Source organism: Zingiber officinale, chromosome 6B (assembly GCF_018446385.1).
Source record: "Zingiber officinale cultivar Zhangliang chromosome 6B, Zo_v1.1, whole genome shotgun sequence".
Lineage (NCBI taxonomy): Eukaryota > Viridiplantae > Streptophyta > Magnoliopsida > Zingiberales > Zingiberaceae > Zingiber > Zingiber officinale.
In genome coordinates this window covers 127,531,359-127,603,447 of record NC_055996.1, presented here as the reverse complement: position 1 = coordinate 127,603,447, position 72,089 = coordinate 127,531,359, and the positions used below count along the sequence as shown (strand labels likewise).

Below are 72,089 nucleotides of genomic sequence, written 5' to 3'. Positions count from 1 at the left end.
TTCATCAATTAAATTCTCTTTTCCTTGTTTTACTAGTTTTTTAATTGTACCAGCAAGTGTAGTCCTAGGAACACGTTTAGCACATGTATTAAGAGATTCTTTAAAAAAATCTTCAAATGTGCATTAGATCCAAAACTAAAAGAAAGATGTTCTACATAAACAAATTTAGCTAATGATTCTTTTAATTTATTATCCGAATATAAAAATAAATCGGAATCAGTACTACCTCTAGTTGAAGAAAATCTTGATAATTGTGTTTGAGAACGGTTGAGTCCATATTTCGTCGGGTGCTTCTTTTCTACATGTCGTTTCAACGACCTGTAGCCATCGCCGACTTGGAATTTGTAGGAAGCATTGCAGTGCTTACATTTTGCACGCATTTCTCTCGACGGAAGAGTAACATTCTCAAAATATTTAGTAAAAATAGAAGACTTTAGAGGAGGAAGTTCCCGAACCTTAGAAGTAGTTGCATTGGTACTTCCTTGTGTTTTGGGTGTCGGATTCGGAAGGTGCTCGATCTCATCATCGGTGGATTAAATGTTGGGGTCCTCCTCCCGCGAATTCATTATTTCCTTTCCCTTCCGAGCTCGAGATGATGCACCTCCACGGCCTCATTCCATTGTAATTGAAAATTGGAAACAAAAGCATATAAATAATACAAAATTGAGATTAAGAGTAGAGAAGATGTGTGTGAAAATGATGAAATGAGCTCTCTATTTATAGAGTTTGAATAGTAACGGACACTAAATCATAGTCATTGATCAAAAAATAGTCAAATGATCCTAACCGTTGAAAAAAATATTCAAAAAACCCCGACCCTCCCCAACGTCTAGGAACCGCCGATTTCCTAGCTGTTGTTAAAAAAAAAAATTAGTTGAACAGGAGGGCCGGACCGGCGGTTAATTGGCGGGCTGAACCGGCGGTTAACCGGGTGGCCGAATTGGCGGGTTGAACCGACGATTAACCGGCGGTCCGTCGGATTTTTACCAAAGGAAATGGAATTACCGAGCCGGTTCCGGTTCGACCCGGCGAACCAGATCAACGGGCAATCGACCCGTTGACCCAGTTATAGGCCCGGGTCGGGTCCGGGTCTGGTTCTAGCTGTAATGGCTGATGGTCAAACCTGGCCACGTGCCTACGTGTCTGATGACGTCAACCCTACGGCGTCGTTCCCCACGCCCCTCCTTGAGTTTGTTTGAATTAAAGCCCGCGCCTCTCGCGGCAGAAGGATGCCATCCAACTCCGTCCCCTGCTGTGAGATGGGTAGGTAGCAGGCACATCGGATTTCCCTAAATACCCACCACCTTATCAATTTTTGAACCAATGAGATATAGCCACGTATAACATCGTACGATCTTCACACTCCGTTGATGAAATTAATCTAAGCCAGAACCTTGGTGGCCAATGGCAGTTTAGTCAATCGATCCTTTGATTTTTCATGCGATTGACAAATCTCAATCTTGGTGCTTCCGCAGATCGAGAACTAAGGGGTGGTGTTTTCCAAATGGAAAGTTGGATCGAAACTCGTTTCCCTCAAGGAATCACTCATCCGAGAGGCCAGGCTATCCAGTTCTTTATGATTCTTTTCTTCATTTTTGTTCACTTAAAGCTTGGTCATTGTTTGGAAGTGAGGAGTGATAACGAGCGTTTTAGTGTATTGTTTTGATTTAAATCATGTTTTATATTATGTTTTACGAGTTAGGTCTTATTTTCAAACTCATTATATTTTTTTCTTAAATAGAATCATGGGCAAGTCAAATCGATTGGATCGAATACTAGGAATAGGAGCTTTGTTCAATTTTAACATTGTGATAAAAGGTTAATACGCTCGTCTCAAGCGCCCCCGCCAATCTGTTCCAGGCCAACACGGAAGAGGTAAATCACGGACGGCTATTAGCCTTTGGAATAGTAACTAATACATAAGGGAGACATTTACCTCGGCAAAATTCGAACCCCAGACCTCATGATGGTAATACCTCATGTGCTAGCCACTAGACCGTCCCGAAAAGACTCGTTTAATTTGAACATGTTTCAATTAAAGATGGTTCAAGATTGAGAGATCCGATTCATCTCAATTTGGCTCAATGGGATGAGATTTAAATCAATTGAAACTTAATTAAACGGAGAGTTGGGTTCATCCAACCCAATCAAGAGTTCACATTTTAATAGTTTCAACCTCATACCCAAAGAAATTCAATACTCATTCTTCAAACTCAATTTCAAAAACCCAATTTTATATTTTTAATAGATCTGAATCTCACTCCTCTCCTTAACCACGTAATTCAAATTCGGATCCATTTGGCTCAAATCTAAATTCAGAAAGCAACTCAAACATTTACTTTTGCCCCAGAGCATGGTTGAGTTGTCCACTGCAGAGTGGATATTACTATAATGGACAAGCGATTGAATCTCTGTTGATCGTATCCAAAAGTGGGAAGGTGAAAAATTGAGGATGTGGTGGCTTCGCTGATCGACTGTAGACCTCGCTCCGCTCCATAAAACAAGTAATGTCAATACCGAGTCAGGAAAGGGGTCTCCGGCGTTGGCCCTCAGACGCTCAAGTCAATCACTGCAGTGGAGAAGAAGTGTAGCAATAGTAGAACTGGCACCAAACGGTAATAATGTGTACCTCAGCCGATGATGGACCCCCCTTTATATAGAGTCATGGTGGGCGATGTGCACGCTTCTCGAGACATGAGCACTCTCTCCAATATATTATATGAAAGGACTTGTCAGGAAAATACCTCTGACACCATATCTTAATAGAGTATGCATATCCCTAACAAGATAGTAGAAGTTTCCGCCGTACGATCCGCCTATCAATCATGTATCGTGTCAGCGACACTACCTCTCAAAAGGATGTCAAGAGATACTACAGTAGTCCCGTCGCTTGACCGAGCGAGGTAGCCGCTCGGCCGAGACTCCGCTCCGTCACGGCCAGGTCTAGCTGCTTGGCCGAGTGGGGTAGTCGCTCGACCGGGAGCCCTCCGCTTTGTCGACCTCAGTTACTATTCCGTGTGGTGGTTGTGTAGTAATATGTCATCCCCTATTTGGACAAGCTATCTGGTGCCCCTTGGCGTTCTACTACTTCGTATTGAGCATCAGTTGTCTTACATATTATCTCAAGCTGGACGGGTGGTCTGCTCAGACATGTCTCTCGCCGGTCGGGCCCTGACTGCCCAACCGGGCATTGCGATTGTCCTCCGTTCAACCTTTTGACACTTGGGCGTTGACCACCTTGACTTTGACATCCACCTTGGCAGTTGACCTGGTGCCAGGTGGGCCTCCCTTTGCAATTATCCTCCGTTCGACCCTTTGACACCTGGGCGTTGACCACCTTGACTTAAACATCCACCTTGGCAGTTGACCCCGTGCCAGGTGGGCCTCTCTCTATCGTCGCATTACAAGTCTCCCCCTTAAATTTAGTTGAAGGAGGCTGCAAGTCCGACTGACTGGACTAGTAGAATCTTTAGTGGCTTCCACATTTTCACCGTTCGACTTCGTATCACCAGGCTAGGACCATAACTACAGCTCATACCACGCCTTTCAAAGCAGATTGTGTCTCGGTCGTTCAGCAGTGTGATAATCCCTTATTTGTGCCCGGTTGAGATGATGAGCAACAATACTTGGCGAACTTTCTCCTTTCCTTATGCCTCTTCGGTTGAACGTCCTGACGCCATCCAAATTTCTTGAAGATCGTGTAAATCTCTAATCATTATGGCCGAGCATGCAAACATACCTTTTAATTAGGTCTCATTAATGACTCCCGGTGATTGAGCGTCATGTGTCCCCTTTCTGCCGCTGCACGTTTGACGTGACATGTGGATATCGACTGGCAACGCGACAAGCGCCTTTTCAAATTCAATGACTGGATTGTCTCCTAGTTTTTCGTAACCCTGGATCGGACGGCTCAGGTCAATCGGCCACGAGGTTTATAAACCTCACGTGCATCACCGTCTTCTTCATTTCGCGTGCCTTCCCCTTCGAGCTCCTCTGTGACTATTCACCTTCTCTTCTTCTCCGACGATCTTTCCTGTAAGCTCCCTCCCTTTTTCTTGTTCGAATTTGTTCGTTGTTCTTCGTCGAGTATGTTTTCAATGGCCAGTTTCTTGCAACCTCCCATCCCTATCCCTAGGCTCTGGTATACTTCCACTGAGTCTAAGTCCTTCACTAGTTTGTTTAATCTGTAACCCTAAAAAGTAAGTTACTTTACCTACTTGGCTCATTTCAAATTCTTGTTCCATTAGGGTTATAAATTCTTGTAAAAATTTCAAATTGGTTAAACTAAAGATTATATCGTCTACATATACTTGGGCTATAAAGATATCTTATCTGATTGATTTTACAAAAAGTGTTGGATCAATTTTTCCTTGGTTGAATCCTTTGGAAATTAGGTAGGAGGTCAACTTCTCATACCAGGCCTTAAGTGCTTGTTTAAGACCATATAAAGCTTTCTTAAGTTTAAAGACATGGTCAGAATGATCTAGACTCTCAAACCCGGGTGATTGACCTACATAAACCTCTTCTTTTATTAGCCTATTTAAGAAGGCGGACTTAACATCCATTTGATCATTGTCAAATCCTTTATGGACTTAGCATAGCATTCTAATGGACTCAAGTCTGGCTACTGGGGCATATATTTCATCATTGTCAAATCCCTCTACTTAACTAAACCCTTTAGCTACTAGTCTAGCTTTGTTTCTAATAATTTCCCCAGTTTCACTCAGTTTATTTCTGAATACCCATTTTGTTTCTATTACTTTTTTATTTTCAAGTAGTGGTACTAAGTCTCAGACTTCATTTCTCTCAAATTGGGTCAATTCTTCCTGCATCGCTATGATCCAATTTGGGTCGAGTAAGGATTCTTCTATTATTTTGGGTTCGATTTTAGAGATTAGAGATATTTGAATTTGATTTCTAAAGGATGATCTAGTTTGGACTCTTTGGTCTGGGTCACTAATTATTTGTTCAAGTGGATGGTTTGGGTTAATCCTTATTATTTTACTAGGTTCATTTTCTTGTGGTTGATGTTCCTTTTTATATTCTTGATTTAGTTTTTCACTTGCTCCTTCTTGACTTGTACTACCTCTTATAAAGTTAGTTGGTTGAATCTGAGTTGACTCTAAGTTTAAGGTAGATTCTTCAAATTTTACATTAGTGGTTTCTTCAATTCTTAGTGTAATTTTATTATATACTCTGTAACTTCTACTGTTTAATGAGTAGCCTACAAAGATTCTATCTTCTACTTTTGAGGTAAATTTTCCTAAGTATTCTCTAGTGTTTAGTATATAGGTTGGACATCCAAATACTTTAAAATATTTAATATTAGATTGCTTATTATAATAGAGTTCAAATGAGGTTTTATTATAAATTTTATTTATTGTGATTCTATTTTATACATAGCAGGTTGTGCTAATAGCTTCTGCCCAAAAATATTTTAGAAGCCTATATTTATTTAACATGGTCCTAGAAGCTTCAAGGAGAGTTCCATTCTTTCTTTCTACTATTCCATTTTATTGGGGTATTTTAGGGTATGACAATTCATGGTGATAACCATTTTCAAGACAAAATTGATTAAAGTTGTGATTTTTAAATTCACCTCCATTATCACTTTTGATTCTTTTGATTTTTTGATCTTTTTCATTTTCGGTTTGTTTGTAGAATTTATTAAATACTTCAAATATTTCATCTTTACTTTTTAAGAATTTTACCCAGATAAATCTTGAGTAATCATCTATTATTACTAGGCAGTATATACTCCCATTTATGGATTTGATTCCATGGGAGTCAAATAGGTCTAAGTACAATAATTCTAGTATTGAGTTAGTTTGAGCTTGATTAGTTAATTTGTGGGTAGATTTAGTTTGCTTTTCTTGTTGACAAACATTACATATTGTTGCATCTAAGTTGGGTAGCTTTGGTAAGCCTCTAACTAGACCATTTAATTTTGTTAAGTTTCTAAAATTTATGTGGGGCATTTTTCTATGTCATAACCAAGTTTCTTCTTTTTGTGTCAAGTGACACTTGAGTGAAGAAACAGTTAGATTGATTGCATAGATGTTGTCCTTCCTAAACCCTTTTAGGTTTATATTAAGGTTATCTAAGTGTTTGATTAAGCATTCAGAAGACAAGAATCTAACTTTATATCTAGAATCACATAGCTGACTAATGCTAAGTAGATTATATTTGAAGTTATCAACTAACAACACTTTCTTAACAATAAAATCAGTTTTAAGTTCTATATTACCTATCCCAATTACATTGATTTTGTCGTTGTTCCCAAAGGTAACTATTCCTAGACTCTTATATGTTAGTTGAGTGAATTTGGTGTGATCTCCAGTCATGTGTTTAGAACATCAACTGTCCAATATCCACTTTGTTTCCTACAAAAAAGTAGGAATTGTATAGATTAAGTTGAATTCGAGTTTTAATGTTTTGATTTTATGTTTTAATTTATTGTTTAAGTTATCCTAAGTTTATTTAATTTTAATTCTAATTTTAATTTAATTTAAATTTAAATTTGATTTTAATTTAATTTTGATTTTAATTTAATTTTGATTTTAATTTGATTTTAATTTAATTTTAATTTGCCTTAGTCATCTCACCCGACCTATATTTTCAATCAGGGAATCCTATGATTTTGTGAGATGAATTAAGTTCAATTTCAGGATTGCGTTTAACTTTGTGTTAGATTTAAGTTTAGCTTTGGGCTCAACAAATATGCGTTCTTTGGATAAATTTTTTGGATTTTGGTGAGTCACCTGGGCATCATTAGAGTAATCATGCCTTCGAGGTTTTCCAAATAGTCCTATCCACTGAACTTAGTACAAAACCTTGGTCTAACTAGTTAGGATCCGTAAGAGGTAGTTTCAGTTAGTTCCACTAAGCCAAATGCACCAGGTCAAAGTCATATCTTCCTAGACATGCATAAACATAGTTTCCCTAACTCACTATCATCCAAAACTTCACCAGTATCGTTGGTCAAGTTAAACTTTTGTCCCTTTTTAGACTAGTCCTAATTACCCATTCGGGTATGTTGTATTTTTGGAGGTGTCAACTATTTTGGAGCCTCATCCTGATTTTTTTGGTTTAGATTTTAAGTTTTGATTTGTGTCATTTTATTTTATAGTTATAATAGATTTAATTATAGTTTGAGTTTGGCTTAATTTTATTTTTACTTGATCTAGGCTTAGTTCGATTTGCTTGATGTGGTGTCATTGGATTTGAGTTTGAGTTAATTGGTTTATTTGGTTTTAGATAGTGTATTTTATTTTTAGGTATGTAGTATTAGTTGAGTCCTATTCGCATGGTTAAGCACGCTTTTAGAACCCAAGCTTTAATTTGATTGTTATTTTGGTTTACTAGAGATATAAAGGTTTTGTTGGTTGAGTTAGACTTGTATCCTAGTCTGGACTTGTTGTATACAACACTTTGTGATCCAAGTATCATGTCGAGATACTTGGATCTTGTTGTAAATGTCTCTAGTAATTCTTTAGTTTGACTATTTCACTTTTAATCTGAAATTGTCCTCCTCAAGTTTTGTAACTTGAGTTGGGATTTCAGGTTGAATTAGCTTAGTCATTGAATTTGATTTTAATAGTTCATTAAACATTTTATTTTCTTTTGTTAGTTCATTTATTTTATTTTCAGAGTTAGTTAATTTCCTATTTAAGTATGCAATGATTTAAAAAAAAAATTCTGCTTAAACTAAGATGTACCTCATCGGAACCTTCAAAAACGAGTGCGGACTCGTGACTCAACTCGGGTTCGGACCTATCTTCCGATTCGCTCTCCGATTCTGGTTCGTAAGTCATCAACTCAAGGTAGTTGGTATGCTTTGGTTCTTCGCCGTTCGATTCTTCCTTGGACGATTCATCCCAAGTCTCTATAAGGGCTTTCTTCTTCTTCAGACTCAGGTGGTCGTTCTTGTAGTGCCCATTCTTGTTGCATCCAAAGCATGTCACATTCTTGTTGTTAGGGTTGAAGGTGGAGTTGATCTTCTGCAATTCCTTGTTGGTGAAGTTATTCTTTATCCTAGTGAACATTTTTCTTACCAAGTTCGCCAGGTGTTCTTTATCGTTTGAGTCTGGGTCAGACTCGACTTCAGGTTTCGGCTTGGATTTGGAATTGTCTTTTGATGACCCTGCAATAAGAGCAAGACCTTTCTCAGCTTTGGCGTTACTCTGTTTGTGCAGTTTTAACTCATAAAATAATTCATCTAGTTTTAATTTGGACAAGTTCTTCGAAATCTTATAGGCATCCACGAAAGATGCTCATAGTGCATTTCGAGGAAATGCGTTTAAAGCATACCTTATTAGATCCCGGTTCTCTATTTGGTGGCCGATTGTGTGGAGACCGTTAAGGATATTCTTTATTCTTGCATGCAATTAACTGGCAGTCTCACCTTCCTGCATTTTAACATTAAATAATTTATTTAAAAACAAGTATCTCTTTGCTACCTTTGCGTTGTTGGTTCTCTCATGCAGTTCTATGAGCTTGTCCTATAGTTCCTTTGTGTTTTCGTATGGGCCAACGCGGTTCAGCTCCTCCTTTGTTAGCTCGCACTAGATTGTGTTGAGGGCCTTGAAGTCAATCTAAGTCTTTTCCTCATTTTCGGATTTCAATTTTCTGGGTCTATTGGAATTCAGGAGTTGTCGATGAGCGCCTTGTATCCTTTGATGAAGTTGAACCATTGGTCCAAGTCGATCTTTAGATACACCTTTATTCGCCTCTACCAGTATGAAAAATTGTCCATGTTGAAGAGTGGTGGACCGACGGTGCTGTATCCTTCATTTTGGGCCATTTAGAGCTGAAAAAGAGCAACTAAAGAAGGTACCAAGACTTGGTCTTGGATTAGTAGAGTTTGAGAAAAAAAATATTTTAAAGAACTTGAGTGGTGTTGCACCAACTTCAAGTTAAAACCGAACGAAAAAATATTATCTGAATAGGTAAAGTTTTACCAATTCAAATTGAATACGCAAAATTAAAATCCAAAAAAATAAAATAAAATAATTCCCCCAGGCTTGATTGGTGGTTGCACCAATTCAGAGCAGAACCTGCTTTGATACCACTTGTTGGATCGAGACACACATGAGAGGAAGGTAAATCATGTGGTTTTGAAAAATTGGTCTTTTTCATTTTTAAGACCTCAGTATACGCAGCAGAAAAATAAATAGACGGGCGAAAACAAAGAGCACAGAGAGAACACAAGTGGTTTACTTGGTTCGGAGCCTTCGACGACTCTTAGTCCAAGACCCATGTCCCGTGGACCTGTCGATGGGTAATCCACTAAAAGCCTCTTATGATACCTCTGAAAGAGGAAATTGAGTACAAGAGTAGGGACAGTGTAACAGCCTGCACTTCCCTTTTAAAGCAATAGAATTAAGAATGCAACACTAATAAAAGGTTACCAACAAATTAGAGAGCTCGGTGTGTTGCTGTCGAAGATGATTTGGACGTCCCGGAAGCGTAGCTCATAGGCAGATAGACTTTCTAGAGTAGCAGTAGAAAGCAGGAGTAGTCGGAAGCTCGGACAGATGCATAGTAGCTCGTAAATGTGTTGTTGATGAAACTTTGGGCAAGCAGGCTTATAAAGAGCATGGAAGGCGCATTCCATAGATGTTGAAGGTGCCTCCAATGGGATAAATTTTATCCCACAAATTTTATGTGTTATCTGCTCCAAACGCCAAACTTCATCCCTTGGAAGGGGCCTTCCATATCCTTAGAAAAGGCCTTCCATAGCCTTGGAAGGGGCCTTCCATAGTCATGGAAGGCGTCTTCCATGAACAGTATGAAGGCGCCTTCGAACATTGTTCATCCGAAGGCTTTTGCTCATTTTTGCCCTGCATAATGTGTTAGTCTAATAACTAAAACATCTACCCTGTAAAATAAAGTTAGCACAATAATAAGTGGTAGTAATTAGTTTCTGTCCTCCCAGGACTAGAAACTAGTCAAGGTCTCAAATTAGGGATCTGAAATAGACCTAACCTGGATTGACGCCTACTATCCCCTCGACCGAGACGCGTTCTTACTTAGTCACTCTTCTCTTGTGACTTACCTTTACTTACTATTTTGCCAGTTGTCTAGTCCGCATACCCAACTGGACTTCCTGTCAGATATTCGATCAACCCGTTGACTTATCTGGACTTCGCACCAACTATCTGGTCAACCCATTGACCTAGCTGGACTTTGCACCAGCTATCCGATCGTCCCGTTGACCTAGATGGACTTTGCACCAGCTATTCAGTCGACCCATTGACCTAGCTAGACTTCTTGCTAGATATCCAGTCGGTCCGTTGACCTATCTGGTTAACTTCTGCACACTTGATAAAGTGGTTAGATCACAACAATACATCACTTAACTTACTTTATCATTCATCAAACTTTTAGTTAGATCATTAGTGCAAACTACACTAACAGAATCTGCAAGCACAAATTTGGAGTAAGATTGTTGAACTGAGCTCGAAGTGGATTGTAAGGGTAATTGATAGATTCATTGATTTGTGTTGTTAGGCTAACAAGAGAAGGAGGTGTGGGCAGTAGTAGACCACTGGTATGGCTATCTTGGATCAATGTCATTATCAGCCATCGGAAATCACTATCATGGAGAGGAGAAGAAACAGTAAGGTATCAAGACTTGGTTTAGTGGAGTAATATGGTTGATTACTTCTGATTATTGTTGATTAATTACATGGTTAATTAATAAAATGGAGATTTATGATGGGGTAGGCTAAGAGAAGCAATAGAATCTGATTAATATGTATTGGATTGATTAACAGTTGGACTAAGTGAGTATGTGGGATAGTCCATTATTAATAGGATATATTAGATGATATGATAAAACATAACCTAATTAGGTGGATTAGTGAGATTAGGGTTGCCCTAATTAGTTGTGGGGATTTTATTTGGCTATGTTATTCATGTGAAGTTAACAAAATAACACATAATCATGCAGGACTCTGATTTTGAAGACAGGCATCTCGACTTGGGATTAGTTCAAGACGATTTACATTTTGAGGTGGGTACTTCTTCCTTGGCCTCTATAGTTCATTGAACTTAGTACATGGTTTTTATTTATCCATACTTGATACTTGCTTGCTTAATCTTAGAGATGATCTAGTTATTTCTTATATAGTTTTAGCTTTGGATATCCATATTATATAGAGTATACACATGTAGAGTATGCACTATAGGAAATACCATGTTGACTGATTATATGCATGCAGTGTGCACAACGTGTATGGTATGTGCTATGGGAGTTAACATGTTGATTATGCATATGATGTTAAGTATACATTTGTAAGGTATGTATTATAGGAGTTACCATATTGATTGTACATTTACATATTGTGTGCACATGTGTCTGGTGTGTACTATTAGAGAAATCATGTTGATTATACTTATGTTGTGTTAGCATCACATGTCTGGTGTGACTATTGAAGGTATCATGTTGATTATACTTATGTTGTAGTGTGCATACGTGTTTGGTGTGACTATTGGAGGTTTCATATTGATTATATTTATGTTGTAGTGTGTATATGCATATGGTATGTACTATAGTGTTAATATTTACTGTAATTGTTATTTAGTAAACACCTGTTGGTTCTACCCATATCTATATATGTAGGTGTTAAATGGAGCGTGTACTGGATGCCCCTATGATGATAGAGTTGTTGCCTTGATGATGATTGTGTTTACATCATGATTATTTATATTATGCTCATCATTGCACTATATGCATGTTGATAATTAAGTATCCCTATGTAGTTGAGAGATTTGTTAGTCATATTTGCTACCATTTTACTACTCAGGGGTAGTGGTAGCTGGAGTTGGGTTAATCTTGTTATATTGTGCCCACTTAGCCATTCTGAGTAGTAGTAGTTGTTGGTGCAGTAAGCACTAATGATCGAACTAAGGTTTTGATGAATGATAAATGGTTTAAAGTTAGATGTTATGTTTATCTAACATCTTTACCGAATGTGTAGGAATTGACAGGTCTAGAGGACCTGATACCAAGTTAAAGTCCAGATGTATGATTCTGGCAAGAAGTCCAGCTGGGTTTGTAGGACCTGACAGTTGGCTGAAGTCCAGTCGGGATGTTCGATTCCAAATGATTGGCTAAAGTCCAGATGCGCGATTCCGACAGGAAGACCTAGCGGGTTAAGAGGCAAGTCAAGAGACTGCAAATGGTAAGTGAGGTAAGTCAACTGGAGGAGAGTGATCTAGGACTGTAGGCACTGGTCCAGCTTAAATTCATTTTGGAAGTCTAAGCTGAGTCCATTACTAAATCCTGATCTTAGTAAGACTAGATCTAACTCATACATAAACTATTTGTACATATATTTTTCTAATTCTGTGTTGTAGATACATACACAAATCTTCAAATTCTGCACTCGTGGCTACTGATAGAGTCTGATTTTGAGTCTGAAGGTAAAAGATATGGCCTTCGAAAGATTGTTATGTCAAATCAGTGATTGGAGGTGCCTCAAGTGGATGGAGTGAATTGAACCAGACCGAACCGGACCAGACTGAAGCAAACCAAATCAAACCGAACTGAAGTAATGGTTAAGATCTGAATTATTTAAATAATTTTCTCTATAGAGTTATCTATAATATCTAAAATTGGGAATTTTATCCTGAATTCAATGGATCTGATAAAAACAGGTTCATCTATAATAGGAGGTTAGATGTCCAAGAAAAATATCAACACTTCTATGTGATCATTTCATCATTTGACTGCTCCAACTACGTGCATATTGCTGTGTTGCTGTCGCGCGACTATTCTTCTACATTCAACCACTGCTGGTAGACCGATATCAACACACAAGCGTTTCAACTTCTACATCATTGTGTTGATAAAATTTAATTTACAGTTTTTTGCTTTATTGCTTAGGAAAGTGTAGGGTGTTACACTTTCCTTGTATTATTTTTTTGTACTTGATTACTCTACCGAAAGTTTGTCGGTAGAGAATTTTAGTGGATTACCCATCGATAGGTTTGAATGACCTAGGTCTTAGAGTAGGAGTCGTTGAAAGCTCCGAACAAAGTAACTAATCATGTACTTTTATTTTCTTACTTTGTTTATTTTAATTCCACTACATACTCCTTTTCAAAACCGAAAAGAAAGTTTTAAAATACATGTGATTCACTCTCCCCTTCTCACATGCAATCGATCCTACAATAGCTGGAGTCATGCAGACAATGACCCCTAATTGTTATGTAGCTAAATAGCTACTCTGCATCCTACTCATCTAGGCCACATTAATATAGTGGTTGTTGGAGACGTGAGCAGTCGTCACAGTCTTGTCCGCTCGACCACACAGATGTCGTGGTAACTGGAGTGAAGTGTAGGAGTGACAAATGCATGTGCATATGCATATGATGCGCAATGCGTCTATTGAAGATATACTTGCATATGCGTGTGATATGTTGCATTTGTTTGAGCTATGATTGTTGCATATGGTTTTAATAATTCATACATGTTCATTTATGATATATGTATATGCTGTCATGTATTTTGTCAGGTGTTACGAGAAGATTTGTTGCTAATCTTTAGTGGGTTTATTGATCACTATATTGTACTTATTAGATCCAGATTGTGTATGTGCATTTATTATGCCATATATAATCATGTTCTTATTTTCATACTAAGACTGTATATTTTAATCTCCATGTTTTATATTGATCATGTACTATAATGTCTAATATCCACTGAGTCACCCGAACTAACCACTCCATTTGCATATTCTCTTTTTCCTCAAGTAGTAGGTAGATGATTATGGAGTCGCTTGGAGTATCCTGTCTGTCGGTCTTATGCCTTATCTAAGGACAACATTTTGTTTCACTTTTTTGCTTGATTCGCATTTACATGACTTTTCTTATGGTTTTGACATTGTAATAATTAGATTTGGACTTGAGGTTTAGCCTTGTAGCCACTTTACCATTTTGGTAGTTGTTTTGTTTAAGTCATGTCAACACGCAGTTTGTCGCTTTTGATTTATGGGTTTTCCTTATATCTTCCGTTGTGTCTTTGTTTCAAGCCATGTGGGTTGCTTATTATTTTGCGTGGTTGTGTATAATACTAATCATGTGGGCTGCTTATTATTCTACATGGTTGTGTATGATTCTAGTCGTATAGGCTGTAGGTTATTATACTTGTATAGCCATGTGGTTATATATCCCAATTTCGTATATTGCCATAAGGGGGGAGATGTTGTCCGTTTTTCGGGCAAGGACTCCTTCGGGGGTGACATTTTTATCTAATAATTGATTAAAAATTTATTCTGAGTTTCTTTCAAGCTTGTTTTCGCACGACTTAGTATTTTTTTGGGGGGAAAAAGTTAAAGGAGAGCTTATATTTTTTGAATCGGACGTCCCATGTTAATTTTTTTATCAAAAGGATGTCTGATTCACTATTTTTCTCTTGACACACACATTAAATCCAAACACAATTGATCAGCCGCACGAATATGACAAAATTGTATTATAACAACTATAACTTTATTGTTGTTGCAACTATAACAATTATAGCAGATACGATTTCATAGCTATTATAACAATGAGTTAAATTACATTACATCAATTATGAAATAATAGTTGCTACAATATCTATAGCTAGGGATGGCAATAGGTCGGGTTCGGGTCGGATTCTATATCCTCCGTCCCCATACTCATCGGGTATAGGATTTTCGATGGGTATACTCATACCCATTAAATGATCGAATATCTTCTATAGTTATAATTTTTCTTCTTTCTATCCAACTATTATCATTCAACAAAAATATATTAAAATTAACAACCTATTAAAATATATATATAATTAAAAAAATAAATTAAACATCTATATAGTCTCCTCCTAATATCAACAAAAATAGTAAGTTGATTTTGGAAAAAGAAAATTTTCTTTAATATATATATATATATATATATATATATATATATATATATATATATATATATATATATATATATATATATAATTTAATCAGATATTCGGGTCGGGTATCGGGTATTGATAGTTCCTTCATACCCTCCTCCATTCGGGTCGGATGTCGGATCCTCCATCGATTTCGGATGAAATTGTCATCCCTATCTATAACAGATACCAAATCAAAATTGCTATAACGTGAACATTTATTGAACAAGTCAAATTCATTTAAGGAGGAGTTGATGGAATAGAGTATCCTTTTAATAAAAAATCAAAAAGATATGCTTTGATGATTGAACAAAAATAGAGCATTCTTTTAATTTTTGTTCTTATTTCTTGATGTGAGGACAATGATATTGTTCCTATAAATAAAGTAATTTTATTATCCGAGTACCAACTCACTCGACTACATTGTGGGGATATGGTGTGAATGGTGCTAATGTTTCTATAAATAAAATTAAATTAAATTTAAAAAAAATAATCTCAGTTAGTCTCAGTGACTATCTCTAGGGTAACCAGTTCGACCCCATGAAAATTTTCTACCAGCCACTATGGTAAATCAGAAAGTATGCGCGATGGGTATCCCAAGAGCTCAGCATCTTTTGATTGTGATATTTATTTAGAGAAAAAAAAAATTATGTATATTTTCCCACGACTATTTTTTTTTTTTTTTTTTGTCTATAGTTGAGTTGAAATATTTGACATTTTTCATAAGAGTCAATAATAGTGCAAAGAAAAGTCCTTACTTATAAGACATGACAACTAATTATCCTTGCTATTAATTTATTTCATTTCATTAACTTAGAAAAAATGATTAATTTGAATCAATTATTTTTTAGATGTTCATTTGTATAGATGTTTGATTCTGTCCGGAATCTGAGTCAAATAGACCTCCAGGTGAGGTGGCGAGAATGTTGACGGAGTCGTGATGTCCCGGAGGAGGGGTGTGCTGAGATAGCTTTTATGTTGATCATGTCGTCAAAAGACCTATGGTCAACGCTACCTGCAGCCAGCGACCGAGCCCCCCCCGGTCCCTGGTACCCCGAGGCTCGAGGCGGATCCAACGAATATATGAGTAACAGAATAATAATATAATAATAAAATAAATAAAGGGTGAGTACAAAGAACGTACCTTGGCCCAGGAGGCGCCCTTGGATGGGACGCTGCTCGAGTTGTCGTGACCCGGAAGAGTAGATGACTCTGAGCCGAATGAAAGACTGGGCCTAGAGGCACAGAGCCGAACGCGGTCTGGATTCGGAAGATAAGCTGTAGGTCGGGAAATAATAGCGGCACGAAGATCGGGCTACTAATAGCGGCATGCAGGCTGGGATAGAATCTCGGCACGCAGGCCGAGAAATAACAAGAACAAGAACACTAGACACAAAACACAATTTAAAACACAATCGCAGCTCAAAAGCTAGAGACAGGTCAGATCGGAGCATAATGGTGACAATGGCCCGGAGGCCCGATCGATGGTGAAAACATACAACAATACGGATCGAGAGCCAAAAAATCGGACCGACAGATTTGCGATGCTAGCAGCGACGCCGACGACTAAGAACTGCTCGTTGTGGGTTATAGAGCGGATAACGATACTGGAAAATGCAAGGATGGTCGGTGGAGTGCCCCACCGGCGATAAGGGTTGCGGCCATTGAGAAGGAATGTACGAGGTGTGCGAAAATGGGGGAAAAGCAGCTGTGGCGGTGGACTGCGGTGCCGACAGCGGCTCCGATAGCGGCAGCGGGAAGAGAGGAAGAGGAGGGCAGTGGGCTGTCGGCTCCGGCGACTCTGGTGGCAACCCGAGAAGACGACGTGCACGGAGCTACAAATGAAGGCAGCGGTCGAGATGGAGAAAGGGGGTCGTCGACCTTGGAGGCAACCGGCTTTGGAGGAGCGGTGTTGCGAGGCTATCCGGCGATGGCATCGCGGGGAGGAAGAAGAAGAAGAGCAGTGGCTGGTCTGGCGATGGCGTCGCGAGGAGGAAGAGAGGGGCAGAACGGCAACCAGCGCCGGCGAGGAGTTGAGCACGAGGGAGAGAAGTTGGCTCCCTCCTTCTTTGGTGGCGGAAGAGGCGCATAAGCGAGAGAGAGAAGAGAAGAAGTGGTGCTGGAGGAAGGAAGGGAGGGTATCAGCCAGCGATCGACGTCCTCGTCGGAGAGGCGTGTGAGAGGGAGGAAGAAGACCTCCCTTTGGTTCTTGTTAGAGGCGGCTCCCCCCCCCCCCCCCCCACGAACCCCCCGATGACTGCGCGGTGCACGCACGAAGCAGAAAAACTCCCTCCCCTCACCTTAAAACCTTACACAATGGAATGACAAAATTGCCCCTCCCCCTCCTAATTACTACTTTGCCATCAACCATCAAAGCATATATGTATCACAAGTCTCCCCCTCAAGTCTAGTCGAAGGAGGCGCAAGTCTGACTGATTAGACCAAGCCAACGTAAAACAGAATTGCTATTTAACGCAAACTCATATTACTGGGCTTGTTTTATAACATCGAACGAGTAGCTGCAAACGGTGAGCGCTCGACAGAGCAACGAAAAGAATAAGTGCTGACCGAGAAAAATACTGACTGAGCGTCCATAAATCGCGACCGAGCAGTAGAGAATTACCAACCAGGAAATAGTTAGAATGCCGAGCGGGTCGAAAGATGATGAACGAGTGGTGTCAAGCACGGGATCGAAAAAATGTCGTCCGAGTGACAGTAAATCGCGACTGAGTGATTGAGAATGCCGAGCTAGTCGACAGACGATGGGCAAGCGGTGTCGAGCGCACGATCGAGCGACAATAAATCACGATCGGGCGATCGAAAAATGTCGACCGGGCAAATAGAGAAAATGCAGGTTGGGTGGAATAAGAATGGACGAGCCATGTCGAGCGCACAACCGAGAAAATACAGATTAGGAAACAAAGATAATGCCGATCGAGCAGAATGAGAACAGGCGAGCGATGTTGAGCATGCGACCGAGAAAATACCGACCAGGAAACAAAGATAATGTCGATTGAGCAGAATGAGAACTGGCGAGCGATGTCGAGCGCGCGACCGAGAAAGTGTCGACCGAGCAGTAGTGATTCACGATCGGGTGATCGAGAATAAAATGAGCGGTGTAAAGCGAACGCCCGAGCAGATGGCCAAGCAATACTGATCGGTCGACTAAGAGAAGGTAGGTCGTGTGATCGAAAGAATGTCGAGTGGGTGTGATGCCTGCGCTGGATTGACACAGAGCCTAAGACCAAATGAGAATGGGAGAATAGCCCGTGGATCGAGCGCGAATGGGAGCGAAGGCTCTGTGAGCCAAGTCAGGCGCGGATCCCGAGGGACTGAAAGCGACCGAGAGCAAAGCATGTGGATCAGGCGCAAACGCGAGTAGAGCCTGTGGATGGAGCGCGAACGGGAGTAGAACAATCAAGTGGTTAACGGCAGCGGCGAGAGAAATACGAATGATGAGTGTCGGGTAGAGCGACAAGTGAGTAATAAGTGTCGACCGAGTAACAACGGTGAGCGAAAACGTGAACTGAGAGTGTCGACAAGTGAATCAAGTGTGATGAGTGCTAGGTAGAGTGACGAGTGAGGAGTGAGCGCCGACCGAGAGGTCGTTGGGCGTGAGAGCGTGATAACTTATAACTCACACTAGGGCGAGAGTCTGGGACCCCGACCGAGAGGTCGTTGGCATACTCCGGTCCAAGACCGGTGGCGATACTCCGGTCCGAAACCGGTGGCGATACTCCGATCCGAGGCCGGTGGCGATACTCCGGTCCGAGACCGGTGGCGATTATCTCGACCCCGAATTGGGGAGGTAAGAGATGATATACCCCAGTCCAAGACCGGTGGCGATTATCTCGACCCTGAACGGGGGAGGTAAGAAATGATATACTCCGGTCCGAGACCGGTGGCAATTATCTCGACCCCGAACGGGGGAGGTAAGAAATGATATACTCCGGTCCAAGACCGGTGGTGATTATCTTGACCCCGAACGAGGGAGGTAAGAAAGCCAATAAGCTGGTCCAAGACCAATGAAAACTGCTCAACCTCGAATGGGGGAGATAAGTCCTGAAGTCCGTAGAAGCGGAGCCCGTAGCAACATGAGAGAGCAAAGCCTTTATCATACCTGATCGCGGAGTGATGTCGACCGACTGAGGATCTGTCTCAGCTCCTCAACTCCCGAATACCCGTGGTGAGGGGAGAAGATAATAATCTGAGTCTTGACCGTCAAAGGGAGTGAAGCCAATATACAGGAGCAGAATCCATAGTCATAGAAGGAAGCAGAGCACCATGGGTAAAGGGAGCAAAACCTGTAGATGTAAGAGGACGCAAAATAGGTGGAGAATGTAGAACATATGATAGCAATAGAGTGAAGCGCCTATAACAGTAAGAGGATGCAGAGCCCTATGGTAAAGGGTGCAGAGCATGTAGCACACCTGATCGAGGAGTTGGGCCCCTAGTCCCTGATTGGAGAGTAAGGTCCCTAGCCTGTAATCAAAGAGTGAGACCCCTAGATCCTGATCGGGAAGTCATGCTGCGAGTCAATGATCGGGGAGTTGTGTCCCTAGTGTATGAGCGGGGAGCTGGGCCCCTAGAGTCCAATCAAAAATCGAAAACCCTAGTCTTTGATAAAGGAACTAGGATCCTACTCTCTTATCAGGGAGCTATAGCAACTCCTATAACCGTAAAAAGGGAGTAGAGCTTGTAACCTACCTGATCGGGGAGTCATGCCAATCGACTAAGGATTTGTCTCCGTTCCTTGACTCTCGAATACCCGTGGAGTTAGGAAAAAACATAATGGAAAAACTAACCTGTCGGCCAGCTGAAGCTTCACTCGATCCCTCAACTCTCGAATACCCGTAGAGTGTGGGTAGAAGATAATATGTCTGTCGGGATCATCCGGACTGTGATAATGGCAGAGAACCTCCTGACGTCGTCCATCTTCACGTTCCAGAACAGGTGAAGGAGATTGCCACAGACGGCGCCAAATTTGATCCTGTCCGAAATTTAAGTCAGATGGACCGCCGGATAAGGTGGCGAGAATGTTGACAGAGTCACGATGTCCCAGAGGAGGGGTGTGCTGAGATGGCTTCTGTGTTGGCCAAGTCGTCAAAAGTCCTCTGGTCAACGCTACCTGCAGCTAATGACCGGGTCCCCCCCGGTCCCTGGTACCCCGAGGCTCGAGGCGGATCCAACGAATATATGAGTAACAGACTAATAATATAACAATGAAATAAATAAAGGACGAGTACAGAGAACGTACCTTGGCCCAGGGGGCGCCCTCGGATGGGAAGCTGCTCGAGTTGTCGTGACCCGGAAGAGTAGATGACTCTGAGCCGGATGAAGGACTAGGCTTGGAGGCACAGAGCCGAACGCGGTCTGGATCCGGAAGACAAACTGCAGGTCGAGAAATAATAGCGGCACGCAGGCCGGGCTACTAATAGCAGCACGTAGGCTGGGATAGGATCTCGGCACGCAGATCAGGAAATAACAACAACAAGAACACTAGACACAAAACACAGTTTAAAACACAATCGTAGCTCAAAAGCTAGAGACAAGTCAGATCGGAGCATAATGGCGATAGTGGCCCGGAGGCCCGATCGATGGCGAAAACATACAACAATACGGATCGAGAGCCAGAAAAATGGACCGACAGATCTGCGATGCCGGCAACGACGCCAACGACTAAGAATTGCTCGTTGTGGGTTATAGAGCGGATAACGATGCTGGAAAATGCAAGGATGGTCGGTGGCATGCCCCACCGGCGATAAGGGTTGCGACCACTGAGAAGGAATGGACGAGGTGTGCAAAAATGGGGAAAAAGCAGCTATGGCGGTGGACTGCGGTGCCGGCAACGGGAAGAGAGGAAGAGGAGGGCAGTGGGCTGTCGACTCCGGCGACTCTGGTGGCAACCCGAGAAGACGACTTGCACGGAGCTACAGATGAAGGCAGCGTTCGAGATGGAGAAAGGGGGTGGTCGGCCTTGGAGGCAGCCGACTTTGGAGGAGCAGTAGAGGAGCGGTGTTGCGAGGCTATCCGGCGACGGCATCGCGGGGAGGAAGAAGAAGAAGAGCAGTGGCTAGTCCGGCGATGGCGTCGCGAGGAGGAAGAGAGGGGCAGAACGACAACCGACGCTGGCGAGGAGTTGAGCACGAGGGAGAGAAGTTGGCTCCCTCCTTCTTTGGTGGTGGAAGAGGCGCATAAGCGAGAGAGAGAAGAGAAGAAGTGGTGCTGGAGGAAAGAAGGGAGGGTAGTAGCCGGCGATCGACGTCCTCATTGAAGAGGCGTGTGAGAGGGAGGAAGAAGACCTCCCTTTGGTTCCTGTTGGCGGCGGCTCCCCACCACCCACGAACCCCCCGATGACGGCGCGGTGCACGCACGAAGCAGAAAAGCTCCCTCCCCCGATGACGGCGCGGTGCACGCACGAAGCAGAAAAGCTCCCTCCCCTCACCTTAAAACCTTACACAATGGAATGACAAAATTGCCCCTCCTCCCTCTCCTAATTATTACTTTGCCATCAGTCGTCAAAGCATATCCGTATCAATGCTCATTCTAATTATTCTAAATAATTTTAGTATTTGTTTGCTATTTTATTATATTTATGTAGTACCAAACTTTCAGTGTCATTAAATTAAAAATACATGGCATAAATATGTATTATTTGTTTAATTTTAACCTTTTTTATTTTCATAAAATATTAGAGACCTATATTTTCTTTTTTATTATTTGAGTATAAATATATCTACTAGAAAATATGATTCTAGATATGCAAAAGTTAAGAAAAAAAATAGAAAAACTTATTCAATCTTACAATATGTAATTAAAAGGAACAACTAGTTTGATGATAATGAAACTAATGAGGTGAAACTGAATTTTTTAAAAAAATATTAATTATTGATGGTTTATATCTATTTTCAAAATAAAAATTTTTAAAAGAAATAATAAATTCATAATTAAAAACAAGACTTGAGATACTAAATCTTATAAAAAAATTGTTTTTTTCCAATGCGTGAGTAACTTGTAGAATACTACTAATAAAAAAATTCAAAATTAATAAAATCCTATTTATGCTCAATAATATCTCAAAAAATATTAAATAATTTAGTAATTTTATTAATTAAAAAATTATTATCAAAATTTGAAAATGAAAACATAATTATTAACTTTGCATCTAAGATATAATATATATATATATATATATAATATATATATATATATATATATATATATATAATTTTTTAAAAACTAATATTTAACTTAAAAAAAATATATTAAAACTTCAAAAAAAATTGTCTCCAAGGACTGATTGAGACTTATTTTCTGTAATTTAAATTCAGAGTATCATCCAAACTCAAGCAACTCTCACGCAAGATTGTCCAATACTTTTGATGGTTTAGCATCTTGGACTGATAGAGATAAAGATGAAGAGGTATAAAACTCATGACTACTTGCGAAAGTGAATCCAAGAACATGTTCCCAGTCGTGTATTAGGGCACATGACCTATAATGTAAAGTTAGATTTATGAATCACAAGATTATAGTAGAAACATAGAACGCATTGGAGCCTTAGCTTTCTAAGGCTCCAACACCACATCATAATTGATATACTCGTATGAAAGAGTGAAAAAAATTTGAGAAAGTTAAAAATTATATAATAATAATAATAATAAAGAAATTTAGAGGAGAATTAAATGAGCAAGTAGTTAGAGGGCATACAGCACAAAGCGATTTGTCATTTGAGGTGAGAAGTTACATGTACATCGGGCTCGTAATTGGACCATGCCATGAAAGTGGGCCTGTCGGCTCAATCTGCTTTAGATCTACTAGCCCAGTTGAGCCCGCATGTTGGGCCCCATGTGCATTATTAACTTAAGGACTCCTCGGGCATTTGCTGTAATGGCAGGTAGTCCAGTCTGGCCACGTGCCTACGTGTCTAATGACATCAGCCCTACGGCCTCGTTCTCCTCGCGCCTCCCTGAGTTTGTTTGAATTAAAGCCCGCGCCTCTCGCCGCAGAAGGATGCCGTCCGACTCTGGGCCCACACGGTCCCAGCTGTGAGCTGGTAATACCACTCACCCCTTGAATGCCTGAAACAAATGAGATATAGCCACGTATTAAATCGTACGATCTTCACCCTTCAATCTAAGCCAGAACGTTCGTGGCCAAGGGCAGTTTAGTCAATCGATCACGATTTTCTTGAGATTGACGCCTCGACTAGCTTCATAAAAGACGGGCGAGGAGAAGAGGCGCCTGCTCCACTCGCTCCTGCGCGGATCCTTTGATCTCTTTCTAGGCGCTTCTGCAGATCGATTTCTGGTGGGTGGTGTTTTCCAAAAGGAAAGAAGGATCGAAACTTGTTTCCCTCCAGGAAGCACTGATCCGAGAGGTATTGCTCATCCAGACTATCCAGTTCTTTGTGATTTCCTTCAATTTTGTTCACTTAGAACTCTGTCTTTGTTTGTAAGTGAGTGGTCATTTGGATTTTCGACTTCAAGTTCTTATTTTGAGTACGATTCTACTCGCCTCTTATCACTGTTATCCCCGATTTAATACCTTCTTCGAGGTAATATTTTACGGGCAACCCGTGGATCTTGGAATTTACTGGACCGACTCTCTAATACAGTCTTAATTTCGCTTTTATAACGCCCGTAATTAGTCAATGGTTTAAAAAATCATCCGTCTGATGATTTGATGAATCGATTGTTTGCGGTAGCATTTCATATTTGATTACCATTTGGTTCAAACTAGAGATTCATGTGCTTTTGGATGTGTTTTTGTTACTTTTTTGACTTTTGAGAGGAAAAATGGGAGTTTTTCGTACTTCCAGTTTAATGGTCTTAACAGAAGGGATTGGACTTTGAGGATGGTGGAAAGTCACGCAGATTGGGGCATTGGGCAAAATGATAATGAACTTGAGGTCCACTGTCAAACGCGATTCATGTGTCGGATGTGTTCTCTGTCACTTTTGACCATTTAAGGGGCAAAGTGGGAATTTTCCTACTGTGCCTGTCAGTTTCATGGCTTTGACAAAGGGCAATGGATGCTGGTGATGATGGAAAGTCACGCAGATTGCGCAAGATAATAAAAAACTTGAGGTTCATAGTCCCATAAAGAAAGACGCTTTGCTATCAATGACAAGGGATGATAGCCAACAGTTACTTCGAACTGTTGCTATTTAATGCTTGGTAGCTTGCATTTGTTTAATGTGTTTGTCTTCTGCCCACAACCGGGAACCATGTGGATATGTGGTAGTATGAGTACATTTGCTATTTTAAAATTTTTCAGCCATTTATTAAAGGTAAAACATGTACTTCAGTATGAAAAGGGTTTTAAGGTGGTGGTAATGATCAGAAAGGCTGGAAAGAAAATGACAAGTTGCAATTGACCGTGGCCCAATGGTACGCGACCTTTATAATTTACAAAATGTTTTCATGAATCAAGTTAACTTTATAAATTTCCAAGTAAATAAAAAGAATTTGCAACCATCAAGTGGGCTAACCCATGTTTCCTTGTTCATTTCATGAGATCAGTGATATCAACTATGCATTGACCTAGAGCTGATCTATCTCACCTAAGAAAATGGAGTTTCATCCATTCGATTAGAAAGGTTGGAATTTCATATTTCTTTTTGCTAACTGCCGGATTTGCTTTTCATTATCCCATCAGTTTGTGGTGCCATCTGGCTGATTCTGCCTACTCTTCTGTTTCATTTGTTGGAATTCATACTCGAGAGGTCTATGCGTTTCTTTTGTTGTTCCATAAATTCCTGTCTCTCCTTGCACCCCTTTGTTGCCTTTGCAGGAAATTTTTGTCAAATCCATTTTATCTATCCATAACTACTCTTCATTAAATTGTGTTTGAAGCTAAATATCTTTTCGTTGCTTTCTTGTGTCATAGACATCTAGAACTCGGTCAAGTGTTAGGCTTTGTTAGAGAATAATCTCAATACACTATCTTTCTCTGTCTATACTCTCTAAGCAAGCAGTAATATGATTTTGTGCTTGTGTTGCATAGGCGACCCATTTACATATTAGCACTAGCAGTTCATCAGGGCTCCTTTGTATCTGTTAGTCTACTCTTTTCTTATAGTGGTCTTGAAGACTTGTGCTTTGTATGAACCTTTTGTATGTTTATTTATCTAGTTTTCTTGTAAGAAAAAAAAAGAGAATTTCTGGGTTGTACAGTTGGCCAACTTGTTGGTTGAAAGATGCGGATGATTAGTGTGCCTCATTTCTAAAGGCCTTTGATATGCACAATTTGCAGAAATAATGGTGAATTTGCAAACTCACTTACCAATATTAGTTTGATTTAAATGTGTAACGTTTTTGTTGTAATTTGTTACGGTTTTAAAGTTATTTGGATTGTAAATATCATCCGTTTATTTCTTGGAGTTGAAATGAAAACTGTACTATTGAATCTTTAACCTGGCTCAACAACACATCATTTGCTTCATTGTTTCTGACATTGAAATTTTCCTGTGTTCCTTTTCCTGTAGGTTCTATATCTCAATTTCTTTGATCTGTGTTGATTATCAATTCGCTTGTAATATTAACTTTTGTAAAAATGAAGCTACATAATTATATCATCACTAAATTTATCAGTTATCAATGGCCTAATCTATTGATTCAAAGATATACAGGATCAGAGACTTTGTATTTTTTTTTCTTATCATATATTCTATTGTTCTCATTTATTGCAGGATTGCTCATACGGTAAGATATTAACTGCATTCCACTTGGTAAAGGATGAAGAGGATGCTGTCGAAAAAGTCTCACTCATGGTGGTGGGACAGCCATATTAGCCGCAAAAACTCCAAATGGCTCGCAGACAATCTTGAAAGTAAGAGAACAGAAGCATATTGTAGCTTGCTTCTGTTTCTTTGGTTGTTTTCATATTTGAGTTTGATCTTGATTCATTTTATTGTCTTCTCTCTGATTATTAGATATTAATGAATGCTTTTGAAGTCTCTAACTTGAGAAAATTGGTACACATCTTTTCCTGCAGAGATGGACCTCGGTGTCAAAGAGATGCTAAAGTTGATTGAAGAGGAAGGAGATTCTTTTGCAGAGAAAGCTGAGATGTATTATGAGAAACGTCCTTCGTTGATATCGCATGTTGAGGAGTTCTATCGCATGTATCGTGCCCTAGCTGAACGTTATGACCAAGTAACTGGTGACCTTCGCAAGAATGTGGAATCAGAATTAAAATCTCAAATTTCAGGCAATGGATCTGATCTTGTTTCAGACCCACCTTCTCCTTCGTCTGGGAACTCTTCAGAACTCACTCCTGACTCGAAGTTGCAGCAACCCAAGACCCATCCCAAGGCTCCTGGGTTTGATTTCTTTCTCGCATCTGGTGGTAGCTCTGATCTTTCCAGGAAAGACAGTGATGGTTCATTTTCGTCCTCTGAATCTGATTTGGAGCCTGACCTTGATGATATAAATGAGGAAAATGGAGATAGCATTTCCTCTATCCTGCAGCAGAGGATTCAGGAACTTGAAAATGAGCTCCGGGAGGTGAGAGAGAAGCTCAATGCAGAAGAGCAGAAGAATTATCATGACCAGTGTAAACTTAAAATTGAATCTTTGGAGGAACATTTATCAGCTGCAAATGAGAAACTTCACTCTGCGGAAACTGATATCTCAGTCCTTAAGAAAACACTTGAGGACACCAGTGCTTCTGTAGATACTAAGATCATAGAGTTCAATTTGGAAAAGAAGAAGGTTTCTGATTTGGAGGAAGACGCCTTGAAGCTACAAGAACAAATATTAGTTCTCAAGAATGAAACTGAGATTCTAAAAGGCTTAGCAGAATCTTCTGCTAAGCAATTCGAAGCAGAATTACTGAGTCGTGATTTCATCATTGAAGAATTCAAAATTGAACTAGTCAATGCTTCTGAAATTTTTGGCCAGGAGAAGTCTGTCCTTGAAGCTGCAATATCAGACCTTGAAGGTGTTAACGTTGAACTAAGAGCCGAAGTAGAAAAGATAGTGCAGGAAAATTTGTTACTCAAAGCCTGTGTTTCCGAGCTAGAAAATAGAATTCAGGAGCTGAATGCCTCGAACACTCTTTCCGTTGACAGAATCTCTAAGGAGAAGTCAGCACTTGAAGATGAACTCTCAACTCTCTCTCAGTCGCACACACTCCTGGAAGCTAAAGTAATCAAACTTGACAACCAAACGAGACAGCTTGAAGCTGAAAGACTTAGAGAATGTGATGAGAAACAGAAGCTCATCACTGCATTAAATGGAAATCTAGATGATCTCAAGCTCAAATTTGATATGCTGACAGCCAAGAAAGATGAGGTTTCTTCCAAGGTGGATTCTCTTCTCAATGACATCAAAAGCTACGATGACCACAATCGGCAATTGCACCTAGAGAATGCAAAGCTAATGATTCAGATTGAGGAAACCACAGAAGCCAGTTCAAATTTGAAAGCAAGATTAAAGGAGCTTGAGGACGAAGTGGAGAGACAGAAGGTCATAATTTGGGACGGTGCCGAGGGCAAAAGGGAGGCAATAAGGCAACTTTGCTTCTCACTGGAGCATTACCGTGATGGTTACATTCAACTCAGGGAATTGCTGAAGGGGCATAAGCGATCGGCCATAGCAGTAAGGTGCTGATCTTGATGGGTATCCTTTCTATTATGATTATCATGCAATGTCCAGAGTCCTTCCGAAAATTCAGGGTGGAGTACAATACTCTCTTGTTTGTCTTTCGGGGTATGTATAACAGTATAAGAAATCTTGTTTAACAGTAGGAAAAATTTGATGAGTCTGTGTTTTGATAGAAAATGTCAGTTTGGAAAAATCAAAACGTTATATGATAATATCATTCTGGTCTTTGCTGTTGGTTTGGTTAGTTTCTTTTAACCTGATTCTGGTTTGAAAGATTGTTTCTTAAGCAGATTTCACCATTATTATTATGATTATTATTATTATTTCAGAATTTTTAATTTCACATTTAAAAATTTCATTAAACCCTAAATACTTCATTAGCATGTCACACTTCTGCACAACAAATAACAAGCATTAATATCAGCATTTTTACACTATTCAATATTCGATTTTTGTTTTCATGTAATAAGTTACACATGAAAGATATTTACACCAGTTTTCGAGGAAATATGAGAAATAATAAACTTTAATTATTAAGTGCAATAACAACCAAATCTTATGATTAAGTGGAGTCGGCAAACTTTAATTATTAAATATTTAAGAAAATTAATTTTAAATTACTAACTTTGCCTGGTCATTACTAGGCATAATTATTTTTTATATCTATAAATATTAATTCCCTTTATGATATGAAAAAATAATTCTATTCCCAACTATCACAATACAATTGAAAAGTCTGAAGATCGTCAAATGAGGGCACCAACTAATTTACTTGGTAAGACCTTGAAAATTATCTCTAAAGTTTTGAGTTTAAAACTCGCGTTTACCAAATATGAAGACTATAATAGTAATTTTTTCATAAATTAAAAAAAAATCCCAACGATTTCAAGGTCAACAAACGAACCCAGTAAAATATGGATTGCATGGCATAAGCTCGAATAATTGAGCACGAAGGATCAAATAACAGAGTTGAGTATCATGAAGGATTATTGTTAAACAGTGAAATCCTAATTATTCAGGTCAAAAAGAAAAAAGAAAAAAAGTTGAGAAATCCTCCCAATACAGTAGCAAATTATTGGGAAAATAGAGTTCACGCTTTTTTTTAATAATAAAAAAAGCATTCTCCTAATATTACATCAAAATAGGTAGGTCTGAAGACGTAACAAGGGCACTGCTAAATATAGATGCTTCTGATAACAGCTCCCTGATAATTCTCAGCTGAGGTTCAAGAGCCTCTACTACATGCTGCATGCTTTCATAATGGAATTTCAATTCCATGCCTAGACGGAAACCCGATCAACTGTTGTCTACAGATGAAAACAGCTTTATGTTTTAAGAGGAGCCTTCTTTTCTCTGTCAGATATTCGAGCTGGGCCAGTCGTGTGCGATTTAAACCGGCCTCTCCCCCCTTCTTCCTTTTCCTGAATGACGAGAAAAGTTGATATCAGTCTATTATCTGGATATGAATTGACCACGTTCAAGCAAGATGGGCATGTTCATATGTCAGCATTGCAGGTTGAATAAAGTGGTAAAGTGATTGTTGGAATGGCAGGGACTGACAATATGAGAGTCCCTGTTAAGTAAAATATGGCCACACAAACCTTCTTCTTGACTATTTGAACTACGTCCTCATCTTGAAGAATGTGTTGAAGACCACAGTGCTGTGGATAATGCCGAGCACTGATTCCCCAAACAAGCACATATTTCACATCTTTGATTAAGCTTCGATGTATATGATTACAGAAATCTTCCACTGTACATCCTCCTCTATCCTAATAGAAAGATGAAGCAGGACATGAGTTCCTACTGCGATGCTATTCGTAAACTCAGAATACAAAAATAATAATAAAAAAAAATAAAAAACAACTTACAGTAGAGAGGACCACAGGATCAGTAAAATCCGGCTGTTGACCTTGAGGTTTTGTGTACACTCTTACAAGACCCATTTCCTCCCACATCCTAGCTAATAATCTATCTAAATTAAGCTGCAAACAGAAAATATGGAAAGAAAACCACAGTTTTAGCAAAGAAATGGAACAGTTTGCATGATTCACCATATAAGTTGAGTGAACATGTAGTTGCTGGGTTAGGCTAGCCAGGAAAACAAGAAGAAAATTGTGGTCAAAACCAGAATTTGAACCTGCCTTTAAGTTACAGCTTATGACAACCGAATTTGGTTGGCGGGCAAGTCTGTCAACATCATCAATGCCTATAACATCAATCTTGTTATAAACATATACGCACTTCATGTATTTCCTGTTCCCTTCAATGACATCAATAAAGTCATCCACAGTAGCATCCTCACGGAATAGCACCTAAAAGCAAACAAAGAGTGAGACTATGAATGAAAAACAGCATTTAGATACGCTTCAACTACATATTTTGAAAATTTCACAATTGTCGCAAGGTCACAGATACAAATCTTATATCCTAGAAAATTCAACTGTAAAAGAACGTAATCTCGTTTAATATCCTAAATGACTTGAAAACTGTTAGAGATGTGCAAGACAAAACACAGTGATATTATCATATTAGAAGTGGTGGATGCAATACAATGATCACAGGAAGGAACATAGTGAAATAATCCATGTTTGCTTCGCATGCTAGAATCCTTGTATTATATGAGGGAAACAAGAAAGAGTTTTTTTAGGAAAAAAAAAGGTTCTTGAACATCCACATCAGTTTCTTTATAATATCTCTCAAATGGGATAAACCATCCACATTATTAAATTTAAACCATCATTTTTCACTATACACTACATCAGCTATCCTAATATTTCCATTATCTTTATTTTTTATTGTTTTCTTCTCTCTCCCACTTATTTTATTATTTTTTTCTCTCTCCCTGTGTAATATCTATTTTTTATTACCCAATCTATTGTCTATTTCCCTTTATTTTTTTCTCTCCCAAATTAAATGATATTTTAATGTTTAGGCAATGAATTTCATTCCCTAAATTTATAGAAGTACTATTCACAAAATCTAAATTTAGAGAATGGATAGGGTAGTTCATGCAAAAGTTTTTTTTACAAAAATATAAAATTTAAAATAAATTCTGTATTTAGGAAAGTTGATGGGGATGCTCTTATAAACAGTCATTTGTTTGTATCTTAGATGCTACCATAATCAGGAATTGAAATATTGTGTCGAGTCGGTCGAAACATTTCGTTCCACTCACCGACCGACATCAACACGACCCGACCCAATCCAGCGGCAGCTGGGGAGGTGTCGCGTGACCCCCTCGGGCGCCATAGGAGGGTCATGACCCACCCGGTCGTCGCAGAATGGTCGTGCACCAATGGCTAGACAAGTAGTGCAACCCCAACGGCAGCGGCAGAGGAGTCACGCGACCCCAATAGCCACGGGGAGGGGTCGCGTGACCCCTACAGCCGCGACACTAGAGTCGCGCTGGGATTTTTTCATTAAAATGTAGATTTTTTTAATTAAAACTAAACTTTAGGTTAATTATCTCAATCAACTCCTAGCTATGATATGGACAATCTAAAGAGACTTAATTAAACCCTAATAAAATTATCTAATTAATTATATATTTTATTTATTTTAATTCTAAAAATATGTAATAAATTATTTATTTATTTATTTCTTAGCTATGTTATTATTTTTTTAATGAATCCCCTAACTTAAATAGACTACCAAATATATTTACTAAAATCCTAAGTGAATCATCCCATTCAAATATATAAAAATTTATTTAAAATTCTAATAAAATTTTATATATTCCTAAAACCCTCCGTAGGACCTTGGTGCTGCAACAACCTCCGCGGTTCACCACAGCTGCAATTTTTTTTTGGGGTTTAGTTATTTTTTTTTATAAATAAACTTTTATTGATAATAATATTATTAATAGTTATAAAATATAAAAAAAATGATTTCAAAATATTTAAATAATTTTAAATTTAAATCAATATTTTATAAAATAATTTATTTTTTTAAAAAAAATTAAAATTAAATAAAATTTAAAATAATCTAAAAAAATAAAAATATAATTCTTAAACATTTCAAATAAATTTTTTAAAATTAAAATTTACAAATACATTATAAAAATAATTTAATATTTTCAAATAATTTTATAATTATTTTTAGTCTTTCAAATGATTTTATAATTTTAAATTTAGTTTTAAATTTTAAGAATCACTTATGTTTAAATATTTTAATAAAAATTTAATAGGCATTATCTTATGAGAAAATATTTAAATATAATTCAATATCTCAAAATATAAAATATGGTTAACAATCAAGTATTAATAAAATTAATATACATTTATATCTAAATTTTTTTAAAAAAAATACCGAACTATATCAGTATGGCACGATACGATACCAAAACCGTATCGTCTGCACGGATCGAAATTTTAAACCTTGGTTATAATAACTAAATAATTTAATGTGGCAACATATGTTTATGGAATGAAACTCCATGAATACACTAATGACCACATAAGATTTATGAAGGCCAAAATTGTCCTAACTAGTACACTGCAAATCATGTCCATGTTAATATTGATTTAATTCAATCAAGTTAAAAGAGACATCCTATACATTGATTAGATGAACATGTAATTCTTTATACGGACAACCTAGGTTGGTCAACATGAATCACTATATATTATGTATTGAAATGTATCGTTTAGATTCATATGCAAAATAAAATAAGTAAAACTATGAATTGGTTAGAAGTAATCTTTTTTATACTTAGGTTCATGAATTTTTATACGGTCATGAGTCAGATATACTTTCTTACTGTTGATACTGTAAATCCGTTCATGCACAAGTCTAAGATGTGCTATTAGGCATCAACGTTAAGAATTTTATAGTTCATTAAAGAATCTTTAGGAAAACACTTATTTATAACTTCAAAATAAGTATGGATATCTAAATATGGAGACATTCTCTGATGCTGGGGTCAAACGACATGGAAATATTTTCTAGTAACATGAAAAACAAGAAAACAAAGAGTTGCAGCTTGAGCTAGTGCAGAAGTAGAATATAGAGCGACAGCACCCAACTTGCAAGACAATTCCAATTAAGCCTCTACTTCATGAACTTAATCTTACAAGCATTCAACCAATAGATATGGGCACAAGATCATGACCAATCTGCCTCTGGCTTCTCAAGGAAGTTGTGAGCTTGACTTCCTGCAAAGTTTCCAGCAGATTCCCCACTCACATCGTGACATCTCAGCCACCATGTTGTCTCCTCAACCCTAAACAAAGGTACTCTGCTGCCCGAAGGCAAGCTCCCAACCCCTGCAAACCCAAACCATAGCAGTCCCCTCACTAAGATTTCTCGCTGCTGAATCCTTCCGATGTTGAGATTTCCCTCAATGCCCTTTTCTATTCAGTAGAGCCTTCCCTTGAGTCTTCTCCCTGTGTGATTCTTCGCTGTTGGCGACTTCTATGGAGCTAGGTTGTGGGTATCGAGCCAAACCGAGCTCATTTTGTCACCATCAAAGGAGGTAGCCGGAAAACCCTCCTTGATTGCACTTAGACCAGTGAGCTTTTTCCCTTTCCAATTTCATGTTTGGATTCTGACTTCATAGTCATAAACTTACTACTTAACCTGGGCAGCAGGCGTTCTCAGCCAGCAATAGTTGTCTTTGGTTTGTTCTGAGTAGATTGGAGAGATATGTCTATTGGGGAAACGTTCATGCCTCTTATCTCAATTTGACGGCATGCTGATGAATGTTTTTTCTGCTTGTCTTTGTGGGTATTCAAATCCTATCTTTATGGTTGATTTGTTATTTTAGGGCAGCAGCGTATTTGCCTCTTTTATAGTCCGTTTGTTACAAAGGGTGAATCAAACCCTTTTAATGAGTCATGTGAATGTTGCTATCTCGTTGGCATGATTCAAGTATTTTTTTTCTGTCACATGAGCAATTAAATTGTACTAGTGTGAGAGTAACCCGAAGGGGAGCCTTGGCGCAACGGTAAAGTTGTTGCTTTATGACCAAAAGGTCACGGGTTCGAATCCTGAAAACAACCTCTTGTAAAAAGTAGGATAAGGCTACGTACAATAGATCATTCCTCGGAACCCCGCATAGCGGGAGCTTCATGCATCGGGCTACCTTTTTTTTTTTTTTAGAGTGTGAGAGTAACCCAGCTGTAAGTTGAAGTGATTCATATAGAAGGTTAGAATTAGAGTATTAGTCACTTCTTTTATTAATTGTTGATTTCATGTTTTGGTGCATGATATGTGTTTCTTATGATGTATCCATGTAGATCCACTAGTTCGATCACTAGTTTGAGGAGTTTAGAGTTTTTTAAGGTGAGCCCATAACAATATAACTCCTTTTTTAGGTGGGTGTTCTTGCATGTGCATGACTAAAATATGTTATGATATGAGATAGTAAAGATATTGTTTGCAAAAGGAGGAAAGTTAAATGCGATGTTTAATGATGCAATAGAGTAAATGATAAATTTTATGGGGCTAAACTAAGAATAAAAATCCAATTTTATTTCTTGTTTCATTTGATCTTATCATGTTTGGGACGCTACACATGCGGGTAATACACATGGGGTTCCAATTATCTCAGAAAATTTTTGGCACTGGTGAAGATGCATTTTCAAGGGCTGATGATGTCAAAAGGATGTGGAACTACATAAAAGAAAACAATCTGCAGGTATATTGATGAACTTGGAAGGAAATTGGGTTTTATCCCAACTTTTATCTTGATCTGAGGTCAAGGCTCTCCTGTTCAAATGGAAATACCAATCTGGGGTCCAGTTTCCAGAATCCAGACCAAAAAATAAAAGTAACTTCAGTTCAGTTTGAAAGATTCGATATAGAGTTGGAGTTTGGTTTGATTTTCTGCTCCAATTAGAAGCAAATAGGAGAACCAAAGCAGTAGTTTTTTGTATGATTTTAGCTTGTAGGCAAAGCATGCTTTGAAATTCAGTATACTGGAAAAGTTTTAAATAAAATACAGTAGATATTCTGTAAAGTAAAAATTATGCGGATAAAATTATGGAAGTTGAGTGAATTGAAGATAAATTATTATGAAGTTATTCACTAGTGTTCACTGGAACACCAGATTTACATTGCTACGCCATGTGTAACCTTTATTTTTGTTAACTACTAAAATAGCAAGATAGAAACATATCCTCAGTGAAAAACAACATGATTTCAAGAATGCAGATAGAAGAGAAAATGGAGCACAACTTCAGAAATCTGAGTCTAAAGGGTAACAAGATACAGCATACAATATTCCATAAACTTTCATATAAAATATAAGGAAAAAAGAATTATGAGAAATCACTTGCTCAAAGAATAAGATTATATTAAGGGGAATACCTCTGCATTGTGTATTTTGTACTCGTGCAGAATTTGATAGCAAAGCTTCTCATCAACATGAGTTAAAGCACATGTACTATTGAAGGAAATGCCACCAGTCTTTTTCTTTTTGAAATATATCTTTAAAAGAAAGAAAGTCACATCAGATTTCAAATTTTTCTTGAAATGAGGATTCTCAAGTGTTCCATTATAAAGTGAATTGACAATTAAAATTGAAAAATCAAGAACAAAAACAGAGATATCTACACTCCTGGAGAAACAAAAAAGGGCTTATCTCAGCCAAGAAATCATGAGGCAATCTTATTTTACTTTGGCTAACAGCATGATGCATGCAATTAACAGAAGTCATGGCATGTCATTTTAATAGAAAACATGGCATGTTTCCCGGGAATTTCACAAATGAACCATTCTAAAACAGTTTAATTTCAAGTCGAACTAGCAACCAAAAACCATGATGTTATCTAAAATTTTATAGCATGGTTTGCTACTGTTCAAATGAATGAACATGATGGCACTGACAGTTGAAAAAAAAAAAGGAGAATCAAACCCCAAATGACTGATTGAAAACCAATTTATGTTAACATGTATGGCAGTAATAGTTGATAATGAAAATGCAGCTGGCATCTGAAGCAATACACAAGCTTGCAATCGTAAATTCCCAAATGTACGTCAAAATGTTGGAAGAATAAATTATTGGGGAAAATGCCAAGCAAAAACAATAGTACCTGAGGTGGCCTCTTGTTTAATCTTAGGCCAACAGCTTCCAGTTCTTTTGTTAATATTTGCCTATGTCCCTCACTCTGAAATTATCAAAAACAGAATGCACAACTACTAAACATTTGTTTCATGGATTCCCAGTTATGATCAAGATCTAAGAAACTAATGAAGTAAACTCGTTTATGTATATCACAAATATGCACAAAAAAATTGTAGAAAATCACTATCTGAAAATTGCATTTGACTACTATTGTTCAAAAATTTCCACAACCTTCAAAGATATGCATAAATATAAGTGAACTGTAAATTGGACAGGTAGATTATCCTGGTCTCAGAAACTGCCCAACATCTCAAGGTGGTCTTTAAAGCATATGCAATAGGTACACCATTGAGTCACCATTATGTATGTAAATGTATATGGAGGCTCTTATGTGTTCCATATAAAAACAACACAAATTGTATCTGAAATAATGCATAACATCATGTGTCACGAATATGTTTTCATCTACCGCAGTAGTATCATACCATACAAATAAACCAAATAACCATATAAAAATTATATTATGATTTATTAATTAAATTAGTCATTTTAAGAAATTCATTTAACATACAACATAAGATCAAGATTTAAACAGCAATGACCTGGTATGATACTATACAGACCAAAAGGGCATTGAAATAACAAACAGCCCAAAGTAAAACATAAACTTACTTTTGAAGCATCAAGGACCATCAACACAATGTCAGAGGACTTGGAAACAGCAATAACCTGGAGACAAAGAAGACCAAGTTAGAAGAAAGTTACCTTTTCTATATAGAAATAGCATCTCAGTTTACTGCTTGAGAAAATCAAGTATAAAGGAGCAACCAAGACCAAGAAAATGGCAGTTGATCTCCTCCCTCTCTTACATAGAAACCAATTGTGTAAATATATGGTAGGAAAACTTAAGATGGTTCGTGGATTCATAAAAACATTCTACGGTTTGTTTCAGTTACTATCCTAGAAATAGCATGCCAATCAGCAAGATTTACAGTTGCCATTATGTAATTGGAGCATTCCATGCTTTCTTAATAAGGGCAGCCAGGTGCATGAAGCTCTCGTCAGTGCGAGGTCCCGGAAAAGGGTCAAATCATATTGGGTCAATTGTACGGCAGCCTTACCTTGCATTTTTGCGAGAGGTTGTTCCCGCGACTTGAGCCCGTAACCTCAAGGTCACATGGGAGCAACTTTCCTGTTGTGCAAAGTTCCCCTTCATTCCATTCTTTCTTAGTGAGATACTAATTTATGGAAAGGCAAATAATTGGCACTAAGGCATTCTATAACGAATATCATAGTGTTCTATTGTGCTAGAAGAATATGGTCAAATCCAAATGCCATGAGATGGGGATCCTTGATGAAATTTTGAACTATCTTACACTCTAACAGGATTAATCAGTGGAAAATCATTTTGCAGTTTCACATGCTAGGTGAAAGTGAAAAGCCTTTATTGTAAGAAGGCTAGATAACAAGATGGAAAGTACTTCCACGAAGATTAGAACAATGCTTATGGAAGATGTTAGGTTTAAAACTACTTATCACCATGTGTTAGCTAACTAATTTACTTTTATACTAATGGGAAAAGACAAAAGTAATATGACTATTAGTCAAAAGACAAAACAGATTTATATAGTACCCAGCTTTCTTGTCTTTTAATACATAGTTCATTACATAACACAATACTTTGAAATAACTGGAACCATCACCAACCACAGATCACTCTTGTCTTTCGACGGAAACCAAAGTCAACAGCAAACCCAAGAGTACATATCAGACTTCAAAATCTCCTCAGGAAAAATTGGAAAGGCTAGCCCTACTTGTAAGTTTTAACAAAAGGGAGGGAGAAAAAAATAAGGAATGAATGCAAATGGTAGACAATTAGAATTGACATTAAGAGAAAGAGTAGCTAGACCTGCCTCCCACGTCCCTTGCCTTCTGAAGCCCCTTCAATGATTCCTGGAAGATCTAGAAGTTGGATTTTGGTATCATTGTAGTGAATAATTCCTGGTATGCAAGTGAGAGTTGTGAACTCATAGGATGCAGCTTCTGAATGTGTTCCAGTCAACATTGTTAGAATTGTAGACTTCCCTACACTGCCAGATTTCAAAGCATAACTAATTAGAAATCAAAATAAGTTACTCATAGTAAAATGTCCAGTAAATAATTTGTATTAAAAAATAATCAAACGTTTGTTGATTATGTGCAAAGTGTGAAATGTTGTATGGACTTTTAAAATCCAACACAAAGTAATTTGGACCAAAACGAGTTCACTATCAAATTTAAACGAATAACTAACTAGCAATCAAAATAGCTTACCGTAGTAAAGTGACCTTTCAATAAATTGCATTAGAAAATTTACAGCAGCAAGAGTTTGTTATAAAAATCCAACACAAAGTAAATTGGATCAAAAATGAGTCCAGAAATGGCATTCCACAGTTTGTCAGTTTGGTGTATATCAGCCAGGTACATAAACTGCCAGTATTGGCATTATTGAGATTTTAATGTCCATTCACCACTTTCAAGTTTTGCAATTACCAAGGACATTTAAGCTTTACTAACATTTAAGTTTCTACCTAATCTTCTCATTAATATTTTGAAATTAATTATTAATTAAAACTAAATCTAATTTGATTGCGGTGTATTTTGAGTTTTGGTTTAATACGGAGTCAATTGGAACACTAATGGGGGAGTCTAAGTGGAGTGCATTTGGGCTTGAATTTCTTTTGAATAGGGCTCCATTTTTCTGTTTGGACTAAATCAAGGTTGACCGACATGTAAATTTGACCCAGTCTGAGCAAATGATGATTTAATTGTTAAACTAGGAGTTTCCCATTAAGATGAGAGGTTGAGGTGCTGACCCATTTCCCTATCTTGCTCATGAGATCTTTCCCTTGACGAAGCCCTCTCATTGGTCTGAGACCCTCCATCTCATCCTTCCTTCTCTTAATCTCTTCCTCGCATAAGAATACTTCTTTTCTCCTCTTGTGAGCCTCTTCTCATCCCTAAGGACCTAGCGACCAACTTGGTGATGGCAAGCATTGAAAAACTGTGATAATGATGAGATTCTCCTCTTCAAATTAAGGTGAAACTCCTTTCTCTCTCCTTTATGGACTTTAAAGGTCTAGGGTACACCTACAGCTTTTCAAGATAGGATTTTCTAGGTCTAACCACCTTTGCTTGGGTGCCTTTGATCCTTTTAGGGCATTGGCTATTGAGGAGAATTTCGGGGTTTACTCCAGGCATAGATGAAATTCATCTTTGTGGTAAGGACTTTATAGCTGCAATAATTAGTTTATGGATTAGAAACCATGTTTTGATGTAGCAATGACTTTGTCTTTTAGATTTGGAGTTTAGAAGGGTTCAAGAGTTGGTCTTAGGGGTCAATAGCGTTATTTTGGAAGTACATCACAAAGGTGGGTGTTGTGTCTACTCGGATTCTTTTTACAATATCCTAGTGCATGAATAAATTGTTGCAACTCTTAGGTTTGAATAATTATGTTGTCTTATATCTTGAAAAGGGATTAAAAAAAGTCACTACATTAAGAGTTACAATTTAATTATTTAAAATTAATAGTTACACAATTTTATTCATGCACAAGATATTGTAAAAAGAATCCAAGTAGAAGAAGCACTCACCTTAGTGACGTGCCTCAAAAATAGCAATATTAGTCCCTAAGATCAACTCTTGAACAATACTAAAGCCCAAATCTACAAGAAAAGGTCATTGCTAATATCAAAATTTCTAAACCATGTATTACTTATTGCAGCAGTAAAGTCCTTACCACAAGGACGATTGAGTGTCAGCACTTGGAGGAAACCGCTGAAATCTCCCCAATTACTGCTGACCTAAAAGGACCAAAGGTCACCCAAACAAACAACATAGGAATTGAGACCTATAACATCCTATCTTCCTATCTTTGAGAAGAAAAACCCATTAGTATAACCTAGACCTTTAAAATTGATAAAGAAGGGAAGAGAAAGTAGTTTCACCTTGATTTGACGAGGAGAATCTCTTCATTGTCATTGTTCCTCTATGCTCGCTGCCTTCAAAAGAACTGCCAGCTCATTAGGGATGAGAAGGCTTGCAAGAGAAGAGCTTTTGTGTGAGGTAGAGGAGAGATTGAGAGGGGTGGGTGCCACCAAGGAGAGGGTTTCAGCCAAGGGAAAGGTTGCACAAGCAGGATAAGAAGGCAGCTGGCACAACTACTCATCATCTGAATGGAAAACGCTAACTTAAAAATTAAACAAAGTTTCTTCCTTGGACTGGACCAAATTTGTATTTGGTTCAACCCTTGCTCTAATCCAAACGCGGCTAAATGGAGGCCAAATCAAACACCCACATGCAGCTACCCCACACACACACACACAACACACAACTAAACCAATTTAATGCCCCAAATAAGTCAATTATACTAACATGAACTATGTTCATCTTTTATTAATAATTAATTTCCAAAAGATGAAGATAATATCCAACAAATGGATGCAGTGTACATACCTTGGCAAATAGAATATTTTAAACAAATAAGGTTTGTGATTTCCCATGCACCAATAAGAACACTGATGTATTAGAAAGTGAAAAAGCATGAAAGTAGTGTATAACTCATTGAAAAGAATCTCAAAATAATAGAACTTTATTTGCCTCTCTCACATAGTATTCATCCAAGATGGAGAATAAGTCCTTGCAAAACTTGTATACATACAGGAAAAAAAAAACTTAGTTCTCATGCTCACCAAAAGGGACCAAGTTAAGGCACTTGGAGGAGCCATTGAGTAACTACTTTATTTGTTCAGTTAGCACTCTCATACTAACAACAGACAGAAAGCTGTAATCTTCCAATTAAATCACATGAATTGTTGAGCTCTATACAAATGGCACAGTTACCAATAAAAATATAGACATAAGTTGAAACTTAAAAGAGAGAAAAATAGTAAACCTTGGGAAACCAATCAAAGCAACACGACCATGGCCAAATTTTGTTACTTCAAAGCCCTCTCCAGCTCCACTAGAACCCTGATTGCAAATACAATTATGGCTGCAAAAAATCATAAATAGACGAACAAAAGGGAGAGGAAATTTGATGAATTAATCATATGGTCTTGTAAATAGATCCATTCTTATTTCTTTAAGATCAAGTTCCCAAGTCCTTTTGAGCTACATGTATCTTTGCAACCAGATTCATGCTCAAAAGGGCACTTGAGATTAGGGGAAATTATTTTGGGACACCTAGAAAGCCCTTTCTACCCATAGATGATATTATTAAGGGATAAAAAAAATTATATGCAGACCCCTATATTTTGCACATTACTAATGGGCCCCCAATCAACACATACAACCCCCGCTTTCCCAAGTTCCTCGAATATATTGTAGAAATTCAACTTATTACAAATATATTCAACTATAGACTCTCTTAATGATTTGGTCAACAGATCTAATCATCAGAACTAAAGAAATGATGATCCCCTTGGATAACACTTTCTTTTTAATGAAGTAGCAAGCAATCTCTATATGTTTTATCCTCTCATTAAACACGACATTCAACATTCAAGGTTATCTGCATTACAACTTGATTGTCAGCTTCATTAGCCCTAAGGGATGCATCCTAACTTCATTTAAGTCCGAGCATTTAAAGTTATTATACCTTTAGATGAGGAAAATTAGATCTTTTTAGCTTGGCGGAGTTGGACCTTACTATGTTTACATGACTTCTCAACATTATGGAACTAACAGTAGTACCTCATTAGTGATGCTTCTCTCTACTTCCAAAGAAATTAGGATGTTCTTCAGCCAATGTACTCACGTGAGTACCTCATTAGTGATGCTTCTCTCTACTTCCAAAGAAATTAGGATGTTCTTCGGCCAATGTACTCATGTGAGTAAATTATCACCCACATACATTAGATATATTTTTAATTTAAGATGGCAACTCAATACAAGGATACTTGGTTGTTCTTTGAGGCAAGTAGGACAAACTGATCATATTTAATCATATTTCCACAAATCCCAAAAGTTTGAATCACCAACATGAAGAATTTCAATTGACGAAACTCATGTGTGATCTGATGATTCTAATAACACAGGTCACTTAAAGTTACTTATCAATGCAATTGTACCATTGAGTTTTATTGTGGCACTACCTCTTTCATTCGAAACTATGGCTTATACTACTAGACACGACCGTGAATAAGGATGAGGGCGTGGGATCCTCCATACATGTATGTGTCCACTGTGGTTGCATCAACCATCTATCAAAATGTTGTTAGAATAAGCTATGACAACCACCCACCATGCAAACTACTACATATGCCACCGTGACCTCTTCATTTTTCAAGTTTACTCAGAAATATCCACAAAAGTGATTATCAACTAACAATTAAAGACTTTACTCTAAAACACTTCTAGTTCCTCAAACTATAACTACTTCCACTTTTGATTCTACTTGCATGAAAATTTTAAGATTTCATGGGATGCATCTTTATATATATGACAAGTAAACATGAATTATTTGCTACCCTCATTGTATCTACTGTACCACATATTTCTATTCTTAATCATTCTCACATACCGATCAAAAGCCAAGGTTATTTACCTACCTCATCACTAAGCTTTGACAAAATTTAAAATTATGTGTAACTTTTTATCCTACTCAATTGTGTCTATGTAGGTCATGAATCCAGGATGGAGTATTCTACTTGGATGAATTTAATTCTCCACTAGTCAGTAGCGTTCTTTCTCATCACAAGGATAACCCCATGCTAGTGACATTGTCACCCTAGTTATAAAGGGTAGACCAGTGCATGAAGCTCCCGCCAATGCAGGGTTTGGGGAAGGGTCGAACTACATTGGGTCTCCTGTACGCAACCTTACCTTACATTTTATAGAGGCTATTTCTGCGACTCAAACTCGTGACCTCAAGGTCACATGGTGGCAACTTTACATTGGGTCTATTGTCATCCTAATCATCTTTTGAAAATTAGAGACTCCGGTAATATCCCACCAAGGTTTAAATCTAAAACCGCGCTATGGTTTCAATCCCCTACCATCACAAGACATATCAAGTGTTAAGTGTTGATGTCGGAAGTGTGCCAAACATCATAATAGAAGGAAAAGGTAGAAGGAGAGGAGGAATAACGTGCTTCATTTTGGGACAATGAGGCGAAGGAAGATGAGGTAGCAGAAGATTCACAAAAGTCACACTAAGGGTTTTGTCATTGTGTCTCTCTTGTCATATCACTCATGTTGCATCGTTGTGTGGAAGAGTTGTAGAGTTTGAACTTTGTTTTGTTTTTCTTGTGGAAGACTTGCAAAGGGTTCCGAATGTTAAGGCAAGGTCTCTAAGGGCGCACAAATGACTCATAGAGTGCAACTTCACTTTTTGCCCATACAAGAAGGTTAGTTCGAAGTTCATGGTATCAAGCTATTTCATGTGTTCGCGGATAAAATGAAATGTTTTGCTCGTGTTGACCAACATGGAATAAAATCGTGAACCATGTATTCCGCCCTCACTCACTAAGCTCCAATGTGAGGTATTCTAGTTTAGTAAACATTATTGTGCATCATTTTCATCTAGTACTTATAAACGTATCTCTTTTTTATCATACTTCACTTTGACATATGGATTCTAAATCTTGTACATGATAACAATGGATTGCATCATTTTGTATTTTTTGTTACTGATTGCACATGTATGGACATGGATTTACTAGTTTAAAGCTTGTCTTGAGGTTCTTGATGTATTAAAAAAAACAGACATATTTTTCCCACTTTTGTTGAAATTTTATGCATTGACAATGCTTATCTTTACCTAATCACGTTGCTTTTCTTTATCATGAACTTTTTTGTTAGGTATACTTTATTTGTGTTTTAGTACTATGACAAATTCTACCTAATAGCTTCTCGTTATATCTTTCTTGGTTACTCTTGCACCAAAAGGTCTACATGTGCTGTGATATATAGTTCGTTGCCCTTATGCCTCTACTAATGTCATGTTTTTAAAACCACACCATATTTCTTGGATTGTTCTCAATACCTTTTGAAGTTGTACCACTTCCGCCACCAGTTGCATTATCTTTCAACTAAAACCATCCATCAGTTCTCCACTATAATCATATCACCAATGTATTAAGATATCTTCACATTCGCAACCTCCACCATTAACATCATCAACAAATTCAGAGATTGAATCCTTGTCCATTAGACATTCACTTACCTATTGCTCTCGAGAAAGGTAAATGAATTACGACTACACATCTCATTGCAAATTTTTTTACCTTCAAAAACTTGAGCTTAACTTTTTACTAGTGTATGATGTTGTTGTCGTCTATGAAAAACTAAAGATTCTTAAGACACATCATAAAGCTCTTGAATATCCACATTGAAAACAAACTATAGACAAGGAGTTCATCACAAGGAACGTACGAACTTACACATCATCTCGTAGGTTTACACCCTATATCTTATTAGTGTTGTCAAGCGGGCCAACCCGTGGCGAGGCGAGCAGACCTGCTAAAAACTCGTCGGCGGGGCGGGGCGGGGCGGGGCGGGGCGAGGTGGAGCGGGACGGGGAGGCCCGCCATCTCAGCGGGTTAGGAAATCTCCAACCCAACCTAACCCAAGGCAGGTTGTGGGTTAGACTAGTCAGTCCATGAGTCCGTCAAAAAGTAAAAAAAACAAAAATATATATAGAAAAGATTGAAAATTTTAAATTTGGATTGTAGACTAGGCAAGTCAAACGAACAAACCCATTGAATTTTTCACTTTAGTTTAAAATTTTAGAAAAAAAAATTCTCAACCCGCGGTGTAACCCAAGCACACCACGGGCCAAGACCCACTTTAAAATGGGTTGATAAAATCTCAACTCAATCTGCTTAGATTATTTGACAGAGTGAGCTAACCCGACGAGCTCAACTTAAATTGGCAACTCTATATCTTATTGATGAGTATTCACAATTTATATCTTCCAAACCATTAAATTGATTTTTATATAGTAAAATTAAATAAAGGAGACTTATAATGTAGACTACTTTGACACATTCTCACATGTTGCAAATCCTAGTCTATATAATTCCTAACCTCACAATAAATAAGAGTTTGCAAATATTTCAATCATAAAAAATGTACTTTTTGTATGGCCAAATCTCTCAAGTTCATATGCAACAAGGTTATTATGCTTAGAGGAAGACTAAACTATGTGGATTTAATAAAGCAATTTATGATCATAAATAAAGTCCTAAAATTTTGACCAAAAAAAACATAAACTCCTAAATTCTTTTTTGAAAACTTCTTTTAGAAATTTACTCAAATTGGCCTCAAGTGTATGAAAGCAAATCAAACAATCTTTGTATGTGGGTACTACTATTATCCTAACTTTGGCATGTGTTGATGATAGTATTATAACAAGAAATGATGTGCAAGGTATGATAATGATAAAAAAAAATATTTTGAAGCCAAGTTTGTCATTAAAGATTTGGAAAGACTATGCTACTTTCTTAGAGTAGAAGTTACTTATAACTTTCAAGTAACATCCTCATCTCAAGAAAATATGTGATGACTCTTTTCCAAGAAGTTGATATGTGTGGATGCAAACTTACAAAGACAACAATTATACTGGATTATAATTTATGGTCAGCAGATGGTGACTTCGAGATTTCTCTCCTTGAAAGCTAGTAGGACTCGTCTATCTCATAATACCAGACCAGATATATCAATTCTAGTTGATCTTGTAAGTCGGTTCATGCAGAGGTTCAAAGTGTTAGTAGGTAGTGTTAAGGAACTACCAATATACTAAAGGGTCTTTGAGAAAATGTTTAAAAAGCATAGGCGTCTAAATTTAAATGCCTTTTATGATGTAAATAATGTTATCTAGTTTAGGATTCTTGAAAAATATGGTAGCACATTCTATGTTGAAGCAAATTAGAGAGTATTCCACCAATGCACAAAACACATTAAAGTGGGCAGTGACTTCATTACGGATATTAAGGATGTAGTGATGTCTAAGAAAATTAGCACGCAATGCATTTCTTCCGTAGAACAAAATTAATGACATCTTTACCAAGCCTCTTACTACTACTCGTTTTGCACATGAACAACTTAACTCGTTTTGCTCCAGGTTAAGGGGGAGTGTCGACACATATACAAACGACTTAACTGTTATATTTACCTACTCAAGTTTCCTAGTTCTTCAATTAGTTAGTTATTCTGAATTGTATAAATACATACATTGTAATCCTATTTCAATAATAAGAATACAATGTTTTAGCTAATTTTTGTTGATTCTTCCCAGACAGGGTGCAATTGACATTTGGGTGACAAATTATGGCCTATACAAAATTTGTTAAGAGACTTTAGACGAAGCTAATTACTTAGACATTGAAATCCTATTACAGTGTAGACATATCAACATCAAAAAAAATTACAGTATTTTAATCTGGATCAGATACAAATGAACATGAATCTAAGCATTCAGCATCCCATTCTATAACAATAGTGAGTAATGGGGCATTGGCATAGGAGTGTTGTCAGGTAGCTAACATGGGCATGGAGAGAAAATATAAGAAGTCAGGGACTCAGGGTATCAGAGTAATGTTTGGAAAATATACAAACCTTTGGAGGCTCTAAAAGTTGTGTTCTTAATTTTGCTAGTTTTGCCTTCAGTTGTCCAAGATGATATTCTACAGAGATGACAACACAATTAAACAGAAGCATAACTAATTACACAATTAATAAATTCAAACCATAGTGCAGTAGTACAATATTTGGTTAAAACAGATACATCTTCCTACAGCACAATTAAACAATATTAACTCAAAGAACAAAGCATAGATCAAGAACGATGACTATTTCGAGACATTGCAGACAAAAAGAATTGCATCCTTTCCTAGATAAAGAGATGGATCAAGGATTGACCAATTCACTCATATGCTAATCAGAAAATGTGATATTTAGTATCCAAACATACAGACCGCCAGATTCATGCAGACTCCTTGAGGAATGCAAACACATAACTTGTAGCAAAAAAAAAAAGGTCATTACACTCACCCCAGATGCCCCTTACAGGTCATCCCCAGGTTATGTGAAGAGAGATAAATCACGGGATTAACTTATAGCGAGTGGCCAAGTTGGCTGGGGGTGTAGGAGAGGTTTTTTTCCCCCAAGGACATGTGCCCGCCAGGAATTGATCCCTTCTCTCATTGTAGCAAGTCTGTCATCCTCTAGCCAATTGGACATCTAGTGGGGACCAAATTTCATGATATGCAGGGAAGTGGAGGATACCAAATTTCATGTTAAAAAAGCATATGTGAATCGAAGAAACAAGTGACCAAGTATACTATGTTAAGTTAATGTATTAGAATGAAGAACAGTGAAAGAAAAATAAAATCAAAGAAGATTTTTATGTAATAGAAGACACTGGTTGAATCAAAATAATGCAGGGCAGATACAAGGCTGAAGCATCTAAAGTCTAAAGGTACATAATATCAGCAACCGTTTCTAAAGAGGCACTGAATGAATCCAAATAAAGTGGTTATGAGTAATGCAAATCAGAATATAAAATAATGTGTGTCAATCCAATAGATAAAATGATTGTGAGAATACAAAAGAAATAATGTATTTTAATCATAAGCCTACACTGATGCATCTTCTTTAGCATGATCTGATTTATATAGAATGAACATCACAAGCACAAGCACTGAAAGCAAACCTGTAGCCTTATTTTTCTGAGTTCGGGCCATCTCAGCCTCAATCTCCTTAATCCTCTCAAGAATACCCATCTCTATAGAATATCAAATAAACCTGCTAGAAAAGGAAATATCATTGATATTAACAGGGAATATGCATATAATGCATCCAATGTGATGATATTAAAAGAAACAATTAAAGGATTGATCCTCTCTCTCTTTCTCAGACACATAACTAAAGAATCACAGAAATGATCATTCCAAAGAATTATTATGCCTTAAATGACAGCTTGTTTCATTCAATTCATCATGAAAATAAAGGTGTGTAAGTTTGAATGTCTCCAACGGTCTCTAACTGCTCTACAATATCAGGTAGATCCTGTCTACTGGGGAAAAATGAAAATAGAAATGCAAAAAAAAAGTAAAATTGAGAAGAGGTAGAAAGGTCCTTAAGAATAAAAAAAATTTAGGCTCAAAATTTAGGAAATGAACCATTTGAACAAAAGAATGTCACTAGCAACAAATAAAGGCATGGCACCAGCCTTGGTTGTTTTTATTAGACTTATCAGAAATGCTAAGGTAACTATTATCAAGCTTCTAGAGCATTGAGCGTCTTAATGGTGAAGATTTGAGTACTTACAACAATAAACTAATAAGATTGACAATGAGGATAGGTTCCTGCTATAATCAAGAGCTACTCCACTGGAAAAATTCAGGAAACAAGCCCATTTAAACTATTTTCTGAGAAATTAGAGCCAGAGCCACAAAACAATAGTTATACATAGATGACAGGAGATTCCAAAATCAACAATGACTTCCAAAGCCCTGACCAATTGAGCAAGCTAACACCTTCAACTAATTTAAATTATTGAACTCTCAATGATGGAATATACAAATCCCAATTTTTTGTACATGACAATGCAGCAGCTGGCCACAGTAGTAGTGCTCAGAAGTCAGAATGATAGAGAAGTTGGCATAATTTAATGACATGATATTAATCTTAGCTCTGCTATATCCGATTCTCCAACATATGCAAATCACGTAGCTTCATCTCTAGTTCACTACATGACACATGACATTCTCTTACAGAGAAAATTGGTCCACTTCGAGAAAGGATCATCTGCCCAGGTGATAGCCACCCAACTATTCGCTACATCTGAACAAATTGATAATTATTGATATCCAATCAGAAATAAATAAATACATTTATGTTACAAGATGCACTCTTACAAGGGTAGCACAAAAAAGTTGAAGCTTCATTTTCTCCTAATTAACAGGTTCCACAATTCGACATAAAACAAAAGGCATGGACCGAATTTTAGAATCACAACACCAAGATCAAAAACTATCCTGTGAATTCCACGACATGTTGTTCCAGAATTTGACAGGATGCCCATCAGATGGGCACATCGGCTCAAAATGGAAATGGCAGAAGATGACAAGAAAAATTACATACCAAAGGCAAAAAGAAAAGGAGATGAAAGAAGACAACAAACCCTAGAAGGAGATCGCCGGATGTGTAGGCGGAGGCCGAGCGTAGCGAGGAATCAACAGATGGATGTTGACCGCTGCCGCCCCGAACCGCCTCTCAAGTGGAAACTTGGAAACGTAGGGAACCGAAGGGTAATCTCTTTTAAAAGTCTGCAGACTGATGCACATGTGTCGAGCACCCGCTGCACTTCGGGCCCTTCGTGTTGTGTGCAATCACAGTACGAGTACACATTCGGGTGGTGATCACTGCGGGTCAGAAATGGTTTTATTTTATTATTTTATTATTATTTTTTATTTAGGTGGCAGCAGGAATTAAGCCTTTAGTTAATCCTCCGCAATACATCTAACTGAATTTCGAATTCTAGGACTAACCATGATATTCTGTTGCCGGTAATCGGTCTGAAATTATTTTACATGGTAAAAAATAATTTGTTCTCCTAGTGTTTACATTAATCTATTTTAGATTAATATGAAAAAAATAAATTATTAGTGACTATTAACGTAGATGATTAAGACATAGAGAAAAGTATATTCAAATGTTAAATTTCGATCTTAAAATTTCGTATAATAATGTCTTATGTTTTAACTATCGTATCATTGAAAGGAGACGGACTGAAATTGTTGTATGAATAGAAGACCGGTGATAGGAAGCTGAGTTTATTTTTAAATAATCAAATTCAATTTTATGGTGATTGAATTTTCGATACTTTTGAGATTAAGTTGGTGAGAGAAATGTGGAGTCGGATTGTCCTCAAATTAATCGGTTAGGACAAATTGAATTCCCGATTAGAAAAATTCGTTTTAGAAACTTCAATTTTTTATACTCACGTGATAAAAACAAATAAATAAATCATTTTCATAAAGGCTTTTTGCTAAATTTTTAAACACTTTACTCAAGTTTATTCTTACAAGTCTAAAAATAATGTGCTAAAATATTTTTTTGGGTCTCAATTAAATACGTTGGTAATAGATGACTCATTTATCTCTATCAATTCATCCCAACTAAAAAGATAAATTAGGAATAGTCACTAGTTTTGAACGATTGAATATTACGTCGAGAGGACAGATACTCACCTATTAGTCCGAATTTAACTCTCATATAACCATATTTAATGATAATAATATTATTATATACTAGTGAACTGTCTATTTTGAAAGGACTCAAACAAATATGAATAGACAACAGATTTTAAGTTGTCCAAATACAAAATATTTTTCGTATATTATTTTACAAAATATAATTCAAACTAGAGACTCTTTGATGGTCGAGACTCTTTGATGGTCATATTCTACTTACATTTGCGCTTTGTCTAACTAGCATCATCCATCAACTCAATTAAATTGGATTATAATGACCTTCATAATTAAATACTCTCTTTTACGATTTTCTAATTTACTTTTATATAAATAACTAGGTGGTTAAACATGTGAATTATATGAATAAGTTATTCACTACAAGAAAAAATAGTTTTCCTGACATTTTCTTAATGACATTTGTTTAAAAATGTCATTGATTTATACATACCATGACATTGATTAAAAATACAAAAAATAATAAAATAAAAATCTAATTAGATATATTATTATGACATTTTTAATGAATGTCATAAAAAATAATAAATTTTCCAACTCGCACCAAATTTTTTTCCTCACTCTCTCCAATAAAATCACTCGCCCCGCCTCTACATCCCTAATTTTTCTTTTCTCCCTCAACAAATATCGTCGATCGTCCATGCGCAACCTTCCGCCCACCCTCGACATCCTTTTGCACCATCTCCCACTAGTGCCATCTGCCCCTCCGTCTGCCCCGCCATCTGTCCCTCCGTCTGCCTCGCCGTCTGTCCACTGCCTGCCCCGTCGTTTGTCACGCCGAGGTCCTTATTCTTTCCTCTTCCACGGTCTCGTGATCGGAAGCCCTAGGTTGCAAATTTCTGTGTGCTCTGTTTCTTTTAAAGATTTTCTTGTTGATTTATGTGATTTCAAGTGGTAAAGAGGTTGATTTCATGTTGATTTTGGTGATTTCTGTGAAACCACTATTTTCCACTGGACAACCATCTTGCTTCGATACACATGTCCTCTCCTTGTCCCTTAGGCAACAAACACCCACTAGCCTTGTGCCCTTCGACATCTTCCCAGGTTCTCTTTCTCCTCCTCGCGTTCTGTCTCTTTTAATGAAGTCATTGTTCATAATCATTTATCCTTATCATTTGCCATTTCTCTTTACATTCTGTATCACGTCTCAAGTTTGCAGATTACAGGAACTGAAATAATTATTCATGTGTCTAGGAGTTCAAAAAAACTACTTTACGATTTCTCACTGCATTTCCATTTGTTTGTGGAAACTGTGGTTGGAATTTATCTCTATGTTAATGAGATCAGTCACATATAGGGCTAAAATGAACCAAACATTTACGGTCTTAGTTATTTTTTTTTTGGATCAAGTTATTTTATTGTTAAATTCTTAGTCATATTTGTTAGTAAATTTTTTTCTTTTAACAGTTGGGAGGGACAGAGAACAAGAACCTTATTCATTGTCATTTGTGGGTGTGTTTAGGTAGGGGTGCTTTACCATGAGATTGTAAGAAGACTAAAAGGGAAGTGTTTTTGAGAGAGTTCTTCCTCGATATTTATCTTACTAGGACAATGTCTGATGCAACTTAGTGTTCTTAATCATATACACTTATTTTAATCTTTGTTCTTACAATTTGTAGAGAAAAAGAAACATAAAATTTCCATTATTGCCTTCTTGATAATGAATGAGTGCTAACATTGCTGATTAGCATATTAAAGTAGTCTGAGCAATTTATGTGATCAAATATAGGTTTTTCTTGATTTTGAAGAAAGAGTGGATTTTACTTTAAGGTTCATTGACACAAAAGTTCACCAGCAACAATACAATAGCAGTTTCCCAAGTAAGCTTCTCAGGCTTTTTCTTATTTTGTCTCTGATTTGTGAAGCAATTATGGTAATCACTGTATGTAATTCTTATTTATTGTATGATGGTATTTGTAATTTTTAATTATAATATGTGTGTGTTGGCATATACAACTGAAAATTTTGCTGCCATGATTTCTTTGGTGCTTATTCTATCTCATTTATGTGTAGCATAACTTTTCTAAATGTAACAATACCTGCACCAACCATATTAAGATGAACACATAAACTATAATACCCATTCATCACAATACCTATCTCATCTATATAATATTTTATTTGTTTAGAAAAATTTTCATTTTGACTTTTGTATTGTGTATCAATTTGAATTTAATATATTAGGAATAAAGTGAAAAAAATAAGATTGCTCGGAAGCATAAGATAATGAATCAGACATCTAGAAGAAGATCTTTCGCTCAAGTACAACAAAAATTGATAATTTATCTTATTAATCTTATAATTGTACATGCATTAGAATCTACAAACTTTTAACCAATTGTAATTTTAGAGAAAAGAAAAGGGGCAATCTCCATCACGAGTTGAATTATTCCATGTTTGCTTCACTCATGCTAATCGAAGCCCCTCAAGCAACATTGTGGCAGAAAAATCGGTAAGTTGCATTATAAACTTCAACTATATTACTTTCAAAGATATTTGCTTTCATAATCACTATGTATAAATTATGACTTTTGATTTTTTGGTAAAGGCTACAATGAAAGAACTAGAAAATCAATTTCCTGAAGATGAGGACGATCAAGTTGGTCAAAAAGACATATTTGTCAAATCATTGGACCAAATAGACCAGACCGAGTACGTATGTTTGGTGATGGTATAAACCCATCTGATTTATGGGAAGAAGTTCCAAGTCATAGTACATGCAACCGAATAGTGATGGAGCAAAAGACAAAGTTAGAAAAAAATGGATGAGCAAGTTAGAAAGCAAGGCCAAGACATTGTAATGTTAGAATCAAAGATTTGCAATACAACACACAACATCTAGTAGTCCATTACTTTATGACCCCGTTAGTTTATCTCTAAGGGAAAAGCCTTTTTCTAATTTTATTACTTTATTATTATATTGAGTTAGTACTTTATTGATTCGGCATGGTCTTTTTGGGTTAAGAATAAAAGTTAGATGCATGAATGGTTTTTCGTTGTTTATTTTGATATTATTTATTGTTTGATGTGCCATAATGAATTGGAGTTTGCTTTCTTGTAAGCTATGTTTTTTGTGAGATTATAGTTATCTTGAGTTAGCCATTTATTGATTTCTTATAAGCTACATTTTTGGTGAGATTTTTTGAGCTTGTTCATTTTATTCAAAATTTTCCTTCTGCTCCTTTGCCAATTCACTTGTTTGTATCCCTTTAATATTTCATTTGCACGTCAGATTTCTTGAAGAGAGAAGGATGGGTGTGGTGTCACGTCCACAACTATCAATGTTAAGATTTTAAATATAAAGCACTTTGTAGCTTGATATATATATATATATATATATATATATATATATATATATATCAATTGTAGCTCTAATTGGATGTAACATAAGCACTTTGCAGCCATAAAGGTTGGAGTTGCTTTCTTGTGAGCTATGTTTTGTGTGAGATTATAATTATCTTGAGTTAGTCATTTATTGATTTCTTGTATGCATTTGAGTTCTTGCAATTAATTCATTCTTTGTATTGCTGCTTATTGTGAGAAGTTGAGAATTCAGTTAAATTGAGTGATAATGTATAATCTTATTTAGCATAATTGTTGTTGTTGATGGTACGCCATATTTGTTTTCATTACATCCTTCTCTTTTTGCATTGCCAGATTGGATGTTTTATCTTGATAAAAAGTCTATTTGATTCTACGGAAATTGTGGAAAAAGGGGTTGTTCGTAGCATGGACTAGAATATTGAAGTAGGAAGTCAGGTGTTGAGACCAAATTGGTGTGAAATACAAGTTTTAGTTGTCCTAGAATGAGAAGAGTGCTTGATTAGACCATATGATCTTTTATAAAGGTTTAAGGATGCACTTGGAGGAATGATAGCTTGGCCTTGTTATCTGGTATGATATGTAACTTTTTAATTAATTACTATTTATTGTATATGTCTATCATGTTAGTGTTTTTTTAAACTAATATCAATTATATTTGCAATTGACAGTTAATGAAGAAGACTTCTCCACTAAGTACATTTGGAGTTTTGTGGCACAATAGCAAGGTAAATGTTAGTGTCTTTTTAAAACAATTATATTTGATGTTGTGGAGCTTCCCTAGTTTATCATTTGGTAAAATATTCACTAGTTCAAATTGAATTTTAATCTCTTTATTTTATGCTTCTTTAATTTTATTTTATTTACACAAATATAGGAATTTGTATTGTAGGTGAAGAATATTGGATTTTGTTTAAGATGTGATGGTTGAAGAATGAAGATGCACCACAAGTTTGGTTATATTTTTCTTTACGAGACTTAATTTTTTGTTAGTTCTTAAACTAAATACATTGGGTATAGTTGTAATTGGTATATGATATCTATTTTTTGAGGTGACAGACTTATCACCCTTGCGGATTACAAAATTAATGACAATTATTGATTAGCACTTTAACTTCTATTTTAAACTTTTTTATTTGTATTTATGTTAATTTGTTATATGCGTGAATATTTTATTATGAAAATATTGAAAATGGATAACATATTTTATAATATATGACATTTTTTATGTAACAATAGAACATCAAATCATGTACAAGAAAATGTCATTGTAAAACACCATGGAGACATTTCAAAAAGTCATCATAAATAACTATTAATGATAATTTTAATGACCTTATAGATTAATGTAGAAGACATTTGTAAGTGTCACTACAAATTACATAATGAGACATTTTAAATTAACCTTATAAACTATCATTAGTGACATTTTTTATTGTCACTATAAATAAAATACAAGACACTTATAGTTGTCCTGCTAAATGATTTTAAAGGACATATAAATTTATCATTATTACTATAATAACCAGACATGCATAAATATCATTACAAATCTTATAGTGACATTTTTTTTGTCACTATAACAATTATTCATGACATTAGTGGTGTGACTATTTTTATACTATAGTGGCACTAGGAAATGTCATAAGGCTTTAGACGACATCACTATAGAGGATATTTTGACTTAATGTCACTATATCAAAAGTGTCAGTATAAATAGTATATGATGACACTTTTAAATGTCATTAAAAGCATATATTCTTGTAGTGATTATTCTCCACTATATTCATATTATTGTCTTTTTACTATTTTTTCGGCATGTTATAGCAATTATGAATATGTAATTATTACAATTGTATAACTATTATGATTTCATAGCTACGTTGTAATGACTATGATTTCATAATTATTACAAGATAAAAAAAATTAATATTAAAATTATTTGAAACCTTCAAAACAGATTTAAATGATTTTTTTTTAGTTTGAAATCGAATTGTTATGAGTTTCACCCCGTAATTCATTGTAGATATCTAAGCGAATTTCGATTTGATATATCGTGCATCTTGAGTTCAACACGAGTTAAAAATTACAACATTTCAAAATCTAGCTAGGGTGTGTACCAACTACGATTTCATAGTTATTACAACTAAACTATCATGTAATTATAGCAGTTATGATTTCATAATCGTTACAATATAAATCTTAAACCTTAAACTTTGAAAAATTATAATATTTAACTCGAATTAAACCACGCGAGGCATAATATATTAAATCAAAATTTATTCAAATATCTACAAATAGTTACTGGTATAATCTATAATGACTAGATTGACTCGAAAAAATAGTTTAAATCAATATGCTCTAAATAATTTTATTTTATTTTATTTTATTTTCATGGTGTAGACCGTAGCTGCTATGTATATATAGTTATAGTAACTGCGAACTGTTACACCAAGGAAAAATTAGATAGGGGTAATAATGTGAATAGGTCCGACTGTACAATACAAGATAATTAGCTAATCGTGCACGAACCTTTTGATAAAAAAAATCAAAATGGAATATCATTTTGATAATTCAAAAAAAAAAAAAACACACCCTGCTACTGTTGCCTTAAAAGATCGCTGTGCTAAAATTGAATTCAGATAAGTCCTTCAATTGCTGCTTTTTTGTGTTATAATTGAGTCATCGCCAAACTCGGAAATGTTTCGAGCGCATAAGCCTCGAATCGCATAGAAGTCGTAAGGTGTAAATTAGCGATCAGAAAAACAAATTCTTTCTCAAGTCGGAAGTTGTAGCAAAAAGGTGGAATCTTTCTCAAGTCGGAAGTGGTAGTACGTAAGGTGACTCGCATAATTGAATCTGCGTCTAAAGAAGGGAAGGGAGGGATTGTCTGAATGGAAAGCTAAAAACAGTGAAGTGGCATTGATTGTATCATACTATTCATTCAATTTGGCACCAATAATTAACTCATTGAATGATTTCGATTATAAAGGAAGAATTTAAATACGAATATTTTAGAGACGAATTAGAGAAAAGACGATCTATTTCTAATTGAAAATGTCACTTCAACAGCATGGATGCTATTGAGCTGCAGAGTGTACCTAACAAATTAAAATGCCTACAAAGTCAGTCAGGAAGAAATTAAAGTGAAAGCCAATGATATCATATTGTTGAGGGAAGCTGTATGTATAATTTTGGAATATATTAAAGGACACTATATTTTTTAACAATATATAATTACTTAGATATTAGTTAATTAGACACTTTCTAGCAGTAGTTGAGATTTATGAAACTTAGATCAATGAGATTAATAAAAAAAAATTGACACTAAAAAAATGTTGTGATGTACAAAAGCTTTTAAATGTTACAATGATTATTAATTAACCCCTCGTTAGATACTTATATTACTAGTTTATAAAATGATCATGTGCTAAGCAAGTGCTACAGCATATTTTCGAGGTCTCTCAGAATATAATGGTGTTTTAAGAAAACCTTAATAAAAATCTAGGGCTGAAATGCAATTTTCTTTGCAAGAAGATTCCATGCAGACTTAATTATATACGAATAAAAAATCATAACGAGAATCCCTTTATTAGTTTATTATCAAATTCAGGGCATTTAGAAGGCGACGCTGCTACTGCGTTCAGTTCATTCTCCACCACCTCGCTCTGTTTTGCTCTCCCACTCCCAGAGATGCTCTCCGGCGGCGGCTCAGATCTCCCCGCTTCACGCCTCCAAATCAAGATCCATGACGACGATCTCTGCTCCAGGCTCCTCTCCAAGCACGACTCGGCCGGAAACCCTTCCTTCCGAGTTCTTTACTACGGCGTCGCCTCCGGGGCCGTCCCCTTCCTATGGGAGTCCCAGCCCGGAACCCCCAAGCACACCAGCTCCGCCGCCGCCCTCCCTCCCCTCACTCCTCCCCCTTCCTACTTCAACCGCACCGGGAGCAAGCTCGTCGATGAGAAGCCGTCCAAGTCCAGATTCATCCACGCCGTACTCCCCAAGCTCAGCTTCCGTAAGGCCCACATTTCTCCTTCCTCCTCCCTATCCTCCTCCGCATCTTCCTCCTCGCATTCCTCCGCCGGACGCTCTAGCAATCCTATGACGCCGTCCTATTTCTCTCACCCGGACTCCGACGACGAGTACGGCGTGCCGCCCTCCTCGAACCTGTGCTTCTCCATCGGCGGGCGCCGCCCCGACGTCCCGGTGAAGAATGCCTTGCTCGCGATGGTCAGACGTGGATCTACTCGCGGCGGTGTCCACTAGAGTTGGCGATCGGAGATCAACAGCTTGTGATCTCCGCTAAGCGCTTACAAGATTTGGGGGAAAAGGCATCTCTTGGCTCTCATCTGCCAAAGAAGAGAAATTGTGAGTGTAATAGTAACGATGGCGTGTTTGTGAAAGTATTTAAGAATAAAATCAGATTTTGTTGGTCTGCGTTTCATAGCTCGCTGTCTCGAGTCCTTTTTGTGAAGTTTTGATCTTTGTCCTTGTCTCTGTTATCGCAATCTCGCTCTACTGTCTCTTTCATCACACTCTAGTTGCACATGATGACAAATGGAATTTGGTTTAGTGGAAGCTTCAAGGTCGAAACTTTTTTCTGCCCTACAAACTGGAAGAAGAAGAATATTATCTTGGAAGAACAAGGATACAAGAACATGAACCAAGGGAAAAAAAAGGACTCAAGAGTCCAAGACAGATCCAAGAAATATGATGAGATGGCTGCAGATTCCACCTAACATGGTTAATGTTCTATAATCTCTGTAGTATCAGCATGTGAGCATGCATGCGCAATTGGGAGGCTATAAAATAATCTGACAAGTGCAATATCATTTAATGGGAAAGCAACTTGTTAGATCTCAGTTTTTTTTTTTTTACTTGCAAGTCAATTTTTACACTCAATTTTTTATTCAATTAAAAGAATCAGTTCTGCAGAGAAACCAAACTTAAGAACAAGTGGTCGTGAATCAATCAGAAAAAACATGATTCAAGAGGATGAGTTCGATCTCCAATCATCTCACAGATAATACAACTCCCACAATAAGGAATTCGTCTCCTCGGATGAATCTAGTAATTAACGCATGAGATATTGTCATAATTAGATATGGGGTTTGAATCTCGATAAAATCAAGGTTAATATCTCCCTTATATATTAGGCATTATTCCAAATACGATCAGTAGTCGCTCATAATTTATCTCCTCTGACAAGAACGTTGGGGCGAACATATTCTTTTTTTATCACAATATTAACTGATTCTTTTATCACAATATTAACTGATGCATGATCATCGACCCCCACAATTTGAACAAAAGACTCTTTTTGCGGATGGATTGTGTTTCCGCGTCTGGTTTTGTTCTGCTCCTGATCATAACTGGAATGCGATGATTCGAATCGCCATGGGAGAAAGAATCGCGAGGAGAGGCAGCTCTCGAGTTGCTCTATCTGTATTGTTTACGACTAAGGGTCGATCGTGGCCGTTCATGTAAAGGCCCCACTGTAACGAACGGTCAAGGACATCTTGTACATCATCAAGGAGGTTTTATGTGAGTCGATAGGGCACCACCGACACTTTGTCTCGCTCTTGCGATTGCGGCGATGCTTTCAGGCGATATCCCCCCTAATCAAACTATTTACATCAACAATCTGAATGAGAAGGTCAAGAAAGAAGGTTAGTTCGTGCATCGACAACGTATAAGTTCTTCGGTTTGGGGTTTTGTTTTGCTGGTGGAAGTTTATGAAATTCTTCTGTCTTTTGGGAAACAGAACTCTGTTGGGCCTTAATAATCTCTGACCTAAATTGCATCATGTAATGGCCTTTTTTTTATGTTTTTCGAGAGGATTAGTATTTCATATCTATTTAGGGAATAAAGTTGAATCTAAAATTTTGTCTGCTTCGCATTGAAGAAAGTAATGAAGGAAAAGTTGGCTATGAATATATTATCGTTGTAGTGTACTTTTTCACTTGGAGTTTAATTGTATTTAATATTGGTAGGCTTGAGGAACCAAAATGACATGCCATGGATAGAATAGTTCTGGAGATCTGTAGTTTGTCAGTCATATGTACACTAGCTGTGTTTCACAGATCTATTCAGTTGTGATGATATGGATGAATGTACGTTGAATGTATACACTAACTTGTTATTTTCTGTATTCATTTCCTGTATCAGGTAATTTCATAGGAAAATATAAGAATTAAAATCAAACAAAACTTCTAGTTCATAGGTGCAACTCCATTGCTTGGATTTGTGAATTTGGGAGTAATTAAGGAATTTGATTATATTCTTCCTTACTGGATTGTCCTGGTTTTCTGTGGTACAGAATTGAAACGGTCTCTCTATGCTTTATTTTCACAATATGGAAGAATTTTGGATGTTGTAGCCTTGAAGACACCAAAGCTTAGAGGCCAGGCATGGGTGGTCTTTGCTGAAGTCACAGCTGCTAGTAATGCGGTACGACAAATGCAAAGATTCCCATTCTATGATAAACCAATGGTGAGTTTTTGGAAATTTATGTTGCTATTTTTGTTTCCAAAGTAGGATTTTTTTAGTCTCTTAGATAAGAGAATACTTTGTGATATTATCATGTCGGTGATTTAATTGTGTACTAGTCTTGTTTGGTACTGTCATGTACATTTTAAAAATTAAGAATTGGGTTGATTGCTGAACCTATCATGTACTTTACGTGTTGTAATCAATCTATCACATACTTTGTGTTTTAACAAATCTATCACGAACTATTAAAATTTAAAAATATATCATGTACTTTATTTAAATGTAACAAATTTATCACGTGGTTTGAAAGTTCTATTATTTGATGGTATATCTACTTACCGTTACATCATCTTATCCAATGTAGATACCACATGACCTTTAACATCACCTCCTCATCGCGTATGGTACCTCTTCCTTGCCATTCGTCTTTGTCTTTGACACCCTAACTTGCCTTCATCATTGTCACCTTGATAGTACTAGTCCCTCCCTGGAGCCCACACTTTGTTCAACACCCTCAGGCCTCATCCCCATTGGCAACTCGTAGTTGAGCACCTTGCACGCTTCTCTTGGCCACCCACAGGGCCAACCAAGGCAGTGTCAATGTAGCCTCATGGATCTTTTTTATCACCAGCTTTTTTTAATGAAGCTTTTTGATTCCATACAAATAGCTATCCTAAAATGATCCTCTTTCATAAGCAACACTACTGCGACATTCTTCACCTCTACGTCTTGTAGTTGTCGCAGATTGAAGAAGCTAGAAGAACAACTGCATTATAAACCAAACCGCGCAACAACTTAGAGCCAAAAAAGGAACCGAGAAACCACTTGCAACTTTCATTAATCATTCTCCTATGTGTTTCTTTTTCTTCCTTTTGGTCGTACCTCCATGTTTAGGTTTTTCTATCAAAGTTTCCTCTAGAGCATACCGCTCATTTCATCTAAATTGGATCGCGCAACGGGAATACGAACGACCAAATCCTTTCATTAGAGTAGAATGCAACATTGGTAATTATTAATAGAGATTTTGCTGTAGAGAAAACAGAGGATGATGGTATGAGGAGTATGGACTCTTGAGAGGGAGGTTGCTTGCAGAAAGAGTGGTTATGAGGATTGCAGAAGAGGAAGTTGACAACCTAGCCAAAAAAATCAGTGGTTGTTAAATCATTCCACTTCAAGATCATTTTCTAATTCAAAAAGGGTAGTCCGGTGCACGAAGCTCCCGTCATGCGGGGTCCCGGGGAAGGATCCATTGTACGCAGCCTTACCCGCTTTTTGCAAGAGGCTGTTTCCAGGATTCGAACCCGTGACCTTTTGGTCACATGGCAACAACTTTACCGTTGCGCCAAGGCGCCAAGATCATTTTATAATTCAAATTCATGTTTATTTATTCTTTAAATAAAAAATGTCAATGTTTGGTTTTAATAGAGTAGAAGAGTTGGAAGCAAGCTATCTGACAAGAACAACTATTGAAGAAAAGCTAAAAAGAGCCTGAGCATGCTTTGAAGGAAGGATAAATTGATGATTAGATAAGTTGACTCATCTAATTAGTGATTTCTAAATAAAAAGTCTTTGAGGCTAATAATTGATTGACAGATTTCTAAATGCGTGATAAGTTCATTATGCTTTAACAAAGAATGTGATAAATTAGTTAATTTTAAATGTTCGTGATAGCTTTGTTAAAACAGCAAAGTATGTGATATATTCAACAATTAGCCATGAAGAATTTGATTAATAGATATTCACTAATAATATTTGGCGCAGAGAATTCAATATGCAAAATCAAAATCTGATTGTGTTGCAAAAGAGGACGGAACATTTGTTCCAAGAGAAAAGAAGAAGAAGCAAGAGGAAAAAGGTAGACCCTCTCTTTAGTTATTGTGAAAATTTGATGTCCTGTGGAGTGTGGACTATGCATTGCAGACCAAATATAACTATTTCTTAGGTTCTCATTGACAATGTAACTTATTTAGCATGTAAAAGTGTGGCATGTTGTTAATGATAAATAGAGAGTGAGGCTATAAATGAGGGAACGGGAGGTGAGAAAATGAGTGTGATGTTAATAAGAATTTAAATTCGACATTAGAGATGATCAAAGATCATCATGTTTGATGATATCTTTGGTGCCACGTGAAGCATCAAAAGAACTTATCTGCGATGGACATGATAAACTGGGCAACAAGGTTGATATATAACACAGACTCAATTCATGAGATTTGTGATAAATAAGTAAGTTTTTAGACTGACAGGACTTGAATATCCAGAAACAAGTTGATAAATAATATATATATTTATCTGAGGTTTGACAATCTCAAACTTGTTGATTGATATATTAAACAATGAACACTAAATGATGGGTTGTAAGCCCCAGTTGAAATGTTCCTTATGGGTGAATTGATCAGATTGTGTAGGAACAACTCCAGGGCGCTCTTCTTGTTCCAAATGTTCTGGAAGAGGTCTTTAGGATAGTGACCGAACTGAGGATCCTATCCTGTATAATGGTTGGCCGCTGGTTACAGATGAGTCCCACTTTGAGCAAAGTTAAAAAAAATAAGGTTGAGAGAGAAGTAATATGCCTTGGGGAGTGTTCACCTTGTTGTCCTTTATTAATGGGCACATATCTTATGCCTATTGGACGTTATGTCTTTGCTAAATGAAGATTATTAGATGATCCTATCCTCATCAAAGCTACAATGATTTAAAGTGTAGTCTCTCATTGATAGGGATGACAATGGGTACCCATTGAATTGGGTATCCGTAGGTACCCAAGTAAAATGCGTCTACTTTTGGGTATCTGTTTATCATGACGGATTGAGTTTGGGTGTTAATGTAGTGGGTATTTACTGATAGTTGGGCGTATTTAGGTACCTGCAAGTACCTACAAATAGAAATACATGTAATATTTATTTATTTGAATTGTTAATAGTAAGTTTAACGTATAAATTGTTAATATGTGATAATATTTGTCATATTAAAATTATACTTATCTTATTTGTGGGCATTATTCAATGTTGTTCATATTATTAATAACTTATATTGGTCTTTCTTTTTATTAATTGTATTTATGATATTTGATGTCTAGGTAACTACCTACTCATTTTATGGCGGGTTTGGATTTCTGGCATGCTCATTTAGTTAAATAGGTGGACATGAGTTTCGATTTTATGATTTAATGAGAGAATTTCATAGGTCATGTACTCGATTAGTTAAATAGTTGCAGGTTCAGTTAGTAAAGCACATTGTGACTACCTGACCCATTGCCATCTCTACTCATTGATTTATATATAGCTGGAATTTATTAGCATAATTTTCATCAATTAAATAGTATGAGCATTTGATAAATTTCCCAAGGTTTAAAGTTTATATATGATCACTAGACAGCTATCATTTTACATATGCCTGAATTCTTGGTTACATAGTCGCCACCAGATCCCACTTAACATCCAAGTGTTGTAACTCCTTGTAGTTATGGTTGCATCCCTGATATGGTAGCTTAAAACTATTCTTCTCTTCTTTAGCCCTATTATGGGCATCAGGTTTTCTAATGACACTGATCTCACATAGTTGGGGCATTATGTTAATATGTTGCATGTCTAATAAATTAAAGCTTGCCACCTAATAATTTTGGATTTACTAAATATTTTAATGATTATTGTTTTTCAAGATTCAGCTTTGTTGGAAATCTTTCTGATAGCATTATTAGTTTTGTGTCATGAACATAATATATCATTTCATTCTTTAGCCGCTGAAAAGAAACGTCGAGCTGAGGAGGCACAACAATCTGCACAAACTAATGGAGGGATGCCTGTAAGTTCAATTTTATTTATTAAATTCATTTTTTTCTTAAAAAAATACTGTATTTTCACCACCACCACCACCACAACAACAAAAAAACATATAAGAAAAGCGTGTACCATAGGAATATATTGTTTAGTTTTGTAATTATGCTATATGGTAATCTGATCGTTGTCATATGACTATACTTTTCTACTCCTAGCTGTTTCTTAGTCTGCATTGTACACGCGATGACCAAGACCTGTGTACTGCATCTTTAAGATTGTGATCGATTATGTATCCCATCACCATGGATTTGGTGCATTTAGCGGGTAAGTAAATTATTACAATCCAACTTTCTTGACATAATTAATCTATCCAACCAAATATTTATAAACAAAATTAGATTCCCTAGACTCCTCTTTAAGGCATAAAATTAAACTAAAAATAACAGAAAAAAATCACTCACCACTATATCTATAAGAACGAAAGAAGGCCCCACGGGCTAGCGCAGTTCATGCAAGGGTGTTATTGCTAATAAGCCCGGGTCGATTCCGAGCAGGTGCGGAATGCTCCACGGGTTGCCTCAACCCCTCCTTGCATGCACTACTGTTGTTGGACGAAGTCCTCCGTGATTTACCTCCATTTTAGACAGCGGGGGCTACCTGAGGGGGTCGCTGAGGCAACGGTTTCACATTTTGCTGCCTATAAGAACAAAAGAAAATTATTATCCCAGAAGTATATGTGATGGATAAGCTATGAATACAATTATTCTTCATGATTTTGCATCCCATCATAGTCAAGCTGGATCTTCTTTCTTGATTGATACAGAAACTTTTACCAGTCAATTCTAGAAAGCAGAGAAAAAAAGGAAGCTGGAACTGGAACAACCTAAATTGTTTGATATATATTCACAAGAAGAAATGCATATAAAGACTTGAAGTGGAGTGTAAAGTTAATCACGGTTGAAGACTGAAATATTAAAATGATTTGATAGAAAGTCAAAAAGTTTAATCTGTCTTTCAAATAGACAATAATCTATTTCTATTACTTTGATGATCATATTTAATATTAATTTTTGTTCAATTTTATTATTTCCATTAGCCATCCAACTGAGTGAAAGTTGCTTTCCTGCTTATTTTCAGAGTTAACATGAGCCTGTCACTCTAATTATTTTCATGCACTTTGATCTCCTTTATGTTGACAATTAAAAGAAACATGTTTCAAACTCCCATCTCTTTGAAAGTTTTTTAGTAAGGGAAAGGAGAGAAGAAAGCTGTCGGAAGAATGGATATTGATAGAGAGTATATTTCTTGTCTGGATGCCAATAAAGGACTGCCTGCATTTTGACTTGCAAGCAGTTATTGTTTCAATCAAATTAAACTGCTTATTCATGTTCTATTTGCATTTTATTTCATCACCTACGAATATCTGTTCTCTTACCTTGTCAATTCCATTCTTAAACAAGGGAAATCCTCCTTTTCTCTCTTATCTTTCTTCTCCCTCATTGTTCTTTCTTCCCAACTGGCATGCTCTAAAGTGATAACACGTAACACCAAGTTGAGATTTCATGGTTGACTAAATTGTTCTTTTTTTTTTGCTGTTTGTATTGTGCATGTTTTTTTTTTTGTTATTATTCTATTTCTGAATCCATCTTTCATCTAAAAAATAACTTTTGTGCATAATGGCAGCACATCTTGCACCAATTAAAATTTGAAAGCATTCTTCTGAATATATAGCCTTCTGAAGCTAGAGGGATATTCACCATGGGTGGTTCACTTTCTAAACGATAATTATCTTATTGTTGCAGTGTTCTCAAGTTCCCCGTCAAGCCAAGCCCGGTTCTCAGGAGCCTGCTGCTGCTCCAAACAACATCCTTTTCATCCAGAATTTGCCACACGAAACAACAAAGATGGTGCTCGAGATCCTTTTCCAGCAGTACCCAGGTTTCACTGAAGTTCGGATGATCGAAGCCAAGCCTGGTATTGCCTTTGTGGAGTTTTCTGATGACGTGCAGTCCTCCATCGCAATGCAAGCTCTCCAAGGTTTCAAGATCACTCCCCAAAACCCTATGGCCATCACCTATGCAAAGAAATGACGGCGATGTGTATTCGGTCCTCACAAGGGAAGTCTATTGATGTCTAGGATCACAAGGGGTTTTGGGTCTTGTTGCAACATGTTTTGCTCTGTAAGTATATATTTGCTTTAGTTGATTGACGACGGAGCACTTACAATGTTCTATTAGTTGTTTTTGTTGATGGAAGGGTATGAATTTTTCTTGGCTGAGGTGTTAGATTAGCTGATGATATGAAATTCTCTTTTCCATCACGATGGACATTAGGCCACAAACATGTTAAAATGAGAAATTCTGATATGTGAATCTTACGATATTTTTTTCCCCCTCATTTTCTTGGTGTCTTTTATCTGATTTAATGTTTTGGGTTATATATTTATACCTTGGACCCTAAGTCATGTTCTCTTCTGCCAAGATGTGCCCGTTAGGACGAGCAACAGCAATTCTACATCACGTCTGTCAAACTCGTACTTCTCATACTGTGATTTCAGTGAGCGATTCTATTCTGATTAACAGCAAAGGCATATTTGGTAAACTGTATGCTCCACTCTCTTGTACAGTGAGTAAGCTCAATGTCTTTTTTCACTGGCAAGTAGAGGCCATGTCTACCATCCGGCAGTGTCTCCCTCGTCCGTGTGGCCATGCTCTCTCAGAACCTCACAGCAGTTGCTATATTGAAGGTCCACCTTCAATGGTTAATTGCCGAAACAAACAAACAGGAGTGTAACAAGTGTTTTTTTTTTTTGTTGTTTTTTGTAATCATCTATTTAAACTTTCGGTCCAATTAATTTTTAAGGCGGACGGCCTTTCCCTTATCATCAGATAAATCTAAAAACACAAGAGTGTTTTGACATAGCGACTGCTTTGAGCACTGTAGACTATGATATGTCATACGAGAGAGAGTCGAATCCTCGTTGCATAGGGGTTAACCGCCCTGTCTTTTACCGCTAGAGGAGGACGGTACTATTGTCCCGGAGGCAACATCAACAACTTTTGTGTTTTTTTGATTAGTGGTCCAAACAGGCAAATTAATGATGCAGCGACTTCATCCAAAACTTTTGAAAAGTATTTTGTATCGGTTTGTTCGAGCTTGGAACAGAGATGACCCACCCAACCACATTATGTATTCAACTAATTTTGTCTGGATCATGTCTTTCGTTGTTTAAAAAAGATGGAAAGGTCACTGCTGAGCTCAAAAGAAAAGCAATCAACAGCCTCCTCTTTAATTATATATGGGTTTGACTGCAAAAACAACTAAGACAAGTTTGACGATTAGTCTATTAAGCTTACTCATATAAAATAGGAGCACAACTTTTCATAATGATGATTTTTTTATGTATATATAAAAGAGGCATTTGAAATATCACTATGTCTCCACATGATCCCTAAATTTTTATTTTTGATAATAAGTGTTGGAGCTGACTAATCCTAAAGATAAATGACCTTCTTTCTGAATCATAACTTATACATTCAAGGGCTGTCCTTCGAAATATTTGTCTATAGTGAAATTTAAATTCTAATCCTGATCCTCTGCAATCTCTTGTTTAACTATGAGTTGTTTGTCCAAACATTTCATTAGGAATTTTTTTTATCACTGTAAAAGTAAACAATATTAAGATATTCACAATAAGATTTAAATTGGTCATTTTATTTCATGAAAATTTTAAAAAAAATCTTAAACCTGTCTAATATTTATCTAATAGTAAGTAATTTGTCATTGGGGGCGCATGAGCTGACTCGCAATCTTGGCCAATATGGTGTCGGTTGGAAGGAGCCCACTTCTTCTAGACCGATAACACTTTCAATCCTCCAATGTTTATATCGATGGAGCATTGAAGGACTTATGGGAGTGTAGACCAACAAGAAGTTTCATGAGTAAGAGATCCTTAACATTCATGACCAATGATCGATGCATTTAAGTTCATTACTCGATGAAATACTTACATCGTTAGTGTCTTGAGAATCATTTTTGTTTTCTATTGGAATGATATTGTTCATCTCAAGCGGCCTTTGTACAGAGAGATCAGACACTCAACGAAACATTTTATATCCGTTAAAAATTAATCTCAAAACCTCTTGAAGCTAATACTTATGTAGATACTAACCGCGTCAACTCACGAGGGTCGTCTATATTTTCTATTACATATTGGATGATTTTAAGGCTCTAACGATAATTGTGGATGATAATCTTCATCAATAAGAGTATTTAGGATATTTTTGAATTGCTAGAGTTAATTGAGTTGTATTTGCAACATTCATCTATACTCATTTATTTGATATATGGTGATATCTCTTGAGACTACAATCAAAATTTCATATTAAAAATACATGAAAAAAAAATCATGGATTTAAAAGATAGAAGATATTTCTATTGGTACGAGACTTTTTAGATAGAGCTAAAAAATAAATTCATGAAGACTTAGACCCAAAGTGAATAATATCATATCATTATAGAGATATATGAATTCTTTTGGTCCTAACAATATCAACTACAAGTAAAGAGACAGAGCCACATAGGGACAGTCTTAGGTTTAGCTCAACCCTAAAGTGGTTCAATACTAATGTATATCCCTATACACTGGGTCATACATTTAAGTATTGATTTTTTTAAAAAAATAAAATAGATAAACAAATAAATTGAATTATTAAAGATGAAGTGAAGTGAATGTGTTGATTTAAAATTGGATTGTGTCAAACAAAGGTCAAAAAATAAGGATTATATTGGTTATAATTAGGGTTATTTAGATTTGAATTAGTTAAATTTTAACTGAACTAAGTTGATTTGGATTAAATCGATTGAATCGGTTAAAACGAGTTAAGGAATTTTTGAAAAAAAATTTCTCCCCTCTTTTCTTTTTATTTTCTTCCACAATGCAACTTCATTCCTACCTCCTCGCGTGCAAGCCTCTACACACCGACTTACTTTTCTTATATTCTCCTTCCTTCTTAATTTTTTTCTTCTCAACTGTATCTTATTCTCTTCTTCTTCTTCTTCTTCTTCAACAGCAAATCTCATTTCTTCTTCCTTTTCTTAAGAGCAACGGTCCTCTTTCTTTCCTTACTTTTTTTATTTTTCAGTTAACCAACAACAAATCTCATTTTTCTTGAGGACCTCCTTTGCATATTATTCTTGAGTCATAAATATGTCATCAACTCCTTGTTTCATCTCCAAACCGAGAAAGTAGGACATAAGTCCCATATCGGTCATATCAAATACTTTTGCCATAACTTTCTTAAAAGGTTTTATCATTTGAGATAAACTTCTTGTCAAGATTAGATCATCTACATATTAGGATACCAATAAGATTTATCATTATCTGCTCTTAATTAAGAACATGCCTATAAGGGCATTGCATAAAGTCATTTTCTTTGAAGTATGCATCAATTCTTGAATCCCATGCTCTCGGTGCTTGCTTCAAGCCATAGAGAGCTTTCTTCAACTTCAACACCTTTCTTTCTTGCTCCCACTTGATGCAGTCAGTCGATTGTGCAACATAGACTTCTTCTTCTAAGTAGCCATTAAGAAATTCCGATTTGACATTAAGCTAAAATATTTGCCACTTTAGTTGAGTGGCTAAAGAGATTATCTATTGACGATAGAATTCACACATATTATTAATGATAGCATATGGTATATATAAATATCATTACAAGTGAAAATAGGAAAATGCATAAATTAGGAAAACAATAAGTATTTCCTAATAATAATTATTCTCTAGTAACTAGGAAACAAATAACTATTTTCTAATAATAATTATTCCCTAATAATTAGGAAATAAATAACTATTTACTTATAATAATTATTTCCTAATACGCCCTCTCAAGATGGTGCCCCAGAAATGACATCAATCTTGCTGCAAATAGCAAACAATCGTGGTCAAGAAAGCGACTTTGTAAGCGCATCACTCAACTGATCCTCAGCAGAAATATGAGTAACTCGTAGTTCGGAGGTCTGCACCAGATCACGAACAAAGTGATAGTCAATAGTTAGATGCTTCATCCGAGAGTGAAAAATAGGATTAGCTGAAAGATACGTGACATCCAAATTATCAGTAAAAAGCACGGCAGGCGTGGTAACCGAAAGAAGTAGATCTGTCAAAAGTGACTTAATCCATTAGATCTTAGTTGCTGCAGAGGCAATGACACGATATTCTCAATCGAAGAGCGTGCAACCCTGCGTTGTTTGGTAGATTTCCAAGAAATCGGATTAGCACCTAGAAAAATAATAAATGCACCCGTAGAACATCGATCATCTGGATCTCCTGCCCAGTCTGCATCGGAGAAACCATGAAGAGTAAAAGGTGCATCCGCAAGAAGACGAATGCCAAGATCCTTAGTACCATTGAGATACCGAAGTAGACACTTCACAACACCCCAATGCGTCTCTGAAGGAGCATGCATAAACTGTGAAAGCTTGTTGGCCACAAAGGAAATATCAGGATGAGTCATACGGAGATGTTGTAAGCCTCCAACCACTTATCGGAACTTAGTTGTATCAAAAGATGAAGACCCATCATGCAAAGTAAGATGAGGGCCAACAACAATAGGAGTGGAGACCGGCTTGGAATCAAGCATGTTGTGTTTGGAGAGAAGATCAGTGACATACTTTTGCTGAGACAAGAGAAGACCATTGGAGGTTGGGCGAACTTCAATACCACAGAAGAGGGAAAGAGCCCCAAGATCCTTAATCGTAAATTTTACATGAAGTTTACATACTATAACGTCAACAGAAGAAACATCACTCTCTGTAATGATTAGATCATCAATATATATAAGGAAATAGATAACACTATCATCCCGAGAATAAACAAATAAGGAGGTATTAGCTCGGGATGCGATAAAGCCAAGAGAGAACAAGAAAGCGCGAAACTCCAAATACCAAGTGCGCGAAGCCTGCTTCAGGCCATAAAGCGCCTTATGCAAATGACACACATGATCCGGAAACTCAGCACTACGCATACCCGAAGGTTGCACCATATAAATCTCCTCTACAAGATGACCATTAAGAAACTCATTGCTTACATTAAGTTGGCGAAGACACCACCTCCGATTCACAGCCAAACTAAGAACAATGCGCATTGTTATTGGATTAATAGCAGAGCTGAATGTATCATGAAAGTCAACATTAGGGTGCTGATGAAAATCCTTGGCAACAAGACGAGCCTTATACTGATCAATTGAGTCATCAAAATTACGCTTAATGCAAAACACTCACTTATTACCTACAAGATTTTGGTCTGGCGAAGGTGGAACAAGAATCCAAGTCTGATTACAGAGAAGAGCATCATACTCTTCATGCATGGCCTGTACCCAATTCGGATCTTTGAGCGCCTGCGTGGCAGAGGAGGGTTCACAAGGTTGTGGAAGACTAGTATGAAGAAGATACTTTGGATTGGGTTTATAGATGACATTTTTGGAGCGAGTTTGCATGGGATGTTAGTTTAGAGAAGCGAGAGAGAGAAAGAGTTGGTGGGCTAGAGGGTCGATTGCCACTAGACAGCGTGGATGACCCCACACAAGAGGTGATGATGGCGAAGATGATGGTGGCAATGATGACAGCGGTGAAGAAGTTGTTGGATAGTGATGTTTCGATAGAGGGGGGTGAATATCGATTACCAAAATTCTTTCGAAAAGAGTTAAGCGCACCGGAAAAAGTAAGCAATGCTAACACAGACCAATTTTACTTGGTTCGAAGCTTGTGTCGACTTCTACTCCAAGGCCCGCACTCGTTGAGTGCTTTCGGTGGGCAATCACTAGCAGTTCAAAAATTATTACAAACTAAGTGTTGAAATGCTGATGAAAATAAAAGCAATACCGACAAAGGAATAAACCGAAAAGGTAAAAGTGCGTTGTCGGAGCTTCGTTAGCGTCGCAGGAGCGCAGAGCAGTAGAGCAAGCAGTAGAAGATCTTCTTGTCAGTTGTTGTTAGGCTCCACCTCTAACCCTCCTTTTATAGGATGGTCGGGGCGCCCCGGATCCCTTCCGGGCACCCTGGTGTGACGTAGCAGGTCCAACCAGTGTGTTCCACGTGGCGACGACGCGATCAGGATAGAAATTACCTTCCGAGCGCCCGAATCCCCTCCGGGCACCCGGACCACCTTTCTCCAGAAATTCCTTCTCTTGCAAGACAAGATTAGTCCGATGCAAATATATAATATATATCCTGCAAAACAAAGTGTTAGCACAGTTTATAAATTTAATATCAAGAGTATGACTTAGATTTCGTCTTTTCGAGACCGAAATCTAGTCACGATCTCGACTTAGATATCCGAAATAGATCTAAGCCGGATCGACGCCTAATGTTCCCTTCCCGGGAACGCGTCCTCACAGTCACTCCCTTCCAGTGAGTTACCTTTACTCACCTGCCAGACATCCGGTCAGCCCTTCGACCCGTCTGGACTTCTCGCAAGCTATCCGGTTAGCCCGTCGACCTAACTGGACTTCGTGCCAAGCGTCTGGTCAGCCCGTTGACCCGCTTGGACTTCGTGCCAAATGTCCGGTCAGCCCGTCGACCCATTTGGACTTCGTGCCAAGCGTCAGGTCAGCCCGTCGACCCGCTTGGACTTCGTGCCAAATGTC

At 37.1% G+C, this 72,089-nt stretch overlaps 4 protein-coding genes and 1 long non-coding RNA gene across 9 annotated transcripts; 4 read left to right on the top strand and 1 right to left on the bottom strand.

The window, feature by feature from the left end:
• The first annotated feature begins 23,124 nt into the window (after positions 1–23,124).
• On the top strand, positions 23,125–27,769 carry LOC121989437 (protein NETWORKED 4B-like). The gene is made up of 3 exons (XM_042543500.1): positions 23,125–23,294; positions 25,608–25,747; positions 25,913–27,769. The coding sequence occupies exons 2-3, from the start codon at positions 25,654–25,656 to the stop codon at positions 27,529–27,531; spliced, it is 1,713 nt and encodes a 570-aa protein (XP_042399434.1). The 5' UTR covers positions 23,125–23,294; positions 25,608–25,653; the 3' UTR covers positions 27,532–27,769.
• Positions 27,770–28,433: 664 nt separating this feature from the next.
• Positions 28,434–48,891, bottom strand: LOC121989436 (developmentally-regulated G-protein 2-like). Of its 4 annotated transcripts, none has more exons than XM_042543496.1 (12): positions 48,763–48,891; positions 47,290–47,381; positions 46,194–46,261; positions 40,528–40,604; positions 37,503–37,683; positions 36,266–36,322; positions 35,562–35,636; positions 34,837–34,956; positions 29,670–29,840; positions 29,397–29,510; positions 29,127–29,297; positions 28,434–28,946 (listed from the first exon to the last, which is right to left on the bottom strand). In XM_042543496.1, the coding sequence occupies exons 2-12, from the start codon at positions 47,357–47,359 to the stop codon at positions 28,851–28,853; spliced, it is 1,200 nt and encodes a 399-aa protein (XP_042399430.1). In that variant the 5' UTR covers positions 47,360–47,381; positions 48,763–48,891; the 3' UTR covers positions 28,434–28,850. The 4 variants fall into 4 exon arrangements, with proteins under 4 accessions (XP_042399430.1, XP_042399431.1, XP_042399433.1 ...); XM_042543497.1 differs by having other exon boundaries at positions 47,290–47,384; positions 48,763–48,855; XM_042543498.1 differs by lacking the exon at positions 28,434–28,946 and having other exon boundaries at positions 29,126–29,292.
• A 1,522-nt stretch (positions 48,892–50,413) lies between these two features.
• Positions 50,414–54,284, top strand: LOC121989435. Of its 2 annotated transcripts, none has more exons than XR_006114255.1 (6): positions 50,414–50,677; positions 51,579–51,669; positions 52,200–52,301; positions 53,507–53,743; positions 53,842–53,898; positions 54,063–54,284. It is a non-coding gene; the product is annotated as an uncharacterized LOC121989435 (long non-coding RNA). The 2 variants fall into 2 exon arrangements; XR_006114254.1 differs by having other exon boundaries at positions 50,415–50,631.
• A 2,472-nt stretch (positions 54,285–56,756) lies between these two features.
• Positions 56,757–57,619, top strand: LOC121990656. Its single transcript, XM_042544760.1, has one exon. The coding sequence runs from the start codon at positions 56,864–56,866 to the stop codon at positions 57,437–57,439; it is 576 nt and encodes a 191-aa protein (XP_042400694.1). The 5' UTR covers positions 56,757–56,863; the 3' UTR covers positions 57,440–57,619.
• Positions 57,620–58,687: 1,068 nt separating this feature from the next.
• LOC121989434 (U2 small nuclear ribonucleoprotein B''-like) lies at positions 58,688–65,841 on the top strand. Its single transcript, XM_042543495.1, has 5 exons — positions 58,688–58,842; positions 59,493–59,665; positions 61,427–61,520; positions 63,405–63,469; positions 65,247–65,841. Exons 1-5 carry the CDS (start codon positions 58,770–58,772, stop codon positions 65,532–65,534), a joined length of 693 nt encoding a protein of 230 aa, XP_042399429.1. The 5' UTR covers positions 58,688–58,769; the 3' UTR covers positions 65,535–65,841.
• Positions 65,842–72,089: the final 6,248 nt, after the last annotated feature.

What these genes read in the sequence shown, in the direction of transcription:
- LOC121989437 (XM_042543500.1), top strand. Translation starts at nt 25,654, where the DNA reads ATGAAGAGGATGCTGTCGAAAAAGTCTCACTCATGGTGGTGGGACAGC. An exon ending in GCTCGCAGACAATCTTGAAA is followed by an intron (nt 25,748 to 25,912) that starts GTAAGAGAACAG and finishes CTTTTCCTGCAG; the next exon opens with AGATGGACCTCGGTGTCAAA.
- LOC121989436 (XM_042543496.1), bottom strand. Translation starts at nt 47,359, where the DNA reads ATGGGTATTCTTGAGAGGATTAAGGAGATTGAGGCTGAGATGGCCCGA. An exon ending in TAAACAAGAGGCCACCTCAG is followed by an intron (nt 34,957 to 35,561) that starts GTACTATTGTTT and finishes TTTCTTTTAAAG; the next exon opens with ATATATTTCAAAAAGAAAAA. An exon ending in ACAAAATACACAATGCAGAG is followed by an intron (nt 29,841 to 34,836) that starts GTATTCCCCTTA and finishes GTTTGCTTTTAG; the next exon opens with GTGCTATTCCGTGAGGATGC.
- LOC121990656 (XM_042544760.1), top strand. Translation starts at nt 56,864, where the DNA reads ATGCTCTCCGGCGGCGGCTCAGATCTCCCCGCTTCACGCCTCCAAATC.
- LOC121989434 (XM_042543495.1), top strand. Translation starts at nt 58,770, where the DNA reads ATGCTTTCAGGCGATATCCCCCCTAATCAAACTATTTACATCAACAAT. An exon ending in CATTCTATGATAAACCAATG is followed by an intron (nt 59,666 to 61,426) that starts GTGAGTTTTTGG and finishes TATTTGGCGCAG; the next exon opens with AGAATTCAATATGCAAAATC. An exon ending in AAACTAATGGAGGGATGCCT is followed by an intron (nt 63,470 to 65,246) that starts GTAAGTTCAATT and finishes TTATTGTTGCAG; the next exon opens with TGTTCTCAAGTTCCCCGTCA.